Here is a 65,514-nt window from a genome sequence, read left to right on the forward strand (position 1 = left end):
TTTGAATAATAAATTGAACCCCCACTTGAAAAAAGAACACACTACTACTAAATCTTAGACCCAAAAACGATAATGTCGTCATAACCAAAACGATATTCCGAGAAAAATCACATAGTCAATTCTATCCTATTTTAAACTTAGCTTAACTCTTATATTACTGAAACTATAAAGCATGACCATCCACATCCCACTCACTTGTATCCATATATGGATCATTCCCCACCTCATCATAACCAAGGAATATACTGACTTTAGTCTCTATTAAAGCCCTTTGAAGTTCAGAACCACTGTACTTAAGTAACATAATGTCAAAGGTACATAGGATTAAATGGCTCTAACTCTGATTCCACATACCCACAAATATGTTGTTTGGCTAGTTAATCAAAAGATTAGAATTAAATATAAAAAGAACAGATAACCTCTAATGAAGGTTTGGGAGAGAGAGATGATGAAGGGAAGGGAAGGTGGTACCATACATGATCAAGTAAAACATACGACAGTAATATACGACATTGGCAGGAAGCTAACATGATCGTCTATGTTGGTCCTGGTCCACACCTCGCACCAATCTAATTAGTGTGAGTAAAGTGTAGCCTTATGTTTACTCATATAATTGAGCAAATGCACCACAATCCCAATTTTCGTCATCTATGATCCAAATGCACCAAAGTTTGTGTGGTAGTAAATTTTGCAATTAAGCATGGTAATAAAGTCTTTGCTAATGTGTGTTATGATAGTAGGGCAATTGTATTTCTTTTTGCACTAAGTGATCAGAAACTTAAGTCTATTAGGTTAGGGCATCTAGACCAATCCTTTTCAATGCCGCCCTTTGATATTATGGTGCACGATTTTACGATCAATTGTATTCGTGATAATTTATCAAAAGATTTTCATTTCAAATGTCGATCAAATTAATTTGAGAGAAAAAAGTACAACTAAATTTACCTCGATATAGCTTGTATCAAAGAGATTCAGCTTGAGCAGTAACATGAAGTCCCATATTATAATCTACTTCCTTTTTCACCTAAAAAAACCATCAAAACAAATCAACTTGAATCTGATCTGCACATGATAGTTGAAGTATTTTGAGATTTTAACCAATCATTTGACGTTTGAAGAATGATCTGACTTGGCAAAAACAGAGATATATAAGAGCCAAAAATAGATCTTCCATTTAAAATACAACTAATTCAAATTGGGAAATGATATATACCTTTCGTCTTCTTGAACAGAGTTTTGGTGATGCAAGTAAAATCTTTTATTGCGAAATCCCCCAACAGATCGATTGAGAAGGCTCAATGATTTGAAACCATCACTCGTTTGTCAGATTGGCAACATCACTCGTTTGATATTACTAACAAATTGATTTGACACAAAGGAATTATTGAACATTTGAGAACTAACAAACCAAAATTTGATGAGTATGGAAAATTAGAACTTGGGTTTTTCAAGAGGTAAAAATCCGGTTGTTTTTTTTTAAATTTGCAAAAGAGTAGAGATGGAGAGAAAGACAGAAAGAGGTAAGAGAAAGGTTGATTCAATTATTGTGTCTAAACTTACATTAAGATAAACATATCTACGAAACAAAATCTGATTGAGAATATTGCTAATATATACTAAACTTACATCTCGATACTCAACAATCCAATAAAAATCTGATTTGACACAAAGGAATTATTGAACATTTGAGAACTAACAAATCAAAATTTGATGAGTCATGGAAAATTGGAACCTGAGTTTTTGAAGAAGAGAAATTTTGATTTTGATTTCCTTTTTCTTTTTTTCCTTTTAATTCTTTTTTAGTGGGCAAAATAGTGGGAGAGAGATTGAGAGGAAGACGGAAAGAGAAAGGATTTGTATTTACGGTAATTAAAGCCATCATTTATATTTACTTATGAGTAATAAATACATGACATACCATTGAATAGTTGCGTGTAGTTGATTTCTGGCTTGAATTTACACATACGTCTTTAAGGTATTATGTAATCTTAAGGGTATAAATGGTAGTAAATTTTGAAATGACGAAGTAGTCCTTCTTAAAGGCGTTGAATAATTTGTTTGAATATTTTATCAAGGATATTTAGTGGTAAAAAAAAAATTGGTCCAATTTAAATGTCCATGTTAATTATGGTATACTTGTACTAATTGAGATATAACTAGATATGGTATACTAGCTAGCTTAATTATGTTCCAATCTTTTTGGGTCAAGTGTATGACAGTGTGAGCATGTTGTGGTTTTAATTATGTTCCAATCTTTTTTGGGTCAAGTGTATGAGCATGTTGTGGTTTTAGATCCATTCAAGTAACAGCCATACAAGGGTTCTGCACCCTACGCACTTATCCATGAACTTGTAAATTGATGTCATAATGTGCATATATAACAGCATAAGTTTCTTTCTTGCAGAGGTTTGTTTCTTAAAATCTATAGCTTATCTCGAAAAGAATTACCTTTCCAACTCACATATGTTATTCACTTATTTGACTTGCTTTCTTCAATTCTTAATTTAGCTAGTTTATCATTTCATATCGTTTGGAATTGTGGAAATCAGCATAAGTATAAAGTGATTACCTATTAAAGCTAGATAAAAGGCTAAACTATTAGCCAAACCATTTCCTGATGGGGCTTAGTGATTCACTAAATCACCCAATCAAGGCCACCATGTCATAACACCTATGTTGCACGAACGCAGACGCAACAAAGGACGAAAAAAATTAATTAATATTTATAATTTTATTTTATATAAATTGAACATTAAAAACTAAACTAAATGTATCAATATTCATAAATTCAAAACTATTAAAGATAACCTAAGAAACTGGCAGTGGCATTAATTCACGTGTGCGGTCAGATTTTCTTTATTTCTTTTCTTCTTTTTTTTTGGGCAGCAAAATACAATTTTCGGTCAGTTTTTTGGTCTGGGCAACACAAAAATATAAAACCCGGGCAGTGGCAATTTTGCAAATATTTGCAAAACTGAGGACATGTCAGTTGTTTTGGGCAAAGTGGCAAAATATTGTAATTGTTTGCAAAATGGATGGCAATGTGTTAAAATTGAGGAGACGCGTCTGAAATTGTCTGGTCAACTACCCATTTTACCCTTCACTCAAACACGTTATTACGAACCTAACCTCTAACATATGACCGTAATTATCGAAACTTTATAGGGGCAGTATTGGAAAAAGCTACTATTCACCGAACCATTCTCTTTAAAGTAGTAAGATAGTCACAAAATTAAGTTTAATATTTCATAATCAAACTTTAAAAACATGTCATAAGTCTTAACAAAGCAAAAAAAAAAAATGAAAAAATTGAGTTTTTTAATATTATTTTGATTTATTTTTTATTTTATTTATGTCAAAATCCGCGTCTTGACCTGCGTCTGGTTTTAGTTGATTGCGTCTTGACAATATTGACTGTTGTCCGATGCGGACAGCCTATTAGTAGGTGCGTCCTCACCACTCAATGAAAAGGAAAATCGGCGATACTGCTTTCAAATGCTATTATGTGTTGACATTTGACGAGATTTTGATTTATTTTTCAAAGATAATACCATTTTGCTCCAAAACTGTTTCTTGTACAATGGCCACTCAACAATTTCTTTGTTTCTTTATCGAAAAAAAAAAAACAATTTCTTTGTTTTTTTCTAAAAAAAAAGGTCCTTTTTAGAATTTGATTGATACATGTATAATTTGTGTAATTTGGAAATTCCTACTGTACTAATTTATCTAAAACCGGATGTAAATCGAAAGGTAACACGTACACTTTAAAGTACTATTAACATTACAAAATAAAAACAACATCACTGCACCCTTTAAGAAGTTATTTTTTGCAAAAAAAGTTCTGAAGTAGTCATTCTCTTATATCTATGGACTATGGGTACCCTTATCTATTATCCTTGAGATCTTGACTGCGAACTATGTGCAAATACAAACTTTGTTGTGTAGATAGCCTACCCTCTCCAGCCATTTGTATCTGTACAAATGTGCAATCCACAGTAAATGTGTTGCCTTTTTTTTCCGATAATTCAGTATATGTATTGCTAACTTGCTATACTACAGTTACTTATCTAACTCAAGTATACTTAAGATCTAGGGTACTTTGAAAAATCCGTAGTTTTGAAAATATCAACAAATAAATGACCATAACAGTATAACACAGCTTGAAATCGAAGTATTTCAAAATTTCCATTTATCAGTTAATTGAAATTCCAGTGGATACGTTTTCAAAATGCATCTAAAATAAGAAAAGATGTAATGTACTACATGCGAAATCTTGAGCAAACTGGGGCTGATTAAATAGTTTAGCGTACCACATTACCACCACACTTTCGGGCTTCGGCATTCATATACCAGAATCCAACATTTTTTGCACTTTTCATACTTCACACTTTTGGCACTTCTCATAATTTGTTTGTATGCCTTTGGGAACTCTATCTCATAGACTCATACCACTAAAATTCATGACTACCTGCCTGGGCAATCCCGTCTCACGATGGGTAAGGTATCTAAATCTAGATGCCCACTTTAAATGCTTGAAATCTTGGCATACACTTTTATGCCGAAAACCAAACATGTAGAACCAAGGCCCAAAATATCACTGATATATTTGATATATTATCGATATATATTATTTTTTTTGTATAACCGATATGGATATATTTGATATATCTCAACCTAATATTGATTTTTTTATATATATTGTAATTTCCGATATAGCAATATATATCGACTGATATATAAGATATATTCAATATAAATTGTTGATTTTGACCGATATTGTTGACTTTGATTAAATATTATTGACTTTGACCGATATATTGACAATATTTCCGATATAATCGATAATATTTTTGATATATTGATATACAAAATAAAATTTTAACTGGACAACAAAAAAAATAGATATATCTAATATTTCTAATATATCCGATATATATCGTTTTTTGAATACATCGAAATATTAACCGAATTTGATATTTTGGGCATTGATATACTGGAGTACAGTACATAAAAGTAAAAAATATTTCAGCAGCAATAATTTGCGGCACTTTGTACGGTCTCTTGGAGTGTTGGACACAGCCAAATTCTGCAATATTAATACATGACAAATATCATTCACTCAAGTTAACTACTTCGTAATTTGGCCGTATCTAACAGATAAAACCTTCACGTTCAAAACTTGACACCAAAAAAAGCTTTTCATGTAGGTAGCATTTAGTAGCAACAACCATGGCGAGCAAGTTCTTGGCGTTGTCATGCATTCGTAATGAAAGCACTACAAGAGATTTATCTCCAAGACCTCATTACCCATCCATGCCAAAATACCCAAAGGGTGTATCAGTTGAAAAAATTATTGAAGGATCAGAAGCCAAGGCTTTGTTTTCAGTCATTGGAATGACTTGTTCTGCTTGTGCTGGTTCGGTCGAGAAAGCAGTTAAACGACTTCCTGGTATTCGAGAAGCTGCTGTTGATGTTCTTGGTAACAGAGCTCAGGTTCTGTACTACCCCGATTTCGTAAATGTAAGTCTTCCTATTATAGTTTAATGTGAACTTCTGCTCTATATATGATGCATTCTCAATTTAAAACTAACAAACATAGATGAGAATAGAAATGTTATAGATTGGTAACTTTTGAGTTCTAACTTGATTCTTGGAGTGATTTGGTGACTTATTCATGGGAACTTTGGAGAGAAAATTTAGTAATTAACCATGCAGTTCAATTTTTAGTTCAAAAACATGTTGCAATAAACGTAGTCTGGGAAAATGTATCTTGAAGCAAAGATGCAATAAGTACATTTTAAAAGCAAAGGGTAGGTGAGATATAGCTAGTAAATTCGTGGACGGCAAAAGTTCGATACGTCAATTATTCGCCTAAGATTCGAAATTTTCAACAATAATACTTTTAAATATTCGGTCCAATAAAACGCTAACGGTAAAAATATGATATCGTGTTTTAAACGGGTATATCTGAATATATTTCTTTAAAATTTGGCTATATATTTTACATTTAAAATTTTGATATATAAGTATATAACGTTTTATTTTTATTTTTACAATTTTATTCATGAAAAAATAATACAAATGTCATTTTATTAAGCAAACCTTATAATTCGTGAATAATTCGCGAATAATTAATTTATAAGCCCCGACCCAACCAATTCGCGAATTAAACCAGTATCATTCAAAAATTCACCGAATTATTCGTTTTATTCGCCAAACCTTATAATTCGCGAATAATTCGTGAATAATTCGGCGAATTACTAGCTATGGGTGAGATGAAAGGATAAGTTAATAAAATTATGAAGAAAAGGAACGCTGAATAAGTTTGCTGGTCGTGTTTTCCCATAACTTTAGTAACACTAGTATGATACATGTGATGACGCACATGTTGTTTTTAACAATGTTATCAGACCCAGCCCGGAGGTCAACCCAGTGAAGGGACTGGGTTAGTGGTTGGAACAGTGGGTCACTGGTTGGACCAGTAGGTCATTGCTTGGTCCGCCATAAATATATATACAATGTACTTGTTTAATTTTTATAGCAAAAGTTGATATTGTAGCGTAGTGAAATGTTGTCTATTAGTGATTTTGGAGGTCTTCGGTTCGAATCACAATAAATACATAAGCTTTTGAAAATTTACAAATAATTTGTCTTTAAAATTTTTGTAAATATATTAAAATTAACTTAAAATACAAACATAAAGAAGTGAATTGGCATGTTGGCGGCGTGTACATCGATGACTTATTGACCGTGGTTAATATTTAATGACCCAACCCAGTTTGGAAACCGGTTCACGAGTCAAACTGCCCCAAACCCAATTTGGAGACCGGTTCACGAAGTCAAACTGCCGGACTAGGCCAGGTCTGATAAGACTGGTTTTAAGCACAAATCAAATGATTAAGACAATGAAGGTAAATATTGTAAATATAAGAAAATAATATGACCAAAACAGTCTTAAAAAGTGTGACCAATAGTCACAAATCACAAAATAAACAAATATTATAGTATTGTAGCTCATGAGTCAAGGTTTTTAAATTAGTAAAATATATAGATGGGTGAGAGGTTGGAAGAGTCAAATGGTATTTTAACAATTATACTTTATAGTATTTCTTATTGATCACAATAAGGAAAAAAGACTTGATCACAATATCAATGAACAATAAAGAAAAAAGACTTGATCACAATATCAATTAACAATAAGGAAAAAAGACTTGATAAAAAACTTGTAGTTATAAATGGATAAATAGTACTAATTGCAAAATTGAGCACTTGATTAAAACATAACAACTAATATGAGTTTTTTACAAAGCCGGCTCGACCCAACTTGAGGCCTAAGGCGGAAGCTCAAAATGTGGCTTTTTTTAACTATAAAAGAAACTCTACAAAGTGAAAATTATTAACTGAAATAAATAAGAAATACTTTTTTTTTAGGAATATTATGGAAGAAGGCCTATTTGTTAGGAATATACTAGTTGTAAGCCAAATATTTAGGAATAATTCATAAGATTATGTTCACTTGAGAGTCTTACTTTTGGTAATTTCTTTGGGTTCATAATATGAGTAAATTGAGTCCTATTTTTAAGGAAGTATTTTGAGATTTTGTAAAGTTATATGAGATTACGAGGTCTTCCTTAAAGTGAGGCCTTTTAGGTTGTTGCCTTTTTGGCCTTAAGGATAAGCCGGCAAGACCTGGTTTTTGATACTAATGGAAACCGTTGCTGACTATTATTAGCGCTACAGCTACTACATACTACCATGATGACTAGCAGTACTTCCTACCAAGCTATTATTCCTATCACTAAGTGTTGTGAATAACTAACAAATGGGAAACGTTATCCACTTCAAATAAATTAATCATACACAATGATTGATCATTCTCTGTGACAAGACTTCAACACCCTCCAAGTACTTATCCCAACACTTTTGATGTCAATTAAACAAACATATAAAGTAAAACAATTAATGTAAAGATAACACACCACAAGACAAGGATATATGGTGGTTTGACAATTTGCATCTTCCACACTTGAGTTCCAAAAACTCTTAGATGTCTGTGAGTAGCAGTTACAAGAGCTCCAATTTACTCACAAAAAATAAACACTCAATTTACTAAAAATTGCTCTCTTTACAATCTATCTTTCTTGGTTTTGGTTAGGTTTAAGTTTTAACAGAAAACTTATATTTATATCTTGTTTAAAACGAATGGGTCCTATTTGAAATATGGTGAGGGTGCAGATGCATGCCAGCTCTATAAAAGTCGGCCTTCTAACAACTTGTTCGTTGCCAAAGAAAGGAGCGGGGCTCCCTTGTCCGAGCATACTTAGAGACCGGCTACCCTAACAACTTTGTTAAGCCAAAGAGTCTCTACACTTAAGGGGTGTTTGTTTTTCCGCTTACTTATAAGTAGGTCCTAAAACATGTTTGTTTTTGCTACTTATAAGTACTTATAAGATGGTAGGGGTGTTTGTTTTTCAAGCACTTATAAGTTCGACATTCTGATTTTACCCATATTTTAATAACATATATACTTCTCTTGTTGAAGTTAATGACAATCATATAAGAAATCAATTTAATGGAAGTAGAAATAAATTCATATAGACCATGCATTAAACAATCCACAATAGACATCTTGCATTTATTATGATAATCATGATAATCATGAAGTCTTATTGGAAAGACATTAAGCTTAACTTTTCATTTGCATCAACTCATTTGCTATTTGGTTAGTTATATAATTTTATATGCATCCATGGGTAGTTATGTAATTTTATGTCTAATCCAACTTATAAGTTGGCGTAAGTAAGATTTTATCGACACACTTTCGGCCCTACTTATAAGTTTTTATGACCGTTAATTTCTTATAAGTGGGAAAAAACATATGGGTAAAACCAAGTGGTCCACCACTTACAAGTGTTTATAAGTAGTCTAACACTTAAGTAGTAAAACAAAACACCCCGAGACTACTAACTCTCCACATATGCCATTGTTATGATGTTATTGCTTATTTTACTGAACAGAGATTCACCACGTTGATACTTGTTTGACGGCATGGCTTCATCTGTTAACAAATCCATACTAATACCACTTCTATATCATTCTCGTTATAGAAGGAAACAATTCGAGAAGCCATTGAAGACGTGGGGTTTCAGGCCACATTGATTGAGGATGAGGTGAATGAAAGAGCTGTGCAGACTTGTCGAATAGGTATTAAAGGGATGACTTGCACTTCTTGCACAAGAACTGTTGAATCGGTTCTACAAGTTATTCCCAGTGTACAAAAAGCCCAAGTTGCATTAGCAACTGAAGAAGCCGAAATTCAATATGATCCAAACGTTGTGAGCCATACACAGCTGATGGAAGCAATTGAGGATACTGGTTTTGAGGCGATACTAGTAGCACAGGGGAAGATAGAAGCAAGATGGGACTCAAAATAGATGGAATACGCACCGATCGGTCAATGAGGATGGTTGAAAATTCTCTTCAAAGCGCTACCAGGCGTTGAAGCTGTAGACTTTGATCCAACATTTCAAAAGTTTCCTCTCATACAAACCTGACCAAACTGGGCCAAGAAACTTCATTCAAGTGATTGAGTCAATGGGATATGGGCGTTTCAAGGCAATGATAGACCCTGAAGGAGGGGGAAAGATTCTCATAGGAAGGAGGAGATTAGTCAATATCGTAGAATCTCTCCCTATGGAGTCTTGTCTTTACAATGTTTATTTTGCGTAGGAGCCCGTCACGGATTTTTACGGGTAATCCAATGAGATCGGTGGGCATATCTACAATGCTTGATCGAATATTATTTATTGCTTGTGTTTCACATGCATGTTATGTGTTATGTGTATGATGCATGTAGCTGCGAGAAGCCGAAAGTGTTTTGCTTTCGTGAGAGGCGTTCTCGTTTTAGTCGATCTTAGAAATATAGGTCCTCGGCGTTACAAGAATTGGAGAGGCTAAGTAGCTTGTGAGCTCACGAGGAGTATGTCTGCTTTCGGAGAGGCGTTCGCGTTAGTCGATCCTAGAAATATAGGTCCTCGGCGTTACAAGAATTGGAGAGGCTATGCACTGTGAGCTCCACGAGTATTTCATGCTCGGCCGAGAAGCGTTCTACGCTTTAGTCGATCCTAGAAATATAGGTCCTCGGCGTTACAAGAATTGGAGGCTAAGTAGCTTTGTGTTTGTACCAATACAACTAACCGAGTAGAGTATCGGTCGGCCACAAAAACTTGTCTTACATTAATGAAAACAAAAGATTTACAACATGAATGACGCTTCTTGATAAAAATTTTTCGGTAGATAAGTATTCCAAGGTCGAGGCAACATCTTCCCCTCTTGGGTTCTTATCCAGTATGCTCCATTGCCAACGACGCAGCGTTCCACGATGTAGGGGCCTTCCCGTATGGGGGCTAACTTGGAATCGTCCCCGCGTCTTTTTGAGCACTAGGTCTCTCGGGTTGAAAAAACCTAGGATGAACTTCGCTTATTGTAGGAGTTCTTGAGTTTCTTTGGTAAGATCGCGACTGACGGCAGACTAAGTCGCTTTTCTTCCAACAGTCGGCGTCTCGGGATAACGCGGAGTCGTTATACCCGATTTCAACAAGTTCTCGATCGAGTTGTAGTGGCGGTCATTTCGGTGGGAATTACATTACGTGCCATAACATAAGGAGAATGGCTTCGCCCGATCTTTGGAATCGAGCTGAAGTGCGGTGAGCCCATAGAATGTTTTCCATTGGTTTGGCCATTGGCTCTTATTCTTTTCAATCTTTTCCTTCAAATTTTCCAAGATTGCTTTGTTACTGGCTTCTGCTTGGCCGTTACTCTGAGCGTACTGCGGAGTAGAGAACGCATGAATGATCTTCCACTTGGCTAGGAACTCTTTAACTGTTCGGCCTTTGAATTGAGGCCCGTTGTCCATTACTAGTGTATGTGGTAAACCAAATCTGGTGATAATGTGAGTCCGGATGAAGTTTGGACGATGGGACTCTTTGGCGTGGGGAGAGGAATGGCCTCGACCCACTTGGTGAAGTAGTCGGTGGCAGCTAGGACAAAGCGGAAGCCAGTACTCTTCTGTGGAATGAATGGTCCCATGATGTCCATGCCCCACATGTGAAATGGCCACGGGCTCGCTATGCCGTCGATTCATGAAAGCAGGTTGGATGATATTGTGGCCGAACGTTTGGCATTTGAGACATTTGAGGACGTATGCTTTAGCATCGATCTGCATCCGGGGCCAGAAATATCCTTGAGAGATGGCCTTGTGGGCTAATGAGCGGCCGCCGGCGTGATTTCCACATTCGCCTTCGTGGATTTCGGCAAAAATCAATCGACCACGATTGCAGGGTAATGCATCGTAAGTGTGGGCCACCCGGCGATTTCTGAATAGCTTGTTTTTGGACTAAACAATAACGCCGAGCTTGATAAGAGACTGCTTTGGCTTTGCATGCGGCTCCTCGGGGGCGTGCGTCTTGGATATAATCGATGATGGTTTGCATCCATGTTTGGCTCAACCGGTGGCGGAGAGAGGAAATAGGTCGCTTATCATCAAAGGTATGGTCGACTTGGTATGCAGGTCGGTCGGCGACTTCTATGAGAACTTGTCGGGAACGCAGCGGCTCGGTCCGGGTAGCCAAATAAGCTAAACCGTCTGGCGTGTGGCGGTTCTCCTCGCGCAAGAAATGATGTATGTGTACCGCTTAAAAGAAGGCAATAAGCGATGAACGACACGAAGATACTTGGAAAGGTTACGCCGTGGGTAGTGTATTCTTTTGCAACTGGCTAACGAGCGACCGGTTGAGTCACTAAAGACTTGGAGCTCTTCGACACCGAAATGCAACGCCATCCGTAGTCCCCTAATTGGCCAGACTCGGCTTCATTGTTAGAAGTTGCAAAATCAATGCGGGTTGACTTTTCAATCATATTTCCGCCGTGGGAAACTAAGGCGACTCGATGCCGCTTCATCGAGATTACTCGAACCATCCACAAAGAGAGACCAATGTGATTTGACTCCGTTTTTGTGTGCGGGAGCTCGGTTTCTTGTTCGATTAGGGTCCTCGACCGAAATCTGCTAGGAAATCGGACGACGACGACCTTTCGAGAAGTCGCGGGGGCCGAACTCATGTGGTGTTCTCCGAAGTTCTTGACCCAAACCGCCATTCGAGTAGTCTTGTTTTCTTTGTGAAGGACTTTCTTCAAAGGGAAGGTCGGTAAGAACTTTAATTTGATGTGCTTGAAAGTACGGCCTGAACTTCCGTGCGGAATACAACAAAGCAAGTACGGCTCGTTCCAGGAAGGAATAATTCTTTTCGGCCGGCGTGAGTGTCTTACTCGTGAAGTAGATCGGCTTCTCTGAATTGTTCTCCTCTTTAAAGAGAACTGAGCTGATGGCGAAGTCGGAAATGGCCAGATAAAGCCCCAGTGTCTCTCCATATACTGGTTTGGCTAAGACGGGAGGCGTGGTGAGATACTCTTTGAGAGTAGCGAATGCATGATGACATTGATCGCTCCATGAGAACGGCTCGCCTTTTTGGATTTGCGGGAGAACGGTCTACATTTATCGAGGCCCTTGATATGAACGGTTGGCGCCCGCGACCATTCGAACAACCGGATCCGTTTCTTTGTCGTGGATCGGGCATATCTAAACGCTTCGGATCTGGTCGAGGATTGGCCTCGATCGTGCTGCGACACGATACCCTAAAACTTACTTGGGAGGGGCGAAAGAAAGGCATTTTTGGGGTTCAACTTCATGCATCAGACGGGCGTGAATGCGGAGAACGCTTGTTCTAAGTGGGTGAGGTGATCACGGCTTTTTGCTTTTGACCACCATGTCGTCAATGTAGACCTCCATGGTGTCGCCTAACATGTCTTGGAACATATATAAAGTGACCAGGCGTTGGTATGTCGCTCCAGCGTTCTTTAGACCGAACGGGAGGACGTTGTAACAATAAATCCCTTGTTCCGTAATGAACGAAGTCTTCTCTTGATCTGCCTCGGCGAGTGGGATTTGGTTGTACCCACTGTACGCGTCCATAAAGGAGAGGAGTTCATGACCACAGGTTTGGTCGACCAGTTGGTCAATGCGAGGCAAGGGAAAGCTATCTTTAGGCGTGGCCTGATTGACATTTGTGAAATCGACGCATAAGCGAACTGTGCCATTCTTTTTGGGGACGGCAACAATATTGGCAATCCACTCGGGGTAGTCTACCTTTCTGATGAAACCGACTTGCTTGAGTTTTTCGACCTCGTCATTGATGGCTTTTGAAGCGGGGATAGTCGGCGAGGTCGTTGTCGAAACGGGTCTAGCATTGGGGTTCCACGTTTAATTTGTGGCAAAGCGAGGTTAGGATCGATTCGTGCACATCGATATACGACCAAGCAAAAACATCTTTATTCATTGATAAAGAAATTTACAAGTTGAGATCGAGTGTGGGGTCGAGGTTAGCCCCTACATATACAAACCGGTCGTCTTACGTGCCAAGATTCACTTTTTCTTTTTACGCCAATTGGGGTTTTACAACCTGGTGGCGAAGCACTATTTGGCGACTCACTTCGGGGAAGGGCGGAGCTCTTTGGTGGGACGATCGGTAATTGGTTGATGATGGTGGAGACTTAATTGCGACGCAACGACGGGGGTAGCCACTTAACGGGGAGGGATCTCGGCTGCAAACACATTGATGGATGCGGCTGCTATTGGCACAATGGGCGGCGGCATGGGCCGAGACGATCTCTGAAACTTTAAGCCGAGCCAGCCATGCCGGCCGAAGTCAAAGCTAGAGGTCTTCGCCCGGTGCATTGAGGACTCGGGGGCGAGTGTGACGGTATTGGCGTGGAGAGAACTTCTTGGAAAGCCCCCGCGTTACGCTTGGCGATTCGGGTTGGACTTCGCGACTAAGTCCGTGCCATTGTGTAATTTGGAGGGCTCTGTATGGTGGGAAGCAATTCCACGGCGATCGCCTCGTTGATTGGACTGGTTACAATGGTACAGCGTCAAGTTGATTGCTTTCTAAGCTCCATCATGCCTCGAGGTCGGGGAAGCGGAGAACTTGATGTAAAGTGGATGGTACGGGCTGCATCGATGAATCGGCGTCGTCAGAGGATGGCATTGTATGGCGACTTCTGTCGTCGAAAGCGAGAACCGGTATTGCGGGTAATCTTATCCTCTCGAGAGCCCCGCTGGCTGGTAAGATAATGTCACCAATGGGGAATTCGAGCTCACGGAGCCATTGAACCCGTAAAGGGGGCGATTAGATTCGACGAACGGACTTGGGGAGGTTCATCTCTTGCATGGTGTGGTAAAATAAGATGTCAGAAGGCGCGTGGTCGATCGGGGGCAGCTTGATCGTCGGTCACGATTTTGACATGAGCGACCAATCGTCATTATGAGGAAGGCGGACTTTGCTTAAGTTGGCCTCTGTGAAAGTGATATCGCTGTGGCTGCGACTGAACCAGCGTGAGCTGCCTGTGAAGTAAAATGATAGACTTCACGAAGAGCGCCGACCGGCGTCTTTTCTCGGGGAAGAGGTCCGCGGAATCGTCCGGAAAGGTAATCACATGAATAGTGCGAGCATTGTCGCGATCGGACGAGTCTTTGCCTTTCTCGTGGCGAGAACGATCAGAGGCGTCCTCTTGTGAGGACGAGCACGTATCGATGGCGGTGGCGGTGAGGTGGAGATCGATTGCATTACCGCGGCGAGCCCGGACAACTTGTGACGCAGTCGCCATCGGGAATGCTAATGTAGTGTTTGATATAACCGGCTTCCACCAGGTCTTGGAGATAATGCTTGAGCCCCAAAGATGAATCGGTTTCATGGCACTTTGCTTTATGAAATGCACAAAAGGCTTGCGAGTCGATTCTGGCGGGCTGCACGATTGTCGGCCGGAAAAATGAGGCTTAATAATCTTATCCAATGATGTATTTGGGAGAGCGTGTCGGGACAGTGAACTCTCTGTTGTTATCGATCGCGCACGAGCTCGCGGGGGCATCGCGACTGGCGCTTCTTGCCCCGAGGGGAACGATCTGAGACTTCGGCGACCTCGTGGCTCTCTGCTAATCCATGGAGTTTTAAAGTTTCTTGCAACTTGATGTACTTATCCACGCGAGCGTAGAGCTCGGACAGTGTCTCTGGGCGTTCCTTCATCAACGACCTAGCTAGGTCGCTATTTCGCACTCGGCAAGCATTGGAAAAGGCCAGTGTGGCGAAAGATTCTTTCAAGCCACTTTCCATGCACAGCAGTTCGGCCTTGAACCGTCCTAGGAATTCACGAATAGTTTCGCCCTCCTTGAATGATAATTGAAACAGAGAATCAAGATCTGCCTTCTTCCGCCTGTTGTGGACGTACTGGCTGGCGAACAAATCAGTAAGCTGTTCGAAAGTGTTTATAGAATCAGACTCCAGTGAAAAGAACCAATCTAGAGCGCCATCCTTGAGGCTGGCTGGAAATAATCTGCAGTGGAGATAATCGAACTCGGGTGAGCTATAGAGTGCCAAACTCTGGATATAGCGAGCCACATGCTGACCAGGGCATGTGCTGCCGTCGTACATGGGAAAGCGTGGCTGGATAAAGTCGTGTGGAGAGGATTTACTGAGGACCTCTGCGGTGAACGGAGATGCGCGATACGTCTTAAGCATCTTGTGCACAATCTGGGTCGAGTCCTTCTTCGCGGAGGTCTCGCCAATCCTTTGGGATAACTTCGTTAAAGGCTGGCGATTAACGTCATTGATCTTGTGTTGGCTCCGTTTCCGACTTGTTGTTCGATAACTATCCACGAGCACGTAAAGTAGCATTTTCCTCCCGAGCAAGGAAATGCTCTCATTCGCTATTATTCCTAAGCGGTGGGCGAGGTTGAACTTGATCGCTATGCTAACCATGCTTCGTGGGCTGGAGAGTTAGAGATGAATGACCCGATCTAAAGTGGCTCTCGATGTCGAAAACCATGGCGGCCAATGTAAAGGGTATTTTAGTTTTCTCTAATTATAGTAGAAGAGGTCGAGATGGGTTTGGACTTTGGATGGGACCGAAATTTGTGGATTTGTAACCGCCTACGATATCTTCTCTTGTTCTTCCTTTTGTTGGGGAGAGAAGAATCGGGTCCGGCGTAGTTCGGTAGATGGTATTTATAGGATTCTCGGGGGTGGAGATCCTTCGGACGTGTACCCTTTGTGTACAAATGTAGGGTAGAGATCGTGAATGAGTCTTTGGAGTGGTTTTGGTGTGAGTCATACTCGATTGGGAGTTGGTGCGGTAGTCCCTATTTCCGGTGGTGGGAAATGCAAATAAGATTTTGGCAATGATTACATCGGTGGGGCGTTACGTCTCGGCCAAGTGTTCAATCTTGAAGTATCTTCGTTCGTACCACCTACTTGTGAGGAGTAAATTTCGAAGATCGGTCTTGGAGGTCGGTGCTTTGAGGTCAGGCTTTGCCCGTCCCGCAAAACACACCTACTTATAAGGAGTTGCTCACAGATCGGTCTTGGAGGTCGATGCGTTGAGGTCGCTTGTGCTTCGTCTGCAATGTTCCTTAGTGGGGATATTGCTCCCCTACAGGCTCCAATCTATTTTTTATAAAAACTTCTGAAAAGAAAAAGGCCCCAAGTTAATTTATATGGTGAAAGAATTTTTTCTGTACGGATCATTTACAAAGGAGATTAATTAGACATATATTATATTGATCCCGAAGATTGGCAACCCAACTTAAGCAGGACATTTTCGTCCAATCAGTCTTACAAATGTCACCTACAAGGTCATCTCTAAAATAATGGTCAACAGAATGTGACCTCTATTGCAGACTCTGATTAGCCCAAATCAAAGTGTTTTTCTACCAGGAAAATTAATACATGACAATGTTCTTCTTGCCCATGAGGCTTTTCATCATATTAGAGCCAAGTCAAATAGAAAACATCACTATTATGTTATAAAATTTGACATGCAAAAAGCCTATGATCGACTGGAATGAAATTTCATCAAAGAAGTGTTAGTAAGATTTGGCTTTCATGATCAATGGGTAAAACGGATGATGTTCTGTATTACCACTCCTTGTGCTGTGCTGATTAATGGTACACCTTCGGGTTTCTTCACACCCACTTGTGGCATCCGCCAGGGTGATCCTTTATCGCCCTATATTTTTATCCTTTGCGTGGAAGTGTTATCGTTGAAGTTACATCAGCTGCTGACTATAAAAAAGGTGAGAGGACTCAAAATTGTGGCAAATTGTGAGTCATTAAGCCATTTAATGTATGCAGATTAGGGGTGGGCAATGGGCCGGGTCGGGCTAGCCCGGCCCTAAACATTTAAAGCCTTTCAGTTATTAGGGTTGGGCCAGCCCGGCCCTAAAGTCCCCATAGGGCCGGGTCGGGCCGGGTCATAAGTCTAAATTTCAAGCCCTGACCCTACCCTAAGCCCTCTTTAACAGTTTAGGGCCGGGTCGGGCCGGGCCTATATATTTTCTTCTTTTTATTACATCAGTTTTAAAACTCATTTATATTACAAAAAAAATTCAAAGATTTGCAAACTCAAAGTCCCACCACTTTGAAATTTGAATAACAACCAATCTAGTAATAATTCTTGATAAGTCCAACAATTTAAAATGCATATCCACAATCTAATAAACTGAAGTACATAGAGACTCATATTTATATTTCAAAATTACAGTTAAAATGCACAAGACACATTTTGGAATGAGCTTTCACTTACATAAATCCGTTATTTCTTGTACTCAAATCTCACCAAAATTACATTTAACATTGAAGAACACAAAGACAAATAAGAGTATGGAATGAGTTTTTACTGACGTCAACCTATTTTTCATTAGGCTAGTGCCCAGTGCTCATTATTGTTCTTGGCGACTAGGTTAGACGGGGAGTTGTGAGGTGTACGTGAATTGTGAGGTGTACGTGAGTTGTGAGATAGAAACAATTAGGTTTACAAGTTTTTATGATATAAGACAAGTTATTAGAAGTACCCATACGGTAAGTGATAAATTACAAAGGACAGTGTTATTTTAATTGAAAATATGTAACAAGGAGTTGGATAGTTTTAGTTGTGTATTTTATAGTGAAATTATAATTAGGGCTTGGTTAGGGCTTAGTTAGGGTCGGGCCTATGTTTCAGAACTTTAGCCCTGACCCTGCCTTAGAAGGCATTAGGGCCGGGTCGGCCCTGCCCTAAACTCTGTGAGGGCTTTAGTTGTAAGGGCTTTATAGGGCTTAGGGTCGGGTCGGTCAGGGCCGGGTTAGGGTCGTTAGGGCCAAATTTCCACCCCTAATGCAGATGATCTTTTAATTTTTGCAAAAGCTGATCTTCAAGAGTCTCATGAGATTGACACAACCATTCAGTCATACTGCAACATCTTTGGCCAGAAGATTAATAGATCAAAATCTCAACTAATACATCACAAAGCCATGCCACGAGATCTGATACTTCAGTTACATGGTCTGCATCATGTGCCTTGTACCACAAAATTCCCGAATTATCTGGGAGTGCCATCCATTATGGGCAGAGCGTCTATGGATCATTTTTCTCCTTTAGTCTAAAGATTTCAATCTCGACTTGCTGGGTGGAAATCATCACTGCTATCAAAGGGTGGGAGACTAACATTAATCAATTCGGTTCTAACTGCTTTACCAACTTATGTGATGTGTATACGTCTACCAGTATATATTATAGAAGAATTGGATAGGTACAGAAAGTGTTTCTTCTGGAATCATGATAGGAATCACCGCTAAATGCACTATTTCTCATGGTATTTGGCATGCAGGCCTGTTTCCCAAGGAGGCTTGGGCATTAAGGATCTCGAAGTTCAAAATGTTGCGCTGTTAGGAAAACAAGCTTGGTCTCTCCTACAACCAAGCTCTATGTGGGTCACATACATGCAGGCCAAATATTTTCCAAATAAAAATTTTCTCAGAGCTCGTTGTCCTAAAAGTGCATCTATTGTGTGGAAGTCCATATATAAACTGAGGCATTTGTTGGCTCACGGCATTCGCTGGCAGATTGGGGATGGATTGAAAGTACGAGCATGGGTTGATTCATGGGTCGTCCCTGATACCCCAATCCCACTAACTCTTTTACCTCAACCACCGGGATGCTATCTTGATCGAGTTGTTGATTTTATTGACCCAGTTCAACGTTGTTGGAAACATGAGCTTGTTGTTAATAACTGGCCTGAAAATTATGCTCGTAGAATTCTATCTCTCCCACTCAGATTCCAACCACAAGAAGATACCCGTTTCTGGGCACCGGATAAACATGGAGTTTACACTGTCAAGAGCGCATATACCATTGTCATGAAGTCTATTCGAAATGATGATGTTCATTATGCCCCTTTTTATAAGAGAATATGGTCCATGAAGGTACCGTATAAGCTTCGTTTCTTCATTTGGCAAGGTACTCATGGTGTTATTCCAACTGCTGATTTTTTGGCCTCAAAATTTTTTGAGGTTGATCCTATCTGCTATCTTTGTGCTCAACATGATGAGTCACTTTTCCATTTATTTGCCGACTGTCCTTTTACTCGGGCGGTGTGGTATGGCACCAATTTATCACAAGTCATTAATTCCGCTCAAAGACTCCACTTTAAGTCTTGGCTATTTGATATATACCAGTATGTAAACCATAACAATGAGGCGGAGTATCTGCAAATGCTTTTCACTTTGATTATGTGGTTCATTTGGTTAGAGAGAAACAAATATATATCGTTTCCAGCCAACGGCGGGACCACCCAAACCTTCTGAACTGATCCAAAGAGCAAGGAATTTTACAAATGAGCTCATCCGGGTGCATTCAACTGCCACCACATATGCACCGGCCGTATCAATTGTTGCTATTTCTTGGCAATCACCCCCTCTGCCGTACCTAAAATTCAATGTGGATGGATCGTCTTATGGTAATCCAGGCCCCTCTGGAGCAGGCAGTGTACTACGGAATGCTGATGGTGCCTTTCTACTAGGGTTCGCCACACCAATCTCTAGAGGATCAACTCTACTAGCTGAAACAACCGCTTTGAGAACCAATTTATATTTAGCTCATAAGCTAAACATGGCAAATGTGATCTTCGAGACTGACTCACAATATCTGTATAACTGCATTGTGAGGATTTCTCGCCACATTCTTTGGGAGATTCAATCAGTTATCACAGACATCAAGGAGCTACTAGCAGCAAACACAAGTTTTGAACTTAGCTGGAACTATAGAGAGAGCAATTTTGTGGCTGACAAGTTTACAAAATTTGGTTCAGATTAGGCGGCTGATCATAATTGGTGGATAAATCCTATTCCCATTCGGCAGGAACTACCTGTAGAGTTGTCTCAGCTTTCGCTGGGATATACCTCGTTATGGTGCAATACAGCACCTATCTTTGTGTCTGCTTTACTGTTTAATGACAAAACTGTACATTTAGAGACATAAATAAACTGCAGTTACCAAAAAAAAAACTTACAGTCTTGTACTCGTGTGTGCGTGTATTACTTTTGGCTGTTGTTCAGTGTTCACTATCATTTGTAAAACTAATATGATGGGTTTAGTGCTTCTTTTAGTGTATATGATTTTTCCCATGGCTAAAAATATGTTCCGACTATTGTCTATTTATATTTTTAGCGATTGCTTAAAATGATGTCCTTCTATTGAGTTAACATAATTATGTTTGGACGTATTCAACTTTACTAAACTGTGCATCTACCTTGCACCCATTGGATCTGAAACCATAAAAAACTAGAAATGAACTAGACCTCCTGATTAATGTTACCCGGCTTATTTGGAGCTACCATTTTGACATTGGTAGTCACATTCATGTAGGGGCGTAGGGCGCATACGAACAATTTTGAAGATCCATTACCATTAGTTGGAACTTCTCCTATTAGATGACACATTAGTGCGAATGGCATTTTCGATCTACTTGAGAATATTCACTAGCAATTTGAGATTTTCTGTTTGGAACGCATATTGCGTGGGATTTCTCTCTTGGAAAAATGTTTAGAACGCATATTGCGTCAACTGGAATTTGGCGAACCAAGCTAAACATTTAAGACTTAATGTACTTAACCAAAAATAAATAAATAAAAAATAATGTACGCTTGTGGCCTCGTGGAGCTTTATGGGATTTTTCACCTCGTACATCTATGTAAATTTGCCAAGAGGACGTACATACAATGATACAAGGTGTAGAGGTACAGTTTAGGCATGACCTTACAATCTCGGAGAATAGGGTTTGTTTTGTATAAGATGTTTGACTGAACTCAGGTCGGTACTCTGAGTTGCCTACGTATCCAGTTCTCTGATGAACTGGAATCAAGTCAGACGTAGTTCATGTTGAGTGATTGAGTGGGAGATAGAGATAATCTGAGCCCCCCTGTGGAGAAGATGGAGCTTCCCTTTTATAGGCGTCAAGCTATCTCCTCCCTTTCTAGATGCGTCTGTTATGAAGTAAAGACCTGGAGACCGTTACAGAGTAAAGTCTCTCATTAATGCTGTTGTTGACTGTAGCACGCAGCGGTTACATTTCCTAGGTGCTTGTAGGTCGTGGTGCTAACCTGTGGTTGAGAGTGGACCTGTGGTTGAGAGTGGACACGTGGTCTGCCACGAGTGGTTGAGAGTGGACGGTACTGACACAGGCCCCTTTCTTTATATCACTGTTTGTAGAATAGTGGTGTAAAGAAAAATAATAAATGAGACCGCGTGTCTTACATGGTTGAAAAATGGAGATTGTTGCAAAAATATTTTCTATTTTTGTAGGCTAGATGTCACTTGTTGTTTAGAGCTTTGTTGTGAGTTAATGTGGTAGGTTGTACGTCGTAGTGCGCAGATCGTAGCTTGTGGTGCGTAGATCGTAAATCATATGTCGTAGCTCGTAGTGCGTAGATCGTAGTTCGTGGATTGGATTTGACTGATAATTAGCCTTTGAGTGGTAATTACAGTTGGATCAAGCTTAAACTGGCGTTGGTGTTAAGTTGATATGTACGCCTTTTGGGGGCGTTTTTGTTGATAGCTAGCCTTTTGGGGGCGTCATTATGATTGATAGCTAGCCTTTTGGGAGAGTCATTATGGTTGAATCAAGCTTAACCCTGGTGTTGGTGTTAAGTTGATTGTACACCTTTTGGGAGCATTTTTTGTTGATAGTTAGCCTTTTGGGGGCGTCATTATGGTTGATAGCTAGCCTTTTGGGGGCATCACTATGGTTGTTTCCCGTTAAGCATCCTTGATTGCGATCTGACATCGTAGTGCGTAGTTCAAACTTGATCCTTAGCAGGGCGTCAAGCTAATTCGTTGATAGCTAGCCTTTTGGGGGCATCACTATGGTTGATAGTTAGTCTTGAATTGGCGTGACTGTAGCCAGCCCCAGTTTTGGAGCTTGATTAACCTGTAAAAAATTTGTGCTAACACCAAAGAGTGAGTACAAACTAACGGTAGTAAGTCTGGAGGTGCATAGAGCGTGATAACTGAATTGAATATATTTAAATGGCAATGACTAGCCCTAGTTTGGAGATGGTTGTGGCTAGCCCCCAGTTTGATTGGCTTGCAATAAACTGTAAGGGAGTGAGCTTCCATTTTGCAATTCGAGCGACTCACTGGTTTGTTCTGATAGTTGGAATGTTGGTTGCTTCTTCCGAGTTATAGACTTGCTCTGACCTGACTTGAGGATGACTTGATCTGAGGATGACCTGAGCTGAGGATGAGTTGATCTGAGGATGACCTAAGTTGAGGACGACCTGAGTTGAGGATGAGCCGATCTGAAGATGAGTTGATCTGAGGACGACCTGAGTTGAGGACGACCTGGGCTGAGGATGAGCTAATTTGAGGGTGAGCTGATCTGAGGATGAGCTGGCTTGAGGATGACCTGAGTTGAGGACGGCCTGGCTGATGGACGACCTGGCGGAGGTTTTTACATGAGATCTGGCTGAGGTTTTTATATAACTCTGTGATGAGTTGCGCTGGTTTCTCATTGATATAGGTCCATAGATTAGCATGCTCTGAAATTTCTATTTGAGATTGGTTGAATCAACACCTTAGTTAACTTGGTAAGGAGCGACATGTAAGCTGGATTCTTGGATCTGTGTTGTCACTGATTCAAGCCAAAGGAAATGAACCAGCCAAATGTCACGTGAACTCATAAGTGAACCCTACGTAGTGATCCTGAGCAGAAATAACTCATCTGAACATTTATTTGATGCAGCTTGTTGGCAACATAATTATTTTGTTGGACCAAAAACAAATGATTTCAAAGTTAGCAGTAATGGAGTTTTGAAAGGAGTACTTATCTGATTTGAACGTGGCGACCTGGTTGTTAGATTTAAATTACCATTCGTCGATTCTGCAGATTGTTTCTATCCAATTGTTACTTGTAAATCTATGATTTCGGTAGCTTTTCCCTTTGATTACCGCACTTCATGAGCTTGAAAATTTTAGAGAGTTTGAGAGAGTTGAGTGGATGAATTTTCAAGTATTTCGATCCACATATGGTGCCAATGTAGAGGTACAGTTTAGGCATGACCTTACAATCTTGGAGAAGAGGGTTTGTATAAGATGTTTGACTGAACTCAGGTCGGTGCTCTGAGTTGCCTACGTATCCAGTTCTCTGATGAACTGGGATCAAGTCAGACATAGTTCATGTTGAGTGATTGAGTGGGAGATGGAGAGAATCTGAGCCCCCTGTGGAAAAGATGGAGCTTCCCTTTTATAGGCGTCAAGCTATCTCCTCCCTTTCTAGATGCGTCTGTTATGAAGTAAAGACCTGGAGATAGTTACAGAGTAAAGTCTCTCATTAATGCTGTTGTTGACTGTAGCACGCAGCGGTTACATTTCCTAGGTGCTTGTAGGTCGTGGTGCCGACCTGTGGTTGAGAGTGGACACGTGGTCTGCCACGAGTGGTTGAGAGTGGACGGTACTAACACAAGGCAACTTTGAATTTCAGTTAGAAACCAATGTGTACGTGAATCATCAGTAACATGTGCCGAAGTAGTTCTGAACATATCATTTTCCTTTCATTTCTTAGCTGGAGGATTAGGATAAAAAGATGATTGTTGGTTGAATTAACAATAAAATTTCGCTAAATGCAGTATACATCACTTGCTGGATCAAATTACCCGAACAACTTTATCCTATAATAAGCACTAATCATTCTCTCTCCCTACGTCCACACTTGTAACAATATTTAAGGCATTCATGCCCGTTCAAAACTACTTCTGTTGGTTCATATATCTATTTTTTTGAATAATTTTAGAAGTAATATCCAAGTTTTGCTAAATATAATCATTTCCGGATATCAAGAACACATATATATAAGCATTAGCCTAGTGCTTTGGTTGAATATCAGATATCAACCTTCATCCTATTAGACAACAGTCCACGTCAGCTAGTTTCTAGAAGAAAGTTTGTTAGTGAAGAAATTGTATTCTGTTAGTTAGTTAGATTTCTGTTTTGAATTCAGTTAGACTATGAATGTAATACTATATAAAGTGTAATTGTAGTTCATAAATTATTAATGAGAATACTTTCTTTCAACATGGTATCAGAGCAGAGAAACACCAAATGGTGATCTCGATCCCTTTTTCAATAAATTTCCTCATCCTCAAAAATCAATTTCTCTAATCAAGTTTTTTGATCGAATCAAACCTTTGATTCAATCAATCTTTACTCATATCAATTGAAACAAGGAATCAAGCTTTTGATTTCCATTTCAAATTTAAGATCTATCCTCAATCAACCACGAAATCAAGTTCTTGATTTCATTTTTCAGGTTTCTTTCACATCAATCATCGATTTCAGTAAACATCATGAATACCTCAACCAATATTGCTAATTTTTTTCCAATCAAGCTAAACAAAAACAATTATCTGCTATGGAAGTCTTTATTTCTTCCAATTCTACGAAGCAATGGTTTAACAAGCTTCATCGATGGAACAGGAGTGTGTCCACAAGAAATTTTAGTCACTGGTTCTGGAGAATCAAGAGTTGATACTGTGAATCCAGAGTTTACTAAATGGAATAAGAAGGATCAAAACTTACTTATTTGGTTAAATGCTACTATCTCCGAATCACTACTTCCTTATGTTGTTGGAGCTCCAACAGCAAGAATTCTATGGAGCACTCTGGAAAAACGTTTCTCATCAATTTCTCGTTTGCATAAGCTTCAACTCAAATCAAAGCTTCAAAACCTGAAGAGAGGTAACTCAACTATCTCTAAATTTTTACATAAAGTAAAAGAAATTTATGATAATCTTGCTACTGTTGAGAGTGCTGTTGAAGAAGAAGATTTGATAATGTATGTTTTGAATGGATTATCTTCTGATTATGATACGTTTGGTACATCTCTGAGAATGAGAACTGAACAAGTAAGTTTGGATGAATTACATGGGTTGTTGCTAACAGAAGAATTGAATATTGAATTGAGGAATCTCAATTTAATGCAAAATAATACTGTGAATCAAGTTTTTTCGACTGTTAATCATAATCAATATTCAAGAGGGGGTTATAACAATAACAGAGGTGGTTATAGTGGTAATACTGGTGGGTTCAGAGGAGGTACCAATGGATATTATAGAGGCAGAGGAAGAATTAATAGAGGAAGACATAATAACACTGGTTATAATGGTGGAAATGGTTATATTGGTGGTCACAATGGTGGTAGTTTTCCACAGCAGTCTAATAACCAAATTACAAACAAGTGTTTTCAGTCTAGACCTGCTGGTACAAGACCAGTTTGCCAAATTTGTGGAAAGCTAGGTCATTATGCTATTGATTGTTATGACCGTATGAATTTTGCCTTCCAAGGTAAGATTCCACCAAAGACTTTAAAGGCTATGGTAGCCCATAGGAGCAATGAAACATCAACATCAGGTTATGGAAACACTCAATACAGTTCTCAACATGATGGACAATATGATCCTACTGCAAGTTCAAGCTGGTATATGAATAGTGGTGCAACCAACCACATGACTTTTGATGTTGGAAATCTGAATTATCATCAACCTTATCATGGAGGAGATCAAGTTCAGGTTAGAGATGGTCTCAATCTTAACATTGCAAACACTAGTAAAGCACTTCTAAAAACTCCTACTCAATCTACTTTCCAGTTAAACAATATCTTACATATTCTTAAGATTTCACAAAACCTTGTCTCTGTACACAAATTTACTAGTGACAATGACTGCACTATTATATTTACATCATCTCATTTCTTTGTCAAGGACAACAAAACACAAAAGTGTCACGCCCCGAGACCTATCACACATCCCGAGGACGTGGAGATGCATCTCGAGGCAGTCACTATCACAATTCTATTGAAATTTCGGCGGAGTTTCCTTTGTTTAATAAACGTTTCGTATACTTACAACCTGTCATAACCTGTAAATTTCATAATTCACCCTTCCAACAACCATATATATACTACTCTGAACTTTATATACGACAGGGATATATCTATATATCTACAAAACTGTTTAAGTGAGAACCGTTGCCCAAATACATCGATTAAATACAACAAGATGAACTGGCTCTCTATATACAACAAAAAATGAACTAGTCTCTCTCTATATAACAAAATGAGCTAGATTCACTCTATACCACAAAATAACTTGACTCTGTCCCTCGTCAAGCATAAGGAAAACCACCCAAATCCCCATAACCATCATCACTAGTGGTAGGGAAAGTCTCCTCCGCAACTGGTTCGTTTGAAATGTTAATGTAGGATGAGCAAAACAACTATGCCCAGTAGAAACGCACATAACCAATAAATAGACTACTTATAACAGAACATTTAAAACATGCAGGTTTTCCATAATAATAATCAAAATATCATGACTATATAATAAATCACTAACTAACATCAATCATATCGGCATGCTTCTTTAATATTCAAAATAGAGTTTTCACAATCATCATACAACTATTATGGTCGTTGCATCCTATTAGAATGGTGAGGGTACGATTGGTACTCAGCCCTAGTCACAGGAATATCTCGGTTCAGTACTTTCTACTGTGAACCATGCACCGTTATTTTCCTGATTTTACCGGCAGGGAGCTGAAATGTCGTTGTTGTGTTCGTACACACAAAACCCAAAGCTTTTAGGGTTCAGGTGCCCCTGCGGACCCCCATCTGGGCTGTCACCTAACTTACGGTGGTCAACCGTTCGACGACCGCAGACCGCTTTCGGGATCGACACACATCTAGGAGTGGACTAAACTCTCACTCCTCGCGTCTAAACCTCATCGAGGTAACATGTAACCTCACACAAGCTAAGCACCATACAGCGTGACACGTACAAGCATGGTTATCTAGAAAAGTAGAAAAGGAATTCTCAGACTACATCCTATGATGCATCCCTTTAAATATGGCCCACCACCTCGAAAGGTGTACACCACAGTTGGAATCCTAGAATGAACTGCCGTCTCCGAAAATGCGACAACAATTCCTTCTTTATAGGAATTCACAATTCCTTTTCTAAATTCCCCCGTGATAAGCATAGTAATATATATACTCATATTACCGGTTATTTCCAAATACTATAATACATATTTAGTTATTTCCTTTAAAATTGTTGGTTCTGTATGTGTGAGTCCCTGGATTTCCAACAATCGATTAAATACAACCTATGACTCCCAAACGGGCCAATCATAGTAAATGACAACCGATGATTCCCAAACGGCGAATCATCGAAAATAACAACGAACTCTATCCATGGAACAATCCAGAACCTCACGCATAGTTACAAACAATCGGGTATCCATACCCACATAACAAAATCCATCTCTCTTTCTCCTTCCTGAGACAAGAGACGACAACCCTTCCCAAAACCAGTTTTTTGCTCTTTTAACGAAAGAAAACAATCCTAACTACCCAGATTTCACAAAACTCATTTCCACACAAAAGCTATCCATATATTTAGTTTATATCGAGGAAAAATACAAATGCAAAACATGAATATCACATATACATGCATGGTTGATACGCAAACTATCTCTTACCAATTTAAACAACTCAAATCATGCATGAAAATAAGCATGCTATATATTGGTATGTAGGTTCCTACCTTAGCCAGCTCCATTCTCCTCAAGCCCCACTTAACCGAATCCACTCTTATTCACTCCTATGACATCATATACATAAGTAAGCTATTAGAATTTGTCAAACTAACACGAAATTCTTATCTAACGTAAGCCGAGAAGAAATCTCGACGCTAAGAATTTGGTTTCAGGAGATTTTTCCTCTAAATGCAGTTAACAGAGCTACATGCCATTTCTAGTACTATTCCTCTGACAGGTCTCCGCAGGCCATTTCCAGCCACTGCAGGCCCTTATGTCAACACCAATCATATCACTTCCAAATTCCCCATCCTTCGATTCACCTTAACTCTATCAATAATTATGGGTGTGTTCCTTATCAATCGTTCATCACTCAATCTAAACTTAAACAAAGTGTGAAACTAACATAAATTTCTCTAGCTTAGAGTGAATATACCATAATTCTTACCAAGTCAGTAAGAATAGCTCCTTAGTTTTTTTTTTTTTCTGCTCCACCAATTTTGCTAGGCCATATCTCCTCCAACAGCTACTGCCGAAATTTAAAACCCCCAATTCAATTATTTTCATCATATATCCAATTCCATCGAAATTGGGTTTAAACTATCTAATTGAGAATAAAACTAACTCACCTTTCCCACTGGTACGCTGGAAATTCAAGGAGATTCGAACTATCACACTTGAGTTTATGGTTTCTAAGGGATTGGGTGTGAAAACTTTAGGATTGAATCGATAAAAATTGGGCGAATTGGTTTTCTCTCTCCTAGGGTTCTAAGTGGCGAAATGGGGAAGAAAGAAATTGGGTGCGATTTTGGTTTTGTGCGATTTTTCTAAGATTTAGGTAAAAAGACCATCTTACCCTTACCTTGTAATTTAGTATCAAGCAAGGGTTTGATCACACGCTCTCGCGTGCAATGCCCAAGTTTGCGCACGCTATACAGTAATTTCGTCGCTGTCGTCGAATGACTTGTCCAGTTCTACAGTTTCCGGTTTACAGGCAACATACTCGTATTGACTAGGCGAGTATTTAGTTATGTGCAGACGAATTTACCCTGTATCGAATTATTTTATCACTTATTATTTATCTTCTTTTTCGATCTTCCTATATTCTAGGTAACTAATGATATGAAACCTTAGAATTTTTCAAGTGGTTTATCGGAACTAACTTGGTTTCTCGGTCGGTGTTAAATTAATTTACGTTACGTCATACTAAACGTCTATCCGACTGGCCACGTATGTAATCGTCCCTAAGGTTCACGTGTCTTTTACTAATTTACCCTTAATAAGAATTCAGGACTTTACAAGAAGATCCATTTTCAGGGACAAACTAAGCATGGTCTTTATCCCATTTCATTATGCATCCACTGGTCAAGACTCACATTTGCATACAACATTCATTGGTGAAAGATCAAGTTCCAGTACTTGGCACCAAAGATTAGGACATCCAGCTAGTTCTATTCTACATAAAGTTCTTCATCAGTATGACTTGCCCTTGAACATAGCTAGCAAGCATACTTTCTGCACTTCATGTCAATTTGGCAAAAGTTCTCAGCTTCCTTTTGTTTTGTCTACTTCCAAGTGTAATAAACCTTTATAGCTTTTACATGTAGACCTATGGGGTCTGCTTCGACCCCCACCTACGTGGCAAACGTCCATTCGTAGGGGTCTCCACTTTATTCATTTAATCGACAGGGCTAAAGCCCAATTTGCAATACCATGGATTAATGTACAGGCCCATTAACTCATGTGTCTAAGGCTGAACCTTAGCCACATGGCTTGCCACTAATGTACATTGATTTATGTCCAGATTCATTTCTTATCAAAGAGATAATTATCAGTGGAAAGTTATAGTCTATCACAATTACTCAAGCTACAAGATTACTTGAGTTACAAGGACTCTCTACTCTACCTATATAAATACCAAACTATTTTTCATTCAGAACTACGTTTTTGAGACTTGATCCCATTGATAATTTGGGTACGTAGGCAACCGCAAGGTACATTCTCATCATTCCCCCGATCACCATCATTTTTCTAATTACTTTTTTACGTTCTTCGTCTCTTTTATCAACACTTGATGTTTTGATCATATCTGGTCGAAACATAATTGGCGCCGTCTGTGGTTCTTATACTACACCCTCGATCACGTTCTGCGAAAGTTATGACGCATACTCGAAGAGCTCAAGGTCCCGATATGATTACTGACGATCATCAAGAACATGATGGTCAATGATAACTTGGCGCTGACAAGATAATACCTTCTAATACTGTCGTTCCACCAATCGCCAAATTATTCAAATGCGGAGGTTATTGCCTCGGCGATTTCTCGATTATCGATCGCGGATAATGTAAGTCATATGTCTCGAGAAGCACTTCTTCAAAAGTTAAAGGCGTCATAAACGAATAATAATTACTACAGCGTCATCTTAAGCGACTCGCTCCACTTTCGCAGATGATGTTGTATCTGTCACACCACAACGCGTCACACATGCCACGCGACATAATAGTGTGTGGGATCGTTTAAGTGGTGAGGATGAGATTCGCGATATTCGCAACAGCCATCAACGAGTTAAGAGTAATGGGCGACGAATTCCCCAACCTTCGCCGAGAAATCTCCACCCACTTGGTCACGTTCTCGGTAGGCAAGGTACTATTAATAATCGTCCGACTGCACCCCATGGTCCTACAAATTATCGGCAAGTCCCGAGGAATTCGAGTGGCGAACAGAATAATGATCGCACTCATGATTGGAACCCTCAGTATGGTGAAACACTTCAGCAACACGGTTCTTATCATTCCGAACATTATCGTACTGAAAGCCCAACGTACCATCCACAATCATCTTGACACAAAAATGATGAATCTTTGTCGTTTTCTTCTCGTTCTGTTCGCTCCTATAGGCGTCATCATGACTATGATTACGATCCAACAGATACGGATCTGATGACTCCTCAACGTGTCAGAGAAATGATTAAAAAAGCTCTTCTGGACAGCGATCCTTTTGAATCGACACTAGAAAATCTGGCGGTTGAAGATGGTATTTTGGACAAATTTTCTCTCGCCGTCCAAAGGGCTACTAATAACAAAGACTTCAAACAACCAGAGTTTGATCAATATGATGATGTCGAGGGTTGCCCTATCCTTTATGTGATTAATTTCACAAACAAACTGGTTTTATCGGGAGGTGATGATGCTTTAAAATGCAAACTTTTCCCTTCTACATTAAAAGGGGAAGCGTTGGTATGGAAAGCGAATTACCTCCGCGCTCTATTCGTCGGTTTAAGGACTTCACCGAAAAGTTTTCAAAACGTTTTCATCATAATCTAAAACATCCAAATGGAGTTCGAGTTTTTTTCAACATCAAGCAACAACGTGAGGAAACTCTCCGTAGTTTTATCGCTCGTTTCCGCCAAGCTGCAGCTGAGATTTCTGAATAATCTGATCTAATGGTGGTTTACGCTTTTAAAGAAGCTATCTTGTTTAATAAAGATGGGTTATACAACTCTCTTGTTCCGGATATTCCATCTTCCCGACGTGCGTTATACCAGCGAGTTCAACAATTTATCAATATTGAAGACGACACGGCTACTCGATCTTCTCGTGACAAAGATAATAAAGGAAAGGATTTCAATGATCAGCGAAATAAACAGAAGAATCCGACTTTTGATCAACAAAGAACCCGGTCGAAAGCCAGGTATAAGAAAGAAGACTCCACGAGCAGGACCGGAAAGCCTTTTACTGATTTTGAATTAACTCCGCTTAATACTAAATATGCGGTAGTTTACGACAAAATCAAGGATAAGAGTCTGTTCACTCCGACTTTTCCCTTGCGCGACGACACTAAAACAACTCGCGATAAATCGTTATGGTGCAAATTTCATAATGATTATGGTCATGAGACGGAGAATTGTCGGTCTTTGCGGGGAAGAATTGAAAAGCTTGTGCAGAATGGGAAACTTGATCAATATGTGCAGAAGAAAGTAACAACTCAAGCTTTAACTATCACTGATCACAATGTCATTAAGGTTGGACATGCCATCATTGATTCATTGTCCAATACTCAGTGGAAAAATGCTCGTCGTTCTAAAGTCAAATATCTGTCTAATTTTTATGAAGTTAATGGGATCAATTTCGTGGAAGGTTTTCGCACGGAGACTATTAAAGATGAACCATTATGTTTCACTTACCAAGATCTAATGGGCGTGCATGTTCCTCATTATGATGTTGTCGTGATAAGCTGCATTATATCATTTGTATCTTGGCGTGCATAATATAATGATCGACACTCGGTAGTTCACTAAGCGTCATGTTTTACGGGTGTTATCGCGATTCCTTTTATTGATAACTTGGTCACCCTTGAAAATGCGCCTATCGTTAGTTTTGATGGTACCGCTACTCATTGCGTTGGAAAGGTGTCTCTCCCGGTCACTCTTATGCAGAAGGAAGTTAATATTGATTTCCTATTGATGGATTGTAAATCCCCTTACAATGTCATCCTTGGTCGCGATTGGATTCATTATATGGAAGCTGTTGTCTCAACATATCATCAAGCCATCAAGTTCCCATTCAATAAAAAAGTCTGTAAGGTGCGCAGCAATCAACTGGCATCTCTAATTTGCCACGACAATGTTCTCGATGATTATAAGAAGTTTGAAGTTGTTGGACGAACTATTCTGAGTTCCAACGCCGTCAAATAGCAATTACAGCATCCGGGACCTTCAGTTTACTCTGCCAATAGAAATGTTGAAGGACCCCCGACAGCCGATCAACTTTTAGAAGTTCAAATTGGCCAACTCCCTGAAGAGACTACTTTTATTTCAGCCGAACTTCTAGAAGCAGAGAGACAAGAGCTTATTTTGATATTGCGGAAGAATAGTCATGTTTTTGCTTGGCGAATAGAGCAAATGCCTGGTATAGATCCTTCGATGGCTTGTCATAAACTCGACATTGATCCCAATGCAAAACCAATTCGACAAAAGCCCCGAAGGATGGCCCCCGATAGAAAGATGAAAGTGAAAGACGAAATCGACTGTCTCTTGTCTGTTAACTTTATAAGGCCTGTGACTTATCCAACATGGATGTCAAATGTTGTCGCGATGCCTAAAAAAGAACGGCAAATTACGTGTTTGTATCGATTTCACAAATCTCAATAAGGCTTGTCCGGTTCATCCGTATCCATTGCCTCGTATATCTGAAATGGTCGATCCAACATCTGGTTTTCAGCGTTTGTCCTTTTTGGATGCTTATTCTGGTTATCATCAGATTCCGTTATTCATTGAGGACCAAGAGTTCACTACATTCATTATAGACCAAGGCATTTACTGTTACCAGGTAATGCCTTTCGGTCTGAAAAACGCTGGAGCCACATATCAAAAGCTAGTCAACACTATTTTTTCTGACCTACTTGGAAAGGCGATTCGAAGCATGCATCGGCGACATGGGTTAATCAAATCTGTAAGTACACGATCATCTTCTTGATTTGCAAGCTATTTTCGATGAACTCTCCAATGTCAACATGCGTTTGAATCCGGCTAAGTGTTCTTTCGGTTTATCATCTGGTAAATTCTTAGGATACATGATGACTAGACGCGGAATTGAAGCAAATCCGGATCATATTCGAGCTATCCTTGAAATGCCTTCTCCGACGTCAAAGAAAGAAATTCAACGACTTACAGGACGCTTGGCTGCCCTAAATTGCTTTATCTCTCGGTATTCTGATCGATGCCGTCCTTTTTTCCAAACATTGAAAGACGCATCAATTTGCACGGAGGACTGTGAACTTGCATTTCGTCAATTGAAAGCATACTTAGTCCAACCTCCAGTTCTTGCCAGTCTAGCAACAGGGCAGCCTATAGGTCTGTATTTAGCCGCCACTGATCATGCCGTAAGTGCTGTCTTATTTGTCAACGGTGGCGATGGTCGTCCTATATTATTTGTTAGCAAGACTCTTACAACTGCTGAAACAAGATATTCTCGAGTGGAGAAAATTGTATTTGCCTTGGTTCATGCTGCCTGACGTCTTAAGCCTTATTTCCAGGGACGAGTCGTCAAAGTTTATACCGAATGTCCACTGCGAAAGCTTTTTTGCAATGCTCAGGAATCAAGTCGCCTCGCGAGAATGGGAAAGTTACCTTAAGCTTATAGAGCGTGTTTGAAACTTCGCATGGTGAGAAAGGACAAGCTTTGGCTTCGCTAATGGCTGATTTTCCAATTGAGGATATTCTTATGTCTGACGCATTACTAGACGAAGAAAATGTCGTCGACAACACGTCATTACCTCTTAGGGGCGATGATTTGCCAAACTTATCATATGTATTTGCTGATTGTTGGATTGTTTACACTGATGGTTCGCATAATAAGTATGGCTCCGGTATTGGGTGTGTAATCTTGCAACCGAATGGAGAAAAAAATGAGAAGTCAGTGCGTTTGGGTTTTGACGCTTCAAATAATGAGGCGATCGAAAAATTTTGTCATTTTGCGGCTTGCATGCTGCTCTTTACTTAGGGGCGACTAAGCTATATAATTATTCTGATTCTAAGTTAATTAAGCTAGCCGGTTTGGTGGATCGTGATGCAACTTCGTGACGATAGAATGGGGGCTTATGTGGATTTAATTCATCGGATTGCTCGAAATTTTGATTCTATCAGTATTGTGCAGCGACCGCGTCATGACGTGCGACATGCGGATTCTTTATCATATTTATCCATGGCAATTAAGTCAGATAAGCCTCACCAGATTACCATTGAATTTCAAAAGGAACCGAGTATCGATCTGTCCATCGAGGATGTGCGCGATATGTACATCACTTTCGAGTTGTTTTTCATCCGGACATTTTTCGAGGAATCACGTCATGCCAATTTGATATCTCCGTGTCATTTCGGGGCGCAAAGGCGTGATCTGGATAATCAAGCTATCATTGCAGAAAACGCTTGATCCACAACTTATGCTATCGGATGACCACAATGATCCATCAATGATATTGTCTCGGTCCATACCGGCGGCGATCATGAAAGCGACAATGCTCGGAGGTTCCCCGATATAGAGCTAAGTTTTCTGCGTACACCTTGTGACGAAGATGATTGGCGTTTTCCTTATATCACATATTTACATGATCACATCTTGCCTCCCGATCATAAAGTGAGTGATCGTGTCAAACGCGATGCTTGGAAATATTGTCTCATATCGACTTGAAGCGATGCATTTGCAACTTTATCGCAAAGGCACAAGTCTTAACCCTATGCTTCGTTGTCTCAGCAGAGCTGAAGGTTTGCTCATCCTATGTGGGAACCACTCCCGGGGGTGAAGTCTCGCTCATAGAGCAATGACACAAGGATACTGGTGGCCGTACATGCAAAAGGATGCTAAGCGTTTGTCTGAGAAGTGTGTTCCTTGTCAGAAATATGCTAATATGGGAAATCTTCCAGCAACGGAACTTCATCCAATCTTAAGCCCTTGGCCGTTTGCAAAGTGGGGTCTTGACATTGTCAGTCCTCTTCCGAAAGCTCCTGGCAGTGTTCGTTTCTTACAAATTAAATGGCGATTATTTTACCAAGTGTGGGTGAAGCTATGCCCTTAGCCCGGATCCATGCCGGATGTTAAAAATTCTTATGGCGAGACATTGTTTGTCGTTTCGGTATTCCAACATCATTGACTTCCGATAATGGCAAACAATTTGATGCTGAAGAAATTCGACAATTTTGTTCTGACTTGAAGATTAATCACAATTTCTCGGCACCATACTATCCTCAAGCTAATGGACAAGTTGAAGCTACTAACAAATCCATTCTTGCAATGCTCAAGTGACGACTTCAACAAGCCGAAGGAAATTGGGTTAAGGAACTTCCTGCGGTTATGTGGGCTTATCGAACCACACCTAAGCATTCAACTGGATTTTCTCCGTTTAATCTTGCTTACGGTACGGAAGCGGTCTTGCCTACAGAGTTGATGACACCAACCACACGAACTTCTAACGTGGAATTGGAGTCGAATGATCAAACACTTGCTCAAGCCAAAGCCTTGATAGATGAGACAAGAGATGTTGGTCTTCAACAGTTAATTCGTTATCAAGCTGATATGAAACAAAAATATGATAAGAAAGTTCGACTTAAAGTGTTTGAGAAAGATGACTGGGTACTCTGTCGAAAGACGAGGTTGATAGATTCCGGTAAATTTGGAGAAAACTGGACAAGTCCATACATCATAGATCACCCTGCCACCAAAGGATTTTATTTTCTCCGAGATTTAGATGGGAATGTTCTCGATAAGTCGTGGAATGCGTTTCATCTGCGCAAGTTCTATAAGTAGATTTTAGTTGTGTTTTTCCGTTATCCTGGAGAAATAAAATAATACAATATTTAGTTTGTTTCCAATTCAGGCATGTATTTTTCGTTGTTATCTTTGCATTTTTTAAGACTTGGTAATCAATAAAGAAGCAGTTCTTTCACTTCAGTTCCAATGGTATGATTTTGGTTCTAGCGAACCTTATAATCGCTCCGACAAAATCTGATGAAATTACCACGTTTAATTTCGTCAGTCTAAGTTGAACGCTTTTACGCTCGCTTAGTCGTTACTATCGCTACAACAAAATCTGGCGAAATTACCACGTTTAATTTCGTCAGTCTAAGTTGAACGCTTTTACGCTCGCTTAGTCGTTACTATCACTACAACAAAATCTGGCAAAATTACCACGTTTAATTTCGTCAGTCTAAGTTGAACGCTTTTACGCTCGCTTAGTCGTTACTATCGGTACAACAAAATCTGGCGAAATTACCACGATTAATTTCGTCAGTCTAAGTTGAACGCTTTTACGCTCGCTTAGTCATTACTATCACTACAACAAAATCTGGCGAAATTACCACATTTAATTTCGTCAGTCTAAGTTGAACGCTTTTACACTCGCTTAGTCGTTACTATCGCTCTGACAAAATCTGACGAAATTACCACGCGTTTAATTTTCGGTGATCTAAGTTGAGCAATCTTTATTGCTTTGCTTAGTCATTATTATCGCTACGACAAAATCTGACGAACTTACCACATTTAATTTTGTCAGTCTAAATTGAACGATTTTACGCTCGCTTAGTCGGTTACTCGCGCTATGTCAACATCTGATGAAGTTACCCTGTTTCGTTTCGTCAGTTCTGCATCGGAACATTTTTTCGCTCAATCTAATTTTGCAAGCTTAAAGTTAGCATTGGGGGCGTTTCATTCTATTTCGTGTCATCTATATAATTCAACAACATTGTCAGTTTTCCACAGGTATGTTATCTGACATCACAACGATATTTAATTGCAAACACATACTTTATTTTTATTTTCATTACAAGAATTTTTAGTTCTATAATATTACATTCACACAATCACATAATCATTGGTTTGGGAAAAGCCAATGGGTCCTTATTAGTTTTTTGCTTATACAACTCGTACAACTCTTTCCGTTTCAAGCGAAACTATATGCTAGCTTATTTTATTTTATTTTTTTCTAAGGCATTGTTCCGATCTTTCTACGAGAAATTTTTCGAGCAAACAATTTCAACAGCTTCATGCCGATTTTTCTGAGCGAATCTTTCCGAGCGAATTGAACCTTTCCAACAGTTTCATTATTATTATTATTATTATTATTATTTTTTAAGGCATTAAACCGATTTTTCCGGGCAAATCTTTCCGAGTTAAACTTTCCGACAGCGCTATAAGACATTGACCTGATCTTTATCAACGAAACTTCTTTCAACTTCTTTCATTCTTCTACGACATTAATTGACACCTTGTTTCGCAAAACTTTTCTCCATCGACTCTTTGTGAATATATTTTGCTCGTACTACCGGCGTTTCTCCGTGCGGAAAAAAATTCGCATTACGTTAACTTTCCGAGCGGATTGAAAATTATCTTCACCTTATTTATTTTTTCCAAGGCATTGAGATCATGCGGAATGAAACTTTTATTCGCGGTCTTTTCGTGAATTTCTTTCTCCCATCGTACCGCCGTTTCTACCTGCGACGACAAGAATAAACTTTTCGTCAGTCTTTCAGACTTAACCAAAATTTTACGATAACTGATAAAGAAATACTAAGATATCTGTTTCCGACACCGCTTTGTCATATTCTCCGCACTTTTCTCCATTTTCTTCGTCTTCTTCGACAGGCCAAATTTAATTTTTATCGAAACTCAATAATTTAAGCTTAATATCCTAGCCGATCCAATTTGAAGCTGCTCGATCCTGAGCTAGATTATGCCGCAGCCTCGTGTATTCGCTATATCTGTCACCTTCTTTCCACCTCACCAAGTCTATGATCGTCATCGCATCTTCTTCTTCTCGATTATCTTTCGCCCGTATAATATGGCCGTTTCTACCAAAAAAAAAAAAAAAATCGTCAGATCAGTTCTTCCTACCAAAGTCAACAAGTCAACAATTATATTAACTAAAAGGAAACAAACCCAAACAATTCCTCGCCACAGGTTCAGTATACTCTAGCATCCATTTTCTAAACATCTCGATTTCTTCTTCGTTCCAAGGTTCATCTTTCTTCTCATAATTGGAAAATGGATTTTTTGGCTTGGTCTGCAAACTAGAGCCACTTCCTTTTAGCATCAGCAGAGTCAGTCTGACTCGTGTGGTTATTTTCTTCTGTATTGTTCCCATTGGAGTCAATATTGCCTCCCAAAGCATGCTTGAGAAGTTCGGCCCTTCCTGTCCCTTATTTGCGTTCAACCTCATCACACAGACTTTTCAACTCTAGTAGATGATAAATCAATCCATTTAGGAACAACTTTGGGAAACAATAATTTGGAGAAAGAGTATCTCAATAAGCATCATGCTAAGCCCACTTCTAATTCTGATGACATGAGTTTTAGACTTCCAAATTTGGTTCGCAAACACCACCAAAAGTAATTCCCGAGTGTCTTGAAGGGGCTTACTTCATCATCGGTCCTAGTTCTTCTATGTCGAGGAAAAGCAATGTTAAGCCAATTTTGAAAGCCGGTCCGCGGTATTTCAAATCCTACCAAATCAATATCAGATCTGATTTCGGATACTTTTGATCAAACTCATGGAATATGAGAATGACGATGATGACCCTGAAGAAGAATCACAGAAAAGCAATGTTAAGTCTGAAGATTCGGAAGATGATGTGACTTTGTCGTCAAAGTTCCATTTGAAGTCCGGTGCAGGTGCAGGTGCAGGTGCATCTGTTAAGAAGCCATATGATTCTGATGAAGATAAACCTTTATCTTCTAAAATTCAGCAAATTGGATACTGCTGCTATCTGCATCACCAACGACTGTCGTCAAGTCACCACATCGATCACGCTCCGAGACTTTACAGTAACCCTCCTGAAAATACTGCCAAAAATCGATACTTAAATATAATTGAAAACGTCAAGTTCATATTTGTGCAATTCTTATCCAGTTATCCAAAACAATTTAACGTACCGTGGGAGACTCGCTGGTTTATCTGTTATCTAATTCGATTATCCTCATCTTCCAATTTCTCTCTTCAACGTGTAAGTCCAATATTCTAGGGGCCCATATTCTAGTCATGTGTCTTTCCTATTCAAGTCCAACTTCTTTTGGACAGTAGCGCCATCTCTTTTACAATATGATAGTGAAAGTATATTTTGAGTAGTTTAGCATTTATTTAGCTGTTATTCATTCATATGTGAATTCCACTTCCATGACTCTGCTGCTTTATACATCGCTCAGACTTTGAAATTTTTATTTTGTAAACTGAAATTTGTTCAAAGTTACAATACATCTCGAATTAATTTGACCATGGTTAGCAAGAAGTAACAAGCTGCACAGAAGCAACTCTTTTTTTATTTTTATGCCAATTTGTAGAATCTCGTCAACTTATAAAAGAAGTGTCGACTACTCAAACTCAACCAAACCAGAACACCAGTACACGACAAAAAGAAGGTCTTTTAAGATTTGGTTATCAGCTTCCAACTTCAGTTTCTAGTTGCACCATATATACTTCATTTTCAGAGTGACCAACTTTACGGTTCTTAATTTTTCATTTCATACTATTGTTCGTCTACCGCTTTAAAATCATTCTGTTTGTCTACCGCTTTGCAAATCGTGTGTTCTTTCTTTTTTCTTACGATTTTTCTTTACATTTTTCTTCTCTTCTTTGTCATATGAACTTTGTTCGCATGTCAAAGAGGGGGCGGTGTTTTGACCCCCACCTACGTGGCAAACGTCCATTCGTAGGGGTCTCCACTTTATTCATTTAATCGACAGGGCTAAAGCCCAATTTGCAATACCATGGATCAATGTACAGGCCCATTAACTCATGTGTCTAAGGATGAACCTTAGCCACATGGCTTGCCACTAATGTACATTGATTTATGTCCAGATTCATTTCTTATCAAAAAGATAATTATCAGTTGAAAGTTATAGTCTATCACAATTACTCAAGCTACAAGATTACTTGAGCTAAAAGGACTCTCTACTCTACCTATATAAATACCAAACTATTTTTCATTCAGAAGTACGTTCTTGAGACTTGATCCCATTGATAATTTGGGTACGTAGGCAACCGCAATGTACAGTCTCATCACTCCCTCGATCACCTTCATTTTTCTAATTACTTTTCTACGTTCTTCGTCTCTTTTATCAACACTTGATGTTTTGATCATATCTGGTCGAAACAGGGTCCTTCACCTGTACTCTTTGTAAAAGGATTCAAGTACTATGCATAAATAATAGATGATTTCTCAAATTACTGTTGGATTTTTCCACTATGTGCCAAATCTGATTTCTATAAAGTATTTCAAATTTTCAAACTTCAAGTTGAAAATCTCTTAAACACCAAAGTCAAAAAAATTAGACCAGACAATGGTGGTGAGTTTACAAGCAATGTCTTTGAAGATTTCCTGTCAAATTCAGGAATCAAACATCAATTCAGCTGTCCTCACACTCCACAGCAAAATGGTGTTGTGGAGAGAAAACACAGACACATCTCTGAGTTAGGAAGAACCTTATTTGCTCAAAGTACTGTTCCTTTTCATTACTAGGTAGAAGTATTTGAAACATCCATTTTTCTTATAAACAAACTTCCAGTAAAAAGGTTTAACTTTATCTCACCTTATGAAAAACTTTTTCATAAAACACCAAAATATCTTTTCTTCAAAAGTTATGGATGTGCATGCTATCCTTGGCTACACCCATATACATCAAATAAGTTTCAAGCAAGAAGTAAAAAGTGTGTTTTTCTTGGTTATAGTTTAAATCATCAAGGTTACAAGTGTCTTGACATTTCAACTGGAAAAGTTTTTACTTCAAGAAATGTTGTCTTCAATGAAAATCATTTTCCATTCAAAAGTCTTCCTTCCAACCACAATGCATCTGAAACTTTCATAATACCTTTGATCATTCCCTTTTCTCAATTTTTACCTTCTTCCTACAATATACTTCCTTCATCTTCAAGCTACTTAGCCACACCTCAAACACCAAATTTCACTTACAGTCCTCCAGTTTCACATTTTCCTGCACATTCAACTTCAACACCTATCATATCTCAACCTTCGACCTCTGTTCAACCTCAATCATCTCAACCTTCTACCTCACAACCTACACAACCAGTAAAATCAAAAGCAATTCGAAGAAGACCAATCCCCTCTGTTGTGAATACTCATACAATGAACACAAGGTTAAAGGATGGTATTGTAAGGAAAAAGGCACTTCACTCTACTAAGCATCCTTTACCACGCTGTTATAGTGCTTCAACTATTTTACCTTCACTTCCAACATGTTTTAGTCAAGCTTTCAAGCAAAAAGAGTGGAGAGAAGTCATGGCTGAAGAATATAATGCATTACTCAAGACAAATACTTGGACCTTGGTTCCTTATAGGAATTAAAATGTAGTGCAGAACAAGTGGGTATTTCGAATCAAGCAAACTGCTGAAGGTAAACTAGACAAGTTGAAAGCTAGATTGGTGGCTAAAGGGTTTCAACAAAAGGCTAGAGTTGATTTTAGTGAAATATACAGTCCTGTAGCAAAGCCTGCTACAATAAGATTGGTTCTTACCATTGCGGTTCAAAATGACTGGGTCATCAAACAATTGGATGTTAGCAATGCCTTCCTTCATAGTCACTTAAGAGAAGAGGTTTACATGGCACAGCCTGCTGGTTTTATCAACAAGGACAAGCCATTTGTTTGTAAGTTAAACAAATCTTTGTATGGCCTAAAACAGGCTCCTCATGCCTGGTACTCTGAACTTATGGGAGGTTTACTTCCATTGGGTTTTCAGACGTCTAAAGCAGATCACTCACTCTTTGTACAAATTCATCAAGACCTAGTTACTTACATTTTGGTGTATTTTGATGATATCTTACTGACAGGAAATTCATTGTCTCATTGTGAAACAATAGTTCAGAGGATGAGCATACAGTTTGCAATGAAAGACTTAGGGAATATAAGTTACTTTCTAGGTTTGTAGATTACAAGGACTAAAAACTATATGTTTTTATGTCAGACTAAATATATTTTGGATATTCTTCAAAAGCATGATATGTCAGAAGCAAAGCATGTCTCCACCCCAGCTGCTACTAATTCAAGACTTGATAATATCACTGGCGATTTATTAGAAGACTCTACAAAATACAGACAAATAGTTGGAGCCTTGCAATATCTTACATGGAGCAGACCAGATATTTCTTTCTCAGTAAATTAGGTTTGTCAGTACCTGCAATTTCCAAGAACTACTCATTTAGCTGTAGCGAAAAGGATTTTAAGATATCTCAAAGGTACTTTAGATTATGGAATAATGATAAGAAAAGGAAGTTCACAAATTCAAGCTTTTCGGACAACGATTGGGGTTTGGATCGATTGTCGAATGTAAGATCTACAAGTGGTTACCTAGTATTCTTTGGAAATACTCCAATTTCTTGGTCACAAAGAAGCAACCTCTTGTCTCAAGATCAAGTACGAGTCCGAAAGTACCGGTCATTAGCTCACACTGCAAAGCAAAACTTTCGTGGCTTAAAAACTTATTCAGAGATCTACACATTCCTATTTACACTCAACCACTCTTGTGGTGTGATAACATCAGTGCCATCTCATTAGCCTCAAATCCAGTGTTTCATGCACGCACTAAACATATTGAAGTGGATTACCATTTTGTCGAGAACTTGTCACAAGCAAAGCAATTCAAATAAAAGTATGTCCGCAGCCAAGATCAACTAGCGGACATTACGACAAAAAGGCTTATCAAAGCAACGTCATCTCTATCTTCAATCCAAGCTATCGAGTAGTTTCTAAACCTACTACGCTTGAGGGGGTATATTAGACAACAACGATCCACGTCACTAGTTTCTAGAAGAAAGTTTGTTAGTGAAGAAACCGTATTCTGCTAGTTAGTTAGATTTCTGTTTTGAATTCAGTTAGACTATGAATGTAATACTATATAAAGTGTAATTGTAGTTCATAAATTATTAATGAGAATACTTTCTTTCAACACATCCATGATCAAAATTTTCACAATGGGGTTTTGTAGATATATGTTATTAGTCTTTGTTGTAGCCGCATTGTGTATAGATTCAACATTCTTAGCATCTGCAGCTGAAGTTACTTATGTCGGAGGTAACCTTTTAATCGATGGAGTGCCAAAAGTTATATTGTCAGGCTCGATCCATTACCCACGTAGTACTGTACAAGTAAGTTACTCGTCGTTTGTGATTATTTATCATTCTCAGTCGTCATTCAATTCATTTGTGCATAAAAAAAAGGATTTCGAAATTGCTTACTTTCTCGAAGTTTCATTACATTGGTTTCAAATGTGGCCGGATTTGATTCAAAAAGCTAAGGCAGGAGGTCTTGATACAATTGAAACTTATGTTTTTTGGGACCGTCATGAGCCTAATTATTTTGGAATTATTTATAGTTATTTATAAGTTCTGAAGTTACACAGTTATCCGAAAAACTAGGTGCCTAAGTATCATCCAAAATAGATCATTATATTTATCCATCACTATCCAAAATGCTATTGTGTAGCTATTGGACTCCACCCTACAAGAAAATTTTCCTAACTCGTACCATTCATTGATGCGTGCAACATTCATTCCTCCAAGGCTCCAAGGGAGCCGCAAAATCCTACCTCACATTATTAACACTCAAAACTTACAAAACATTATATGTAGTAAAGTATGTCATTAAAAACGATTCACTAAAAATTAGTATATACAAATAATTGTCTATATCATTATGTTTGACATACATGATAGTATGTCATCCGAATAGTTATAGCCAAGAAAGTATGTCATAAGTAACACCTTATGAAGATACTATGTAAACATAACGTTATATGTGATTATAAATAACATACATAGTATAGTATGTCATGAAAAATATCATAGCGTACCGTCATACATAACAAAGTACATACCTAACGCGGTACGAATGTATTATGTAAAAATAATTGTATATGTGCTTATAAATAACATACATAGTGTAGTATGTTATGCAAAATTTCATAGAGTACAGTGTACGTTATCTACTACCCGGTACATAAGATTGCATTGTAAAAACATGGATATATGTTATAAAAAATGCCATATAGGTTGTAGTATGTAATTAATAGTTGTATAAACATAAAGTATATCATACTTTATGGGTGGTCCCATGGTACAATGTAAAACAATTGTTTAAGAGGATATCGTATGTCAATAATAAGCGTTACAATCACTGATAGATATGACACTATATATGTCATACTCGAATGTTATGTCACTTTTTATAATATATGTCAATAAGAGTTTTATACATCAGAAGTGCTAGAATCACAAATAGATATGATACTATATTTGTCATACTAGAATGTTATGTTACTGTTTATGACATATTCCTCTGCAACCGCTCCAACCTTCTATTCGGCGCTGTAAGAACGAATAGATTCATTTATGAACATGTCAATGTCACACTAATTAGCATATGTCTATTGATGGTCTTATCTCATGGTGAGGGACAACCCCAACATCCCAACAAGAAGAAACAATAGAATATTGCTCACAAAATATACAATGCTTGTCAATATAGCGTATAGAATATTTCTGTATTTTATTGATTAAACCAAAGAAAATAACACCAAAGATACCGCTACAAAATAATTTAGAATCCAATATTTAAATCTTCACCATTGTGCGACAAATAGCACATGCTCTACTTGATCTAACTATTACAAAAATGCTTACAAAAATCTTGTTAGAAGATTAGCAACAACTGCTCTAAAGCTTAGCAGCATTGTACTCCTCTTTCCTAACGTCAACTATCCGTAATACAGAAAAAGACTCTCCCATCGTCACTATAAAACTTTCCAACATTGAATTTCTTCGAAACCTTGCTCCCAACCTCATCTATAGGAAACGTTATAAGTTCAACAGGAGAAAAATAGTCACTCTAATGGTACAATCTAAGTTTAGTTTACCCCCTACTAGAAAAATTACGTCGGTAAAAATTGTGTCATACCTTCCAAATCTGGACACCTACACTTTGTGTGCTCCATAGATCGACACTTGCTACATTGCTTGGTCTTTCGAGATCCTCTTTTCCACTACGCCCACCAAACAAACAACATTACTTTGAACCCCATGAAAATAACAAACAAGAAATATTTTCTTGCATTTATAAATAATAAAAAAATAGATAACGCGCAAAATTATCACTTACATCCAGTATCTCTGTTTAACCCGTCATCATCCTCACTCACATCGGCAACTCTTGCAGCACGCTCAACATAGTTGCGCTTAGCACTTGGGCCTGTAAAACAGTGTATCACAAGAAAGATATTGACGAATACAAATCAGAATCAACAAACTTTCGTAACTATTTAATGTTAACAAACAAGTGAGAATATGGCAACGGTATAAGAAACTTACACCCATCCTTTGGATGCAAAAGTGTACATGTGGGCCTTGTGTGCCCGATGATACCACAGTGGCCACACTTATTTTTTCTTATCTCATTCTGACCTTTCAATCTACTAGGTTTATGCGGCCTACCCTTCGATTTTACGTGTGGTGGATCATTAACAAATGGACGATGGGTGGTTTTAGGTGGGGTGAAAGGCATCTCTACCTCGGCGGTGCCTTTAGAAGACGGAATACCATCCATTGTACCACTTTATGGTGGAATATAAGGCATTTCAAAAGGAACTTGTGGACTGCCTTCATAAGCTCTAGAAAAAGATGATAACATGGATTTAAAAGCTTCACTATTTTTGGCTGTTTGAGAGGCCCACAAACATATCTCCTTGCATTTTCCTATAAGCTCACTGTGATGAATAATGGAAGCAGCCTGCGAAGAAAAACTTGGATCGTTATTTGGAACGATGGATTTTCGCAACTCATGTCCATCTCCTTAAAAAACAGCTCTGGGGTATTTCACGAAGGTCCTCGTGTTTGTAAACTGAAATGATATGTCTACATGGAAATCCTAACGACTGAAATAGCCCACATGAACATCTAGCATCCTGCTCTAAAAGGTTGTATTCCACACTCGTCTTTTTTTGCTTGTTCAGATGACGACTGATGGTGTATACACGAATATTGTCATCCACATCACATTTATCTTCTGCAGTGTACATCGCTTCCTCCTGTAACTGCTTCATAAAAGCAAGAAAAGCAGCTCGAGTATAGATGGATTATGCCTGCTTTGCATATTCAATCAAGTGGCTACCAATGAAAGGTTTCATCGTTGTAGTCCTTATCTCTTCTTCGTGCTCTCAGTGGCGGATATTTGCAACTACAAATTCCATTTTCCCAAATAGCTCAAACAACCGCATCCCGGGATTAACATGATGTCGTATAACAGAGTTAATAGACTCACAACGTTGGTTGCTTCTGTAACCGCCAAAGAACTCACCATGAAAATACAATTCTGCCCACCTCGCTCGTTTCTTCTGTACCTTCATCACCCATGTGTTATGACTAACTTTGTATTTTTCCACTAGCCGTCTCCACCTTTCTTCGAACTCTCCCCGAGAACATTTCATAAACAATAGAGCTGAACTCTGTTGCAAATCCAGGGATTTTGACATTAGTGATGCAATTTTTCAATACGTGCCAAGAGCACAGCCGGTGTTTCGAATCTAGAAGAATAGATTTCAAAGCTTTATGAATCACTAGGTCACCATCAGTAATGACTGATTTAGGGCGTTCACCACACATTGCGTCAATAAATTATTTCAATGCCCACTTATAAGCGTCGTCACACTCACTTATGATCAAAGCAAAACCAAAAAGTATAGTCTGTAGGTGGTTGTTGATTTCAGCAAACACAACAATCGGCATTTGGTATTGATTGCTCCTGTACGTTGAATCAAACAACAACACATCACCAAAGCTACAGTAATCCAGGCGGGAGGTGGAATCCGCCCAAAACATCCCAGCCAACTGCCCACTCGAATTTAACTCATAGTTATAATGAAATAAAGGATCTAACTTCACCTTGTCCTCTATAATAGCAAGCAGTGTGTTGGCGTTGCCATCAATACAACGACTTCTCCTCTCTTTTCCCATTTTGTTATACAAGTCTTTTTTCGTAAAACCAACATTAAGAAAACCTTCAGCTATATGTGCAAAGTGACCCATCACTTGGCATTTACGAACACCAACATCATTTAGGCACGTAGCAAATTCCAACGCTTCTCGACTCACATTTCTATGTGATCGAAGAAACATTGAACTCGGATGCGGTACAAGTGGATGTGTGTGTTCCCCAATAAACTCTTTCACAGTCCACAACTTTGCTTCAGAATAAAAAAAACAACAACAATGCGGGCTTTACAATTGAACCTAGTGACCTGTCTGGGTGTTCTTTTGGGTGTCATCAATTGGAGTTTATCTGCATGTCGTTCACCTTTGGCTGAGCACATAAATCTCCGCTTAATAGCAACTCCATTTGGATGAATTCTATAAACATCCTTACGAACACCAAAGCCGATTGATTTGGCATACTATTATAAATAGTGTATGTCTTGTCCGAGGTTTTGAACTGCATAGATAAAAATGTTGCTTTGTCTTCTATATAAGCCCTATATGTATAAGACTCTTCAGCATCGCTATCACTACTGTCAATATTTTCATTCTCCATCAGGGAAACAGTTGATTCCACATCCACAGAATCACTTTGATCATACGCAAAACTTTTGAAACATAGACTTCTAAGAAACTCTTCGTCATCAAGCCTTATTATTTGATTCGTCATAGGAGCGCTTACTTAAATAAAGAATTTTTTTTTTGTACAAACGACCTAAATATGAGAAGAGTCTGATACATATTTCGAATGTATAGGGAAAGATTAAATCGAAGAGTCTGATACATATTTCGACCTAATGTACCTTAAAGAGAAGAGGAAAGATTAAATCGACTTCAGTGATTGGATGATAAACTAACCTCAATGTTCGAACGTATTCAAGCCGTATAGTGTTGTTGGTTGTTGTCACTCTTTTTTGCTCTACTTCCTTACTGTAAACTTTAGGAGTGAAAGAAGTAAATGATTGACCATAAATTAAAGAAGAGGTGAAAGGGGTGAAGATTTGGGTGAGCAATCTAATTGAGAAGAATAGAAAATACGAGAAATTGGGGACGAAGGAAAATAAGTGAAATGCCAACGCTACCCCCTAGGTGGGCACGGCTACCGGTTACAGGTTGGAAAATATGTGGTCAGGAATTGTGCGTAGCACAACATCACGCGCACTGAAGACATGCTCATATTAAAAAGGTTGAAAAGGGACACAATCAATAATTTTTGGCATTTCGCGGAGTGTATCCAAAAAACAAAGACATGTGAATAAATTGTACCATAATCGAAGTTCCGTATATAATCGGGGAAGAAGGTGGTCCAATTTTGCTCTTTTTATTTTAATAAAGATAATAACTTTTAAATAAAGAACTTGGAGGTGGCTCTAATATAAATATATATATACACACACGAGCCTACTTATTTAGACTCCAATCTCACTCCAAATCCATACTGTTAGATTTTATTACCATTTACGGTTACATTATTATTCCCACGTCATTCTACAAATACTAAAAGGGTATTTTCGATAGATAGGTTCAGTTAAGAAAATTAAAACAAAACTTACGAGACAGAGAAAAACCCAAAACCCCTTTTTCTCTTCTCTAACGACTAGACCCCTTCTCCCTCTACCTATTAAACTGAAGTTTGAGGTTTCACCTCTCTACCATCTTTAATTGTTGCTTCAATTGATGGGATTTTGTTGTATCCAGGATGAACTCGCCAACCAATGAAGTGGAGACAATAGAATATTGTGATGGTGAAACATTAGTTTTTGAGCATGATACCCAATTTGATGAGCTTGGGTATTCTTCTATTCAAACTCCTGACAAAGAAGTGGAGATACTGGGAATGCCCAAAGTAGGTATGTATGACTTTTCGAAGTTCGGTGTAAAGTCATACTATTTTGAGTTTGGTCAACAAAATGGTTTTGAAAGTCAAGTACCTAGTACACAAAAGAGATCCCGTGGTGATAATTCAGTGACTGTATGTGAAATGGTTTGTGCTCGGGAGGGGACACACCAAGAAACGATGCAATGCAGAGAATGACATAAAAAGGAGAAACACTTCGACAATTAAATGTAAGTGCTTTGCAACAAATATTATTGGTAGCGGAGATGCATAGAAGACCCCTTTATATATTTTGATTACTTGAAAGGGAAGGAGGAGTTAGCACAGAGCATCCAATATGCCTAATCATGAGAGGATTGTGTGATCTAGATCTCAATTTTGTGTACTCAAAGAGTCGATTATGTATTCTCGGTATTGGCCTTTTGTACTGTGTAAGAGGATTTTGTAATCTCGATCAAGTGAATAATAACTCTCAATAGAGCTATTTTATTGCTCCTACATATACAAATAAGTGCTCTATTTCTTATACAACCATTTATATTTTTTGGTGCTCTCAAATTTCGACATCCATAATCCCAAATATTAATCATGTTTGGGTGACAATAACTTTCAGGCCTAGTTTCGATCTCTAGAACTGGTGATGACTCCATGATAATAAGTTACCCTTTAGAGCTGGTGAGTGATGTTAGCCTCTGGGACAGGTATGAAGTGGCTGCTGAAAGGGAACCAGTCCAAAAGTTGTGGTGGCTCTAGGCCGATAGAGTGAATATCTACAGAAGTTAGAGAATAAGCGTGCACTATTGAATCGCTTGGATAGTTGAATTTGCATGAATTAGATAAGATTTTAAGGTCATCATCACATGGCACACAAACTAGATAGTCAAAATCAGGGGGCAGAAATCCCATATTGCACCATACTAGTAGTAGACTACACATGATGAAGAAAACTTTCCAAGCTCATATCACTGAACGGGCAAAACGACTTTTTCCCCATCACTTTTGCGGAAGTTGGATTTTTTATTTTTTATTTTATTATTTTATTTTATTATTTTTTTTAATTTTAAAAATGCGATATAGCTTTCTAGCCGTTGAACCCTCAACACACACACCTTTGGCAACATAAACCTCTATGTAATAGAAACAACAGTATATAGGTGAGATCAAAATTTGAGGATCTTGGTGGATTTGAACCACCATCCCTTGAAAATTAGGAGACGAATTCCCATTCTCAAGTGCTTTGCCGTATAAGCTAAATATCCATTTAATAACAATAAAACCAACAAACAAAGCAAAGATTATACATTGAGCAAGTAGAACAATAATTCCATGAACCCAATACATCCAAAACAAAATAGAATACATTGAGCAAGCAGAAGTATCTATAGCACAGGCAGGTTAACAAGTTGTCACGCCCTGAGACCCATCACACATCCCGAGGACGTGGAGATGAATCTCGAGGCAGTCACTATCACAATTCTATTGAAATTTCGGCGGAATTTCCTTTGTTTAATCGACGTTTCGTATACTTAAAACCTATCATAACCTGGAATCATATACTATATCCTTTCAACAACCATATCTATATTAAACTAACTTCATATACAACAGTGATGTATAGATACATATCCACAAAATGTTTAAGTGTAACCGTCACTCAAATACATCAAGTATTACATCAAAATGAACTAAGCTCTCTCTATACAACCAAAAATGAACTATACTCTCTCTATACAACAAAATGAGCTAGATTCGCCCTATACGACAAAATAACTTGACTCTATCCCTCGTCAAGCATAAGGAAAACCACCCAAATCCCCGTAAGCATCATCACTAGTGGTAGGGATAGTCTCTTCCGCAACTGGTTCGTCTGAAAATGTTAATGTAAGATGAGCAAAACAACTATGCCCAGTAGAAACGCACATAACCAATAAATAGTCTACTTATAGCAAACCATTTAAAACATGCAGGGTTTCCATAATACTATCAAAATATCATGACTATCTAATATATCACTAACTATTAGAAATTATTTCGGCATGCTTCTTTAGTATAGCTGCTTAAGATTGTAAGAATAGTTGTATGAACACAGCAACTAAAGTAGAACAGAAGGAACAGTAGCAATGAAGAAACAAGGACAGCAAGATGGCGGGAATAACCAAGCGGATTAGGCTGTCCTTAAGGAAAGATTTAAGCCCCTTCCAATGGTGCGAGTAAAGGGCGATGAAGCGTCTTCCTCCACAGGATTCAATGGTTAACAGCTGCCTAACTTTGCACTAGAACGGACTACCCTCTAGAACAGCAATATAACTCTCGGGCGGCTACTGTGAAGAAAGAAGAAGAAGAAAGGACTGGTTTGAGTTTTTTACGTTTCTCGAGTTGAGTTTCTGATCAAGTTTCCTCTCTCTATGGACTCACAGTCCTATTTATAGAGGTTAGGAGGAAGAGAGACCAACTCCTAATAGAACACTAAAACTTGCTGCTCAAGAAAAAGGCAAAACAAGTTTAGGCTATTGGTCAAACCACTACCCACAACAGTAAGCCCAAGCCCAAGCCCGAACCCTACCCGATGTGGTGGATAACCAATGTGGAGAGAACACATATGGTTCATAAAAGGGCTTTTTGTGTCACTTTTTTTTTAAGCTTCGTGTCACTTAATGAAAAAAAGTGACACACCAAAATCTTATGTGTCACTTTTTAAGAACATTGAGCTGGTTGTGACACTTGTTAAGAAAGTGACACAATTGAAATCACGTTTATGTGTCACTTTGGTCAAAAGCGGCACAGGTAGGGATATTTAATGTCTCACTTTGGTCAGATGCGCCACTAGTGGAGAAATTTAATGTGTCACTTACGAATAAGGCTAGACGTTAACTTTTTACCATATTTTGAATTTGAACAAAAGTGACACAAGCAAATGTTTCCAAACCCCCTTGCGCGCACGTGCCTTACCGCCATCATCCCCAAACAGGATAGAAATCCGCAATAGAAATCCACGAAATTATGTAAAGCCCAAATAGTAAAGTTTCTGCCCAATAACTCGCCTCTCTCAAGCTCGTATCTCAAACTTTTTTTTTTTGATAATGTATCTCAAACCTAGGTTTAACGAGGAAGACAATGTTTTCCTTCCCGATCTATCAGTCGAATCGAAGAGGAAATGGTTCGTCTTTATTGAAGAAACCGAGGTACACTACTGTTTACCTCAGTTGTATAAATAAATAAAAGAGGGCAGAGGGTAGTTAGTTATTGTATTTTCATTTAAGAAGAAGAAGAAGGGAGTCGGGGCTGCTGTCGGTAAAGGAGTAAGTGAGCAAGAGAGTCAAGTTAAAAAGTCTTCAGCTCAACAAATTCCTCTTTATTTCTTTCGGGTATTTGGTTTTTGCTACTACCTACCCAATACCTGATATTCTTCTTCTTCTTCTTAAATTATTATTATTATTATTATTATTAAATTCTCCCTGGTTGAGAGAGATACAAGGGCTGGTTGCATCCATTTATTAATGCTGTTTGGAGATGCTCTGTCTCAAGGTGGCAAGGGGAGGTGGTCTCGATGAAGAAGAAAATGAAGAAGAAGGATAATGGAAAATGGAAAATTTCAAACGAAGGATAATGCAACACTTGGTCTCCTGACATTTGTTACTATCCATATCTTGTAGATTACAACATTGCAGAAGCAGCTCGAAGAAGAGATTGATTTACATTTAGTGCTTGCAAGTGCAGTTGACCACTCCAACGTTACTTTCTCGAATTCTATTGGTCAGCTCCCAAATAAGGTTAGTATATCTAGTTCAAAACTTGTTTTCCAATATTTCGAGTCCGCGTCGCACTATATGATGATCCAATTGCAGTGCTCATGAGCTTGTGACTAACATAATTTGTCTTTGGAGATTCTTGTATCAAAGCTTGAAGAGGAATTGGTTGCATTGCATTTTCAGCTTAGTCAAGAGAGGAATGAGCACCGCCTTTTCGAAAGTACCGTTTGAGACAGGTTGCCATCTTCTTTACCATCACCTCTCCCTTCTTGTCTGTCTCTCCAAAACAACTGGTTCTCTCTCCTCCTATATCTTTATCTCTACGTGCTTCTTGTTTTATCTGTTTGTTCTTTTTGAATTTAGAAAATGCTCTTTTTATAATCTTCTCTTCAAAATTTCTTATTGTTTAGTTATCCGGTTGGTTCCTTTTAATGATTCTTTGAGTAGTGAGATTTGCAACATCTATCCGGGTCAAGTTGATACATTGGCAATTATGACTTTATTGATCTTCTTTGAACATGTAATCTGGTATAGTAGAGCTTGGTTCTTGTTATGGTAGATGCAAAAGTAACGAATATAAGTTTTCTTACGGCGTAGGTTGCAAGTCCAAGCAAACGAAATGGACAGGGTATGCCGCTGGATGACCTGCTTCTATAAACAAATGAAATGGATGGGAATAAGGATTCCTATCTGGAGAACCTGAGGGAACAACCTAATTAGCTCTCAGAAGAAATGGTGCGATGTATGATAAATATTTTCCTTTGCCTAGCTAGCTGATTTATCCAAGTTCTCTTCATCTGGGTGCATGGCTTCACCAGCATCACCACAGGGCCACCTTTCCCATTCTTCCATTGCATCTCTCCCAGACTCGTTCACAATACCTATATCAAAGCAAAGCCCCTCAGTTGATTTAGAGCATGAAGTTTTGGCAATGGAGAATACCTTTGATCCTTACTGAGTTCAAGGGAAGTTAAACTGGACAAAGTACATTGGATCAGATAGTGTGGCGGTTGAAGTGTCTTGGATGTCCGTTGGAGAGAAACAACCGGCACGCCATCCGGGGCTCAAAAGATTTAGGTTTGCCTATGAACTTCAGTTCTTCGTGTTTTGACATCTAAAGTTCTTTTTGATCTTTTAGTGCACACTTTTGCATAATTTCACTTCTTGCGACTTCGACCGACTCGAGAACACCGTTTTTTCGTTATCGGGCTTCACTAGGCCAACTTGGTGAAAGCTATTGACTTAGTGTATAAGTAACTTCATATTAGCTGACCTCTGAATCAATTGAGTCCATCTTAGACATATGTTCCTGACAGAGTTTTCACACTTCCACTGAGTACGCATGTCACATGTTCCTGACAGAGTTTTCACACTTCCACTGAGTACGCATGTCACACTTCATATTTGCCCCCCCTCATGAAACGGCTTTGCTGCAATGGATGTTCCCTTTATGCGATTTCGGTTCTCGATCGAAGGCCGGGCTTTGAATCGTTTTAGTACACAACACTCACAACAAAAGGCTTATAGCCAAACTGAGGATTCCATTTCTCCTTGCTTCGATACCCTGTCCGCCGCGCCGGGCTATAAGATAAGACACAGTTGGTGTACTACTTTACTAGTAAGAAAGAGCTACAGTAAGAACTGGAAGACTCTTGTATGTACTGTAACCCTCTCAAGAAAGGGGAGTAGGTAGGAATCCTCACTGAGACTTCTATAAGAGGTCGAACTTGAATGGCTATATAAATTGTCAATAACACTTGAGTTGTTAAGTTTCAGCCCAAAATGGCATAAGGAACAATCTGAATGCATGTCTTTGTCTTTCTGCTGATTTTAAATATTAGGGTGAGTGAGCGGACCCGGTCTTCTAGTTATTTTGATTTTAGCTTTTCATATTCTTAAGTTAGTAACAATGTTTTGGTTTGATACTTGCAAGGCTTAGAAAATTGGAAGTTGAAGTGCACACCACCCAACTTTTTTAGCGTTTAATTTCTAGTGGATTAGTATGTTCCCCTTCTCTCATGCTATACTATATTTTTAAGTGCAATATTTATTTTTTATTGATTATTTGTTTTAGGTATAATAATTCATCAATGGGTTTCGACATCGGCGTTTCCTAGGAAACTTGTTTCTGGCTTTCTTTGTACACGAAGGATATTAGTATAATAATATATTTTTTGTCGAACAGGTATTAGAGTTCTCTAGCAGGAAGAGTTACATTACTGAAATAGATGAACTTCGACTTGAATTCATCGACTTTATCCAACAATTTATCTGAGTAGTTAATTTGATTGGGTAAGTGGGATTCCATATTTTCCCTTTCTTTATGTATATATACTTTTCTTATTGATTTTTTTTTCTTACTTGTGCAATATACCCTTCTTGATTCACTTGCTTTTTAATTTTATATACTAGTCATAGTGGAATGACGACTTCATGATATGATGCAGGTGCATGGATCGATTAACAGATGAATAGATGGCAGCTAAGTTTTTTAATGTTGGAAGTGCGCACAACAAGCTAAGATATTGCTAGGATAACGCTGGCGTCATGTAGTTTTTTTTTTTAGCTTTAATTTATTGTGATTATTTTGGTATTGGAATGGCTTATTAATTTTGTTGGGAGTCAAACTAGATAATGGATACTAGGTTTGATCCATGAAATCAATAGAAGTTAATTGTTTTGAATGTTATTTGTTTTTTCCCGAGTGGATGTTGTTTCTTTTTTCCTGAGTGGATGTTGTTTCCATATCATAAAGCAGGTTAAAGTGATTTTGGTTGTGATGTTTTGATAAATGTATGTGGTTGTTGTTTTTGTCATAAAGCAGGGTAATGGGATTTTGGTTATGACGTATAGGATGCAGGTTGATAAATGAATACGATCGAATACAAAAATGAGAAAATATTTAAAAAAAATAAATAATTTTATTTGTCTCACTTTTGGAAAAAGTGGCATAATATCTATTAAAAGTGACACAACTGACCATTCTTATGTGTCACTTTCTTTTTCATACGAGTTACATGGAGTTGATTTCCAAAAGTGACACAAGAAGTAAGGGGCTTTTGTGTCGCTTTTGACGTACTTGTGTCTCACTCTGGTCTAAAAGTGACACAACTAGTATATTTAATGTGTCATTTTTGACGTATTTATGTCTCACTTTGGTTCAAAAGTGACACAACTAGTATACTTCATGTGTCACTTTTGACGTACTTATGTCTCACTCTGGTCCAAAAGTGACACAACTGGTATACTTAATGTGTCACTTTTGACGTACTTATGTGTCACTCTGGTCCAAAAGTGACACAACTAGTATACTTAATGTGTCACTTTTGACGAAATTATGCCCCACTCTAGTCCAAACCGGATACAACTAGTGTCACTTTTGACAAGCACTGTGACACTATTTCTTAAAAGTGACACAAGAGCCTATTCTTAAGTGTCACTTTTATTAACAAAAAGTGACACATTTAGTAAGGCTTTTGTGTCACTTTTGGTATAACTTTATGTGTCGGGGGCTTATAGGTCACTTCAGAATTAGTTTCAAAAGTGACACAAGTGACTTCTTGTGTCACTTAAAAAGTGACACAAAAAACCCTTCTTTTAGTAGTAGAGTTTTCACAATCATCATACAACTATTGTGGCCGCTACATCCTATTAGAATGGTGAGGGTACGACTGGTACTCAGCCCCAGTCACAGGCATATCTCGGTTCAGTACTTCCCAGTGTGAACTATGCACCGTTGTTTTCCTGATTTTACTGGCAGGGAGCTGAAATGCCGTTGTTATGTTCGTACACACAAAACCCAAAGCTTTTAGGGCTCAGGTGGGCCCTGTGACTATGACCACCATACGGGCTTTCACCTAACTTACAGTGGTCAACCGTTCGACGACTGCAGACTGCTCAGGATCCTGACACACGTCCAGGAGTGGACTAAACTCTCACTCCTCACGTCTAAACCTCATCGAGGTAACATGTAACCTCACACAAGTTAAGCACCATACAGCGTGACACGTACAAGCATGATTATCTAGAAAAGTAGAAAAGGAATTCCCAGACTACATCCTGTGATGCATCCCTTTAAAGATGACCCACCACCTCGAAAGGTTTAGACCACAGTTGTAATCCTAGAATGAACTGCCGTCTCTGGATATGCGACAACAATTCCTTTTTTATATGAATTCACAATTTCTTTTCTAAATCCCCTCGTGATAAGCATAGTAATATATACTCGTATTACCGGTTATTTCCAAATACTATAATACATATTTAGTTTTTCCTTTAAAACTGCTGGTTCTGTATGTGTGAGTTCCTGGATTTCCAACAATCGATGAAATACAACCTATGACTACCAAACGGGCCAGTCATAGTAAATGACAACCTATGATTCCTAAACGGTGAATCATCGAAAATAACAACGAACTATATCCATGGAATAATCCAGAACCTCACACATAGTTACAAACACCCGGGTAATCCTTACCCACATTACAAAATCCATCTCTCTATCTCATTACTGAGACAAGAGACGAGAGCCCTTCCCAAAACCAGTTTTGCTCTTTTAACGAAAGAAAACAATCCCCACTACCCAGATTTCACAAAACTCATTTTTCACCCAAAAGCTATCTATATATCTAGTTTTTATCGAGGAAAAATACGAATGCAAAACATGAATATCACATATATATGCATTGTTGATAAGCAACTATCTTTTACCAATTTAAACCAATCAAATCATGCATGAAAATAAGCATGCTAGATATTGGTATGTAAGTTCCTACCTTAGCAAGCTCTGTTTCTCCTCAAGTCTCACTTAACCGAATTCACTCGTATTTACTCCTATAACATCATATATATATGTAGGTTATTAGAATTTATAAAACTAACGAGTAATTCTTATCTAATGTAAGCCGAGAAGAAATCTCGACGCTGAGAGTTTGGTTTCAGGCAACTTTTCCTCTAACTACAGTTAACAGCGGTTGCAGGTCATTTCTAACCTATTCTTCCGACAGGTCTCTACAATCCATTTACAGCCACTGTAGGACCTTATGTCAACACCAATCATGTCAATTCCACTAACGATTAAGATTTTTCCCAACTCCAACTACAACCCATTCCACACTCTTCAATTCACATTAAATATAGTAATAATTATGGGTGTGTTCCTTCTCAATCATTCATTAATCAACCTGATCTTAAACAAAGTGTGAAACTAACATAAATTTTCTCTAACTTAGAGTGAATATATAAAATTCTTACCAAGTCAGTAAAAATAGCTCCTTAGCTTTCTGCTCCACCAATTTCACTCCACTCTATTTTCACCAACTAGCTACTGTCGAAATTCAACACACCCAGTTCAATTATTTTCATCAATACATCCCAATCCATCACAATTGAGTCTAATTATCTATTGGAGACGAAATTAAACTCACCTTTCACTGCGATACGACGAAATTCTAAGAAATTTTGAATCTTCACACTTGAATCTAGTGTTTCTAAGGATTGGGTGTGAAAACTTTAGGATTGAATTGATAGAAATTGGGCAGCTTTGGTTTTCTCTCTCTTAGGGTTCTAAGTGATTGGCAAAATGGAGAGGAAGAAGAAAAATTGGGTGCGAATTGGTTTGGTGCGATTTCTATGTGAATTAGGTAAGGGTTAGGTAATAAGACCATCCTACCCTTACCTTGTTATCTATTATTAAGCAAGGGCTTGATCACACGCTCTCGCATGTAATGTCTAAGTTTGCGCACGTTATATAGTAATTGCAAAGTTATCGTCAAATGACTTAACCTGTCTCAAGTTTCCGGGTTTACAGGCGACAGACTCGTATTGACTATGCAAGTATTTAGTTATGCGTACACAAATTTACTATGTATAGAATTATTTTATCACTTATTATTTATCTTCTTTTTCGATCTTCGTATGTTCTAAGTAACCAGTGATATGAAACCTTAGAATTTTTCAAGTGGTTTTTCCTTAACTAACTTGGTTTCTTAGTCAGTGTTAAATCAATTTACGTTACGTCAGGGTAAACGTCTATCTGACTGGCCACGTACCTAATCGTCCCTAGGTTTCACGTGTCATTTACTAATTTACCCTTAATAAGAATTTAGGACTTTACACAAGTAATCTATAACTCCATATTAATTACAAAACATGCGTTATAATTGTGTTCGGAAGACCTGGCGTACAATTTGCAAAACATAACTTTCAACCAAATCAACAATTATAAAAACAAAAAACTAATTCTCGATTCGAAAATACCTGAGAACCAGCAAGCTCCTCAAACTGCTTAACCCAATCCTCCATCATTTCCTCCTTGCCCAAATCATCATCACCACCACCCACCTTTTGTTTATACGTTGTTGATTCCAATCCTCGAACCGTCTCTTGAGTTTGCTCCTTAAGTTTCTCTAAAGCCCCAATCACGTGATTTTCCTTCAAAACCTTCTGTTTCCCTTTTTTCTTACTTCTCAAATCAGGCAATCCACCACCCAATCCTTGTACCCCCAGTAGGCAAACAAGCCTTACTTCCAACCTTCGCTTCCTCATAGCCAGTATGACTTTTAAACAAACAACCTTTTCTCTAAACTGATGATACAAAGACTTTTAAACAAACAACAAACGGAGTATCGATTGAAAGGTTTAACACCATCAAGACGAGTAGTAGAGGCCATTTTCTGGAGAAATTTTCGAAAATCTCGCAATACTGACGCTCGCAATTTCACTCATCTGCCCCAAGATTTATTATTATTTTCCTAACCTAACAACATCCAACAAACAATAAAACAAAAATTGATCTAAAATAATAATAACTTATAAATTCAAGTGACAAATTAGATCGAAATTAGAAAACTAAAATAGCAAATACAAATGGAGAAGTTACCAGGAATAGAAGCTAAATTTGGCGGAGATGATTTTCAGCATGGGATCAATGTGGTTGAGAGGTGAATTGCGATTCAATTTTATTTCCTCAAACTTTAGTTCAATAGATAGAGAGAGAAGGGGTCTAGTCGTTGGAGAAGAGAAGAAGTGGTTTTAGATTTTTCTCTGTCTCGTAAGTTTTGTTTTAATTTTCTTAACCGAACCTATCTACCGAAAATACCCTTTTAGTATTTGTAGAACGGCGTGGAAATAAGAATGTAACCGTAGATGGTAATAGAATCTAACTGTATGGATTTGGAGTGAGATTGGAGTCTAAATAAGTGGAGTCTACCTAACGGGCTCGATATATCTATCTATATCTTAATATTAAAGCTCCCACAAGGGGTATTTTTCGAGCTCTATTAAAATTCCACGTCATCTCCTATTAAAATAGAAATTTCTCTCCTATTTGAAAAACGGGAATTTTTTTTTACAACAGAATTCATCTCCAATTATAACGGGAATTTCTTTCCTATTAAAACAAATTCTAGCACTTCTAATTAAAGCGGAAATCATTATCCTATTAAAATGGGAATTCCTCTCCTATTGAAAAGGAAAAATCTAGCATATCTAATTAAAATGGGAATTATTCTCCTATTAAAACATGATCTCTCCCAATTGAAAAAATGGGTTTTTAAAACTTAATTAAAACTTTATTTAAAACAATTTGTTAGAAAATTAAAACGGGTTAGCGACTAAAATGGTAGTCCCAATTTTCTAAAAAAAATCTAAATGTTTTTAAAAGAGCCAGTGCGTATGCACGGGCTTACAAGCTAGTATATATATATATATATATATATATATATATATATATATATATATATATATATATATTGTTGTAGACTAGAATTTAACCCGTGGCTACGCCACTCAAGTCATTATGAAGGCGATTAAAAACTAAAGCCTAAAATTTACATATAGTCTATGGATTAACTAAAGCATTGGTTGTAGTTTGCTAGAAGGAAGTAGGCTCTTAAAAGGATTATAATTGAACTGAGATTATATCGAGATGAATATACAACAAACAGATACGTAAAATTGATGGAATCTGTCTTAGGAATGTAAGCACAACTTCTAACATGTTGGCATGTAAATCAAACATTTTCTAACCATCCTATACTAATTAATGTACTTTTATTATTGGGTGCAACACTTCCAATCAATTTCATCAATGGACTTTTCTACATGTTGGCAATGTCGCTTATACGCCCAATAACCCTTCCATCCAATGACGGTGTACTACATTCCAATGCCCTTAACCCACTATTCTTCATGCCTTTGACACTAATACAACTATAACAATAGTCTAATTGGAAAGAAACCAACATTTTAGTATCAAACGTAAAATTTAAATACTTTGCTTTTGTTTATATCTCGAGAAAACTTTAGACTACCATAAGAAAATTGATTTACGCTAATGAGAATTTATAGACACATTTTTTTTTTTGCTAAAAGGTAATTAATTAAAATAAATGAAAAGGTTACAAGAAAAAGGAATATGAGGGATAAGAACTGTCTAGTGTGAGTATCATCATATGTGTACCCACCTAATACATCGAAATATTAACTGATGAATCTAAAGTAAGTAGTAAAATGGTTTTCCAAATTTTGCATGAATGGAGGCTGAGTATTCCACCATTTACTAACTCCTTTTTGTAGTGCTGCACCATGTCGCGCACAACTGTCCGCACCTGCATTTGTTTCTCTCCATGTTGTTGTGACATTTGCAGACACATACATAATGAGAAAATTGGGAGCATGCGAGTGCACATAAAGTAAAACAAATCAAAAGCAAAGAGTATGCAAAAACGAAGAGCAAAGTCATCCAATCACACCTCACCAAATTGTTGTTCATTGATGAAGTTAAGGTAGATATCCCAAAACTACTTTCTCCTAGACAGTTTGATAAAGGATTTACTTAAGCTCTTGAAAAACGAAGCTGTATCAACTACTTTCTAGAAGTGATTAGCTTTATACAGTTAACTCGTGGACGCGATAAAAAAAACTAACAATTAAAAGATGCTTTGTTGAGCAAAGTACATAACAATTAAAAGTATGTAAGTAAGATCATTTTTTTTTTGTCCTTTCTGATAAAGAAAAGTGGTAAATGGGACTAATACTAAATTATCAACAAAGCCAATTAAAAGTGATGCTTAAGAATTGAAGTAGCAAATATATTAGCCAAAGAGATAATAAAGAATAACATGTTCGTCAAGTAAAACTTGTATATCATTATATAGTACCATATATAGGAATCTAATATACCATTCTTTGCCACCAATATGAAGAACGAAATCAAATCTAAGCCAAACTTAGTTGCCACAAAATGTACCGGTCAAGCACTCAGGCCTTAAAGAAAGTTGTTGTTTACAAATTACTATTGATCGACCCTGAGACTTTTTAATTTTCTACATCCGCAACAATGGTATATTTGGTATTACTGAAAGAAACACTTGGATGTCTCAAGCAGCAGCTCCATCCTAATTAAATTGAGATCCGGTTATCTTGGTTGTCAGTTTGAACACAGACCCCCCTGGTCTAATGTGCTGAAAGACATATTTTGATTTGTTTTCTCCAACAACAAATCATCATTTTGCAAGCTCTTTTCATCTTGCATGGAGCTTCTAAGGCAGTACATGCCAAATTGCTAACATACTAATATGTCTCAATACTACATTACAATGTTTCTCCCTTTGTTGCTTGCATCATCCATCCATTTCTAAGTAAACACGCCACTCTCCTCAATATGTTTTCTCAAATGCCTGTAGCAATTTGGTATGGCTATGCTACTTTACTCTCTCAACTATCTAATGCTAATGCAAGTCATAGTATAAATGCAAAACCAAAAATATAAGCAAAGAGTGTCTTAATAAAAAAAATAAAAAAAGCTGGAAACAGTAGCTTGTCTAGCTAAGAAGTTGTGAGTGAATAAATTATCATACTTCCTTTTCAAGTACAAAGAGATAACGAACCGTTTATTGAACAACATTTGTTATAGCAACAATTTCATCTCATGGCATATGTAGAACACACAAACTATTTTTGTGACTGCGGCATCAATGTTTTAGGCTAACAACCAACCTTTGGATGTCACAAAGCCAATTTTTCCATTGCTCCAATTTACAAATCCCCATATCTAATCTAATAAAACATATTCAATCGACCAATGATAGTTGATATATGTTGCAAATGGTGTTATTACAAATTTGGGAAGTGTTTTATATGAAGGATTTAAAAGAAAGTGATTTATGGCCTGCAAGATCTCAGCCCAAAGCAAAACTGCTTTTTTTTCCTTCAATATAAATTTGAGAATGTCTAATTTAAATTTGGGAAGATTTTTTGGGGTTTTTTCTAGCCGTTAAAGTCTATTTTGTTTTCGACAAGTTTTTTTTTATAGTAAATAGGTCTCTTAGAAGAAAGTGATTTGATCACCGGAGGATCTCCCATATTTTGTTTTCGGCAAGTTTTTTTTATAGTAAGTAGGTCTCTTAGAAGAAAGTGATTTGATCACCGGAGGATCTCCCAAAACTGTTTTCTCCACAGCCACTTGATATAACAACATAAAAACCCAAGTTGTTTTATTATATAGATAGAAACATATTTGTCTAACAGAAGAAGGATAGAGTTCAATTGATCAAGAAATTGGTCCTAAGGACCATTTGGGAGTGAAAATCACTCATAGAATCAGTGTTTTTTTTTTAAAATCACTCTCAAAGACAAATTTCGGGTGTAAATAACCCTGAAAACCAATTTTCGAGTTAAAATAACTCGTAAGGACAAATAGCCCGGATTTGAAATAAATATTTTATGATTTTACCCTTTCAGTCGTTTTGCTATGAACAATAAGTATTCATACATTATGTTGATGTATGAACATTGATTGTTTATGCCCAAATAGGTTAATGTACCTCATGCAATATGTTGAGGTATGAACAATGATTGTTCATAACTCATGTTGAGGTATAAATAATGATTGTTCATACTCCAATATGTGTTCTTATTGATCATATATTATTATGTTGAGGTATAAACATTTATTGTTTATACCCTAAATAGGTATAAACAATGATTTTTCATAGCTCATCATGTTAGTATGAACAGTGATTGTTCATACCCCAAATAAGTATGAACAATGATTGTCCATACTCTAATAGATGTTCTTATTGAGCATACATTACGTTGAGGTGTGCACATGGGTATGAACACTGATTGTTCATACTCCAATAAGTGTTCTTACTGATCATACATTGTGTTGATGTATGAACAGTATGAAGAATGAGTGTTCATAGCTCATGTTAAGGTATGAACAATGATTGTTCATACCCCAAATAGGTATGAACACTCAATAGATGTTCTTACTGATCATACATTATATTGAAGTATGAACATTAATTGTTCATACCCCAAATAGGTATGAACAATGAGTGTTCATAACTCATGTTGAGATATGAACAGTGATTGTTCATACCCCAAATAGATATGAACAATGATTGTTCATACACCAATAAGTGTTCTTACATACTGATCATACATTATATTGAGGTATGAACATTGATTGTTCATATCCCAAATAGATATGAACAACGAATGTTCATAGCTCATATTGAGGTATGAACATTGATTGTTCATATCCCAAATAGGTATGAATAATGATTGTTCATACTCCAATAAGTGTTATTACTGATCATACATTATGTTGAGGTATGAACAGTATGAACAATCATTGTTCATACTCCAATATGTGTTCTCACTGACCATACATTATATTGAGGTATGAACATTGATTGTTCATACCCCAAATAAGTATATTCATATGAATAATGAGTGTTCATAGCTCATGTTAAAGTATGAACAATAGGTATGAACAATCAATCATACTCTAATAGGTGTTCTTACTAATCATATATTATCTTGAGGTATGAACCACTACACCAAAACAGCTTTTTTGTGACGCCTATTTGGCGTCACAAATATTATTTGTGATACCAAATAGGCATCACAATTTAGGCGTCTCAATTTGCATCACAAAAATTTATGACGGCATATTGGCGTCAGTAATTTGTGATGGCATTTTGGCGTCAGTAATTTTGTGACGGTATTTTGAATTTGTGACAGCATTATGGCATTATGGCATCACTAATCATATTTTCATTTTGTTTTTTAAAAAAACATAATAATGCACCTGCTGCCATATATTTAGAAACTACCTGCAAGTGCTCTAATCACTACTATACAATTGTTTCCATTCATCCATCCACATTTGATTACCACACAAATAAAAGAAAAAAATCTTATATTAAAAATATTTAATATATATAACATTGTATTATCAACAAACAATATAATTGTAACCCTGCTACATGTGTAGTCCTACAAAGTAAATTTCACTCAACAATTGTATTAACACGCTTACACTTACAAAGAGCCAATTCTAACACCTACAATTCAAGGAACCAGTGGACAACGACTTATAAAACGACA

At 38.0% G+C, this 65,514-nt stretch overlaps 2 protein-coding genes, 2 long non-coding RNA genes and 1 pseudogene across 4 annotated transcripts in view; 2 read left to right on the forward strand and 3 right to left on the reverse strand.

Annotated features, from left to right (window-relative positions):
- Positions 1-1,594, reverse strand: part of LOC147507238 (uncharacterized) — a 3,554-nt gene extending 1,960 nt beyond the window's left edge. The window contains exons 1-2 of the long non-coding RNA XR_015216167.1: positions 1,214-1,594; positions 946-1,024 (exon numbers count right to left, since the gene is read on the reverse strand). This is a non-coding gene — a long non-coding RNA (uncharacterized LOC147507238). The remainder of the gene's footprint in view (positions 1-945; positions 1,025-1,213) is intronic.
- Positions 1,595-5,202: 3,608 nt separating this feature from the next.
- On the forward strand, positions 5,203-9,434 carry LOC147507239 (copper-transporting ATPase HMA5 pseudogene; annotated as a pseudogene).
- Positions 9,435-47,172: 37,738 nt separating this feature from the next.
- LOC147507240 (protein FAR1-RELATED SEQUENCE 5-like) lies at positions 47,173-47,673 on the reverse strand. Its single transcript, XM_086600604.1, has one exon. The coding sequence runs from the start codon at positions 47,671-47,673 to the stop codon at positions 47,173-47,175; it is 501 nt and encodes a 166-aa protein (XP_086456730.1).
- Positions 47,674-50,998: 3,325 nt separating this feature from the next.
- Positions 50,999-60,128, reverse strand: LOC147507241 (peroxisome biogenesis protein 19-2-like). The gene is made up of 3 exons (XM_086599034.1): positions 59,996-60,128; positions 59,374-59,872; positions 50,999-51,233 (listed from the first exon to the last, which is right to left on the reverse strand). Exons 2-3 carry the CDS (start codon positions 59,659-59,661, stop codon positions 51,144-51,146), a joined length of 378 nt encoding a protein of 125 aa, XP_086455160.1. The 5' UTR covers positions 59,662-59,872; positions 59,996-60,128; the 3' UTR covers positions 50,999-51,143.
- LOC147507242 (uncharacterized) lies at positions 54,385-55,708 on the forward strand. Its single transcript, XR_015216168.1, has 2 exons — positions 54,385-55,407; positions 55,563-55,708. It is a non-coding gene; the product is annotated as an uncharacterized LOC147507242 (long non-coding RNA).
- Positions 60,129-65,514: the final 5,386 nt, after the last annotated feature.

This window comes from Coptis chinensis, chromosome 3 (assembly GCF_015680905.1).
Source record: "Coptis chinensis isolate HL-2020 chromosome 3, ASM1568090v1, whole genome shotgun sequence".
In the NCBI taxonomy this organism is placed as follows: domain Eukaryota; kingdom Viridiplantae; phylum Streptophyta; class Magnoliopsida; order Ranunculales; family Ranunculaceae; genus Coptis; species Coptis chinensis.

Excerpts from the sequence above, each read along its gene's own strand:
- LOC147507241 (XM_086599034.1), bottom strand. The coding sequence starts at position 59,661 with ATGAGGAAGCGAAGGTTGGAAGTAAGGCTTGTTTGCCTACTGGGGGTA. Across the intron at positions 51,234-59,373 it reads AGGAGCTTGCTGGTTCTCAG|ACGAACCAGTTGCGGAAGAG; the intron begins GTATTTTCGAAT and ends TAACATTTTCAG.
- LOC147507240 (XM_086600604.1), bottom strand. The coding sequence starts at position 47,673 with ATGTTTCTTCGATCACATAGAAATGTGAGTCGAGAAGCGTTGGAATTT.